The following is a 72,089-nucleotide window of genomic DNA, read 5'->3' as shown; positions in this document are numbered from 1 at the left end:
AGAGAGAAAGACGCATGGGAGTCGATTTAAGATATTTAGGAGTTGATTTATCACTCGCTCCCCCTTTCAATACTATTATAAAAGTACTTTGAATCTTTGATCACGGGATCCAACGGAGCTGCCCTTGTGGCTGGTTTTAGAAAGGGTACCCTTTAATTTAGTATTCCTCTTCTTTTTAGGAGGAATGATAGAGTGAAGGGCATCCTTGCAAGAACCATCTACAAGAGCCCATTGGTCCATCTCAATAAAGTGCATTTATAAGGGCACAGAAAAGTATATAAACAGCACAGATGAGTTTTTCCTAGGGCGCCCTTCATCATTCCTCTCTTTTTAACAAGAGCAATGATAAACTGATGTACATATGGCAAGGACCGATAGGAGCACTCTTGCAGATGGTTTTTGAAAAAGGCATATTTGAAAAGGCCTATTAAAATTGAGATGGGTTTTGATCAGAAAAAAGGATGATTAAAAAGAAAAGTGAAATCTTCATTTTCAAACGAATATCATCACCCTCGAGACTTGACAATGACAGCATAAGACAGAGGTCGACAGAGGCCTCTTTGCCCTGACAGGAAACGAAACCACACGAGTTTAGCCTACACCACATGGTGGTCCATCGATGAGGTTAACACGAGTCAGGCCATGTTTGTCCGTATGATATTTTTCATTGGGGGGCCCTCATGCTATATGTGCCTCCGCCCCTGCATCTGCACAAGAACTCCTTCAGAAAGGGAGGAGTTGAAGCTATGCATATCAAGTCCACCTTGCGATTCCGGTTAGTTGGTTGAGTCAGGTTCCCTTGATTAAACAATTTCTTCTTCTTTTTTATGGTAGGTAAGTTGGGGTCTGGCAAGGACCCCTACTAGTTTATTAGATAAAGAGAAATACGTGTACATTTATGGGTACAAAGACACTATTCCTAATTCGGAACACATAAGAAAGGGAGATCTAAAAACTCGGAATAAACAACGCAGACCGATTACTAAATTCAAGAGTTCAAACTGTTCAATACTCGAGCTACATGATGGACCAGCTTGATGGGTGGATGTTGAGATCTTTGGGGGTATAAGTGGTGAAACAAGCTCATCCTGAAATTTAACCTAAAATCCATGTTAAATTGTCGTATTAGTCTCTTGCTATCTCGCAAATCACTATTCACTGTCCAGATTCCTCTGTTGTCATCTTGGTTGTGCCAAACGACTGCGACCAACAGAATTGGGGTACTTGGTGGCGCCCAGCTGTTTGAAATTGATAGCTATTCTTTTGAATTTATTTTTAAAATAGGGGTACTTTGGTCATTTGATTTAAAGCATTTGTTTATGTCACTCGTGTAAAAAATTTGGATAATGGGATTCGTTTTCTCAGAAGCTCAGATGTCTATCAAGTCTAATAATTACATTAATTGGATCGCGTGATTGGTGTACGTGGACCATCTCCATCCACACAGGTAAACAACCCAGACCATTAAAATCAAGGGAAGTGATTTATTCGCGGGGCCTTTTCTTCCCCCGGCCACCCTACATTAGTGTATTATTTATGGCCCCTACTTTGAACCTACATGGGTGGCTTGGGAAGAAAAGGGGCCGAATATATCATTCCCCAAATTCAAAGTGATCATGGACCACATGGTGTCTAACAAGGCGATCTCATGAGTCGTTCCACACGTAACACGTTGCACATTTGCTTGGGATTAGGACCTTTGATATGATGGGCCATCACATGGAAACTAAGTGAGGCCAGACGTTCAATATGCCCAACAACATGCATGTGAGATGAAATATTCGCCTTACTTGGGACAGTCCCCCAGTGCAAAAGAGTAGTCATAACTCATAAATACACTAGAGTAAGAAAAAAGGGACAATATACCAGTTCTTCAACAATATTCATGTACCCCATTTGTGCGAGTGGGTCCATACTGTATATACTAGGGCCCAACTTGTTTGGTCATCTATATAAATCATTTGTTGATCCCCAACATAAGTTGGAATCTCCAAAGATTGGAGGGCTAAGATTATCCTGTAGGGAAGATTTTCGAAGCACAGCCTATCTATGATTGGGTGCAACAGATGAACGGTTTAGATCATCCAATAATATGGACCCCACTCTATCTTTTTAGCCCGTATTTTTGCTTGCCAGGCCGTTCATCATATAAAACTCAAAAATCCAAGCCATACTTGGAAACTGGAAAGATAATCCAATGGCGTGTTCGGGAAGGTGCCAGAAATCACTTTCCCGAGAGGGATGCCACGTCCGCATCTTTTGCTCCCGCACATGGGTGCCGGAATTTAGGGTGACAAGATAGAATTACACCGGCACTAATTGTGGGCCCCCCTCGATCTCGAACTTCCAAAACTATGATTGGAATTAAAAATTATAGGAATTATGGAACCAGAAGTGCGGTGATGGGCCCATCCCACATGATCCATGTCGTTCATCTGATGAAACTTGTGAATGAAATATTGAATTGCCCAATAATTGAAGACCAGCATAAATTTGCCAGGGGGATTTGTGGGCCATGTCATCTCTAAAGTGGGTCCCATGGGTGAGCGTTTCAACTTTCAAATCATCAGATCTAATTTATAGATGGTGTAGGCAAGGAAATTAAAAAAAAAAACTAGTGGGGTCTACGTTACTGGGTTATCTAAACCATTCAGATGTTGGGCCCCGACATGGATAAGCCATGCCCCAAAATTCTTCTCCGTAGGATTTTTCTAACCCTCGGATCTGAAGAGTTTCAATATCGTACGTCAATTTTAAATAAGACAGATCAAAGGGTTATGATCATCTATGGAGATTTTTTTGGAGCAAAGGCGTATATATGTCGGCCCCCAAATTTTCAATGGTTTTGATCAGTGTTTTTCCTCCCGATAAACTCAATCAGCGGTAAATTTCTATTGGGATTTACTAGGGACCATCGTAGAAAGACATTTTGCAGCTGGCTGTTCCATGTGAGAGCAGTCACAAAGGCTCACTTTTTCAGCATATTTTGTCTTATTGATTTAGTTAATCTGAGGTGGCTGCTCTCACATGCAACAGCCAGCCGCGACAAATCACATAGTGGAAAATCAGAAATCAAGATCCGGATGAAAGAACGGAAAGGATAAGAAATGGAATACGATTTCTTCTTGAAAGATAGAGGGAAAGGTAAAATGAACTTCCTTATTAAATGCAGATCCTTTTTGGATGCACTCACACCAGTGAGCAGGGCGAGGGAAATAGATAAGAGATATACTAGAGAGAATAGGGTTGGAGAGAGAGAGAGAGAGAGAGAGAATTAGTGGCGTAGTGGGTCAGTGATCTAAAACTACTTCGTATTTATTCCAATGAAAGGAAGACGAAGAGAAATTTCAAGCAAAGGAGAGTTTGTTTAGGAGAGTCATGGCTCTTCTCGATTTGAGCCGTTAGGTGGTCCCATTGCCTCGAATCAACCTATTTCTTCCTCTTCTCTTTTTTGTTTTTTGTTGGAAAGTTGCCTTATTTCCCAAGCCACCGACCTATGTGTCGTGTGACTTGCGGAAACTGTGATATGGCCTTGTTGAAGCCAAAAAGGAAAGTGGCTTTGTTTTTTATAAAACTAAGAATTTGAAAATCTCACACACACACGACTAAAGTGGGGGTGGAAATAGGAGGCATTGATTTCGAGCTTTTTGCAAGGGGAAAAGTGACGTTTTTTCTATTCTTGAGAAAGAGAAGAAAAACTAAGTTAGTTTTGTGCCTCTTTGAGAGGAGAGAAAACAAGGAGTACCTAAGGCTCTGTTCACTTGTTGTCCCGGGAAAGGGAAAGAAAGGAAAGTAAGCAAAATTTTCTCGGGAATCCTTATTTCTCGCCGTTCGCTTCCTTTCCCGGGAAAGTCGAATTAAGGATGTGGAAAAGCAAAACAATTACATGGAAAATCTACTTTCCCACAGATTCATGATTTTCCTTTCTCGCAAAATCGCGCAAAATCGGTGGGAAAACAAAAATCACTTGCCCACGGGAAAATATTACGGGCTACTCATCGCGTGTCTCTCTCCTCTCCAAACCCTCCCTCGGCGAAACCCTCGACGAACCCGCCGGCTACATCATCTTCTCCGGCGAGCTCCACCTCCGGCGAACACTAGAAAGGTTGGTGCTCGTTTCCCTCTCTCTCATTTGCTTTTTTTTTCGCCCAATCTCGCCATTCCCTCTCATTTTTTCATTTTTTGCAAGAAATGACTAACCTAGGGTTCGGATTTGGGTTTTTTTCGTTTGGGGTTGGGTTTCTTATGAACGAAATAAGGTTTTGAGTTTTTTTCTCTTCTGTGTGTTCAGATCTACATCAATACTCATTTTCATGGAGTTTTTTCATTTGATGTGTGTTCAGATCTACATTTCAGGGGTTGTGTTTTTACATATTTTTCAGCCATTTCTTGACGTTTTTTCATGGCTGATAGTTGTTTCATGTGGGTTTATTCAAAGAAGTAATTGTTTGGAAAAGAGTTGAAGTTTTCATTGTTTCATGTGGGTTTTTTCATTTTGGATTGTTTAGTTGTTTCATGTGCGTTTTTCCATGAATGCTAGTTTTTTCATGTCTGTGTGGGTTTTTCATGTAATTGTTTTGCTATGTGAAAAAACCCAATTGTTTTGCTATGTGAAAAACCAATTGTTATGTGAAAAACCCAATTGTTTTTTCATGTCTGAGTGGGTTTTTCATGTAATTGTGGGTTTTTCATGTCTGAGTGGGTTTTTTCACATGAATCCATGAATCCATGTGAAAAAACAATTACATGAAAAACACTTGGGTTTTTTTCCATCTTCACTCTTTTCCATTGCTTAAAATAGTGAAAAGGCTATGGCATTTAGCAATTTCATGGCCTGGCCATAAACATCATTGATGAAACTATTGGTTTCAGAGACATAGTTATTATCTGGTTGATTTTGGACATAAACATCATTGATGAAACTATTGGTTTCAGAGACATAGTTATTATCTGGTTGACAAAGAACCTTCAATGCATTGGTGGCAACAAGTTCCTTTTTTTCTTCTACTATTATGAATGATATTAGTCTCTTATCTAGTAATAATTGCTGTATTGGTTTTTTACTACAATGTAAATGGGAATGAGGCTAACTAAAGTTGTTGAAATTTCCCTTGCTTCTTATATGAAATATCATGGATAGTTTTGCAATTAGCTTATATGATTCTCCAAATTGGAATTTGTACAGACAAACATTCTACCTTTAGTTGTTGTCCTCAACTTTATAGAATACTAAATTGACCCATGTATTGGTTATTCCTGTGAAAACTTGGTGATAGGTTCATGTTTAAAAGCGATAGGTTCATGTTTAAAAGCTAAATTAGTGAAAAGGCAATGGCATTTAGCAATTTCATGGAATGGCAAGGGCAGTAGGGAAACTCTCTGTTTTGCTTTTCTGTGTGTTGGGATTTGTCAGTATTGTCTTTAGTATTCTATTTTTCTTATGGTTGTTGATGCTAGCTGATAGGGAGGTCCAGATTTATGAATCTATGTCGATTTCATTGCTGCTCTGAAGATCATTCCTTTATGTTGGAGACCCAATGCTCACATTATTATTCGATCCATTCTTTATTTTTGGTATCTCATTTCAGTGCATTAGTTTCCTCAAGATCTCAAGGTTCGTAGGTACCGCTTGAATTTTGATTCTGCATTTTGATTATCTTTGATATTTTCAAACGTAACTTGTCATTTTCTTCGGCCGTTATTTGTCCATAAATTAAGAGGAAAGTATATTAAAAACATGAAGAAAATGCTATTATGTTATGTGTTGTTTAGCATTTAATGCCCAAAAAAAAATCTTGTGCAAAATATGTTTAATATGGGTTTCTGCATATTTTCCCTTGCTTTCTGGGCAAGTGAACAACGAGAAAAAAACTTTCCTGCATATTTTCCCTCGCTTTCTGGGCAAGTGAACAGCGAGAAAGCAAGAGAAAATCACAGTTTCTTTTCCTTTCCTTTCCTTTTTGCCATGTCAGATTCCTTTCTTTTCTTTTCCTTTCCTTTCCCGGAAAAACAAGTGAACAGAGCCTAAGGGTTTGTGAAGATATTCTCTTGGCTTGTGGAGAAGAAAGAAGGCGACGGATTTTCTCTTATGTGCACTACGAGAGAGGAAGCCAAGAAAGGGTTTTGTAAAGGGTTACAAGGGAAGAGGAAGAAAGAGGTTGATTCGAAGCAACCGGACCTCCTAGCGGCTCAATTCCAGAGGATCCATGACTCTCCTAAACAAAGTCTCGTTTGATGGAAATTTCTCTTCTTCTTCCTTTCATTGAAATACCAAACTTAAATACAAGCATAAAAGTAGTTTTATATCACTACCCCCACTAACCCACTTACATAACACATAGACAACAACATCCACAACCTAATATAAATAACATATAACCATATAATTAACCCCACTAACATGCACATATCAATTATTGAGTCTGACAAGAGGTTATCAAGTCTAAATAGGGGTTGTCAAGTCTTTATGAACTTGATAGTCCCTATTTACGTACTTGATAACCCCTGATAACCACTAGGGGCATTTTGGTCAGGTTTTCACTGTTTACGTACTTGATAACTCCTTTTCAGACTTGATAACCCCCTTTTCGACTCGCTTTATAATTTTTCAAAAGAGTGTCCCCCATTGCCAATTCTTGTATTTTGGTGTCACCCATTAGCAATTTTTCCCATATATAATAACGAAGTAAGAAAAGATACAAAGTCTAACCAATGTTGATCATTAGATCAAATCAACCAATAGCCATGAGATGAGTAAACTAGAAGACGTGTAAAGGAGGACTAAACTAGAAGACGTGTGGAGTAGACGTCACAGCGTACTTTGCCAGAAGACGTATGGAATAAACGTCATAGCATACTTTGCCAGAAGACGTGTGGAATAGACATCCCAACATTCATTGGCAGAAGATGTGTGGAGTAGATGCTAACCATTTTCACTATATATATATATATATATATATATATATATATATATATATATATATATATATATGAGGAAACTGTTGGTGCGCTTAAGCTCACCAAACTTATGGTGAGGTTAAGTGCCCAATCACATGGGGGCCCACTTTGTTAGGATGATCCAAAGCATTCATTTGAAAGTCCCTTACATAGATGGGGGGTGTACCAAAAATCACCTCCATAGGATCATCCTAACCCCTCCATTTGTGGAGGACAAAAATGGACAGACACAAATCTGCCCCATTTTTGTCCTCCACAAATGGAGGGGTTAGGATGATCCTATGGAGCTGATTTTTGGTACACCCTCTATCTATGATAAGGCCTTGCAAATGAATGGTTTGGATCACTCCCCAAAATGTGGGACCCATGTGATTGGGGAACTTAAGCGCACCATAAGTTTGGTGCGCTTAAGCTCACCAACAGTTTCCTCATATATATATATGAGGAAAGATTTTCTAGTCGCCCCCCTAGAGAAGGAATTCTACTCCTCCCTATTAAGAATCGTTGGATCTCATCCAATCTAATCTGAGCCCTCGAAAGTAAAAACCCAAATTCAACGAAAGCCACGAACGAAAGCCGGGTTTTTGAAAAATGGACGAAACCCACCCTAGATTTTCTCTCTCTCTCTGAGAAGAAATCCACCCTCTCTGTGAGAAGAAATCCACACGATTCACAGAGGAGTAAAAATGGGTTTTTGAAAAACGAAACCCACCCTCTCTCTCTCTCTCTCTCTCTCTCTGAATCGTATACCCTACAAATATGGGTTTTTGAAAAACCAACAAAACCCACCCTCTCTCTCTCTCTGTGTGTGAGAAGAAACCCTACAAAAATAGGTTTTTGAAAAACGAACGAAACCCACTCTCTCTCTCTCTGTGAATCGTGTGAGAAGAACCCTACGAAAATGGGTCTTTGAAAAACCAACGAAACCCACACACACACCCTCTCTCTCTCTCTCTCTCTCTCTCTCTCTCTCTCTCTCTCTCTCTCTCTCTCTCTATGTGAGAAGAAACCATTGAAAAATACTGCGAACGACACCACCCTCTCTCGCTCTCTCTTCGTCCCTCTCTGCCGGATTTTTCTCATTTCTAAGGTATGATTTTTTTCATCTCTTCGCCTCTTTTTTTTTTTTTTTTGCGTTCAATGCATGAATGGGGTGATTTTAGGGGTTTGGAAGGCCATTTTTCTTTCTTTTTCAGCCATTTAAAGCTGTAAAAATTGGTTGAAAATTTTTGTTGTGGTTTTTGCAATGAGAATTTCAGCCATTTTCAGGGGTTTCTGCAATGGAGCTCTTTTTTTGCATTCGTAGGCTGAATGGAGTGATTTTATTGGTTAGCAAGTTTTAATTAGGTGATTTTACTTGTTTTCAAGGCCATTTATCTTCCTTTTTTCAGCTATTTAAAGCTGTAAAAATGGATGTTCTGGGTTTTGCTATGAAATTTTCATTCATATTTAGGGGTTTTTGTAATGGAGCTATTTTTTTGCATTCGTAGGCTGAATGGAGTGATTTTACTGGTTTGCAAGGTTTAATGGCGTGATTTTAGTGGTTTTGAAGGCTATTTTTCTTCTTTTTTAAGCCATTTAAAGCTCATAAAAGTGGCTGTTTATGTTTTTGCTATGAAGTTTTCAACCATTTTAAGGGGTTTTTGCAATGGAGCTAACTTTTTGCATTCGTAGCCTGAATGGGGTGATTTTGGTGGTTTGTAAGGCCATTTTCTGCCTTTTTCAACCATTTACAGCTCATAAAAATGGTTGAGAAAAACTCATTTAAAGGCTGTATTAGGAATTGTGAGGCCATTTTTTGGTGTGAAGGTTATTTCAACAACGCCTATTGTCGATCATTTTCCTATATCATTAATTTGCTTTATTATATGAGGGTTCATTTTCTAATATTTTCTTTATTTTTTGCAACGAGGTTAAAGAAATTAATGGCTTCATCTTCCAATAGTGATGGAAGGTCAACCCTGTTCAGAGTCCCCGTGCTTCAATGTAAATGTAAGAAGAAAGCTACTCTGAAAATAGCCGAGACTAATGTACATGGTAATCAAGAATGGGTCTTCTACTCATGTCATTTCAACGTAAGTAAAGATGGTTTAAGTGATATTTTATTTGTAGGCAATTTTAGAGGTTGAACTGACATCTGTATAACGCGTAGGATGGTATTACTTGGAGGTGTGATTATTTTTTATAGGTGGAAGATGTGTTAAACAACCCGGATTTTAGGTGTGAACGGCAATCCAATAACCATTTGAGAAGGTTGGGAGAAGAGATAGGCAGATTGAACATGTCAACGCAAGAGACAGCCCTTGCGGTAGCTGATTTGGGAGATGCGTTATCTAGCTTGGTTGGGTGGCAGAGGGAATCCAATAACCATCTAAGAAGCTTGGGAGATGAGGTATCGAGATTGAACGTGTCGGTTCAAGAGACAAATGAAGCGCTAGCTGAATTGAAGCTCTTGGTACGACGCTCGAAAGTCCCAAAGAATGAGAAGGGGTGGAATAAAGCAGTTGGAGTTCTTGCCCTTTTTTTCTTGATTTGTTGGTACCTCTTCTATTGTATCTCTTCAAAAGTTTCAGGCCGTTATCTTGGATTGCCATGACCCTAAAGCTGTTATGATTTGGATGAACTTAACCTTTAATATTTTTTTTGATGTTTATGTTGTTGTATGGACACTTCATTGTAAAATGGGTTGACTATTATGTGATGCTTTATTAGTGTTTTAGCAATGGCACAATGAAGCTTTGTTTCAATAGCTGTTCGTTACGGTGTGGCCTTTTAGTGGATTTCCTGTACCATTTTATTGCTGAATTTCAACCTGTTCGAGTATTTTAAAAGCACCCACTTTAAAGGATGGTATGTGACATGCTGCCTAGGTTAATACCGGCCGTTACGTTACTTTCCATAATGAGTTGCTGACTTTTTATCTGCCCTAATATGAAAAAAAAATTAAAAAAAAAGAGAAAGGTAAAAGAAAAGGGTATCACTATTAACGTTGAGAAACCTTGAATGGTAGTTCTCAAAGAAATCCAGAAGCTAACAAATCATCGGGTCCAACCACTGCACAGTGACCAACTTCCTAAATATAGTCTTGCATCTGGGTTACCTTTGTCAATTTTTTTGCTTGGCATAGATTTGTCAATTTAGCAGTAACACATTTTTACAGGGTAATATCAAGAAAGGAACACCTAAGTCTCCCTCCTTGCTCCTTTTAGCTTCTGCTTCATGCAAGCTCCCCTCCTTCCCAAAGCAATCTTAGGATCCTCTCTTGGATTCCTTGGGCCTCCAGGGTATTATGTTTTCATTTTGTTCTGGGGTTGGTCCCCCTTGCTGCTGTCTGTTGAAGGCAGGCCTTTGGTAGGGGTATGCCTAACCCCAGCTTACCCATCAAAAAAAAAAAGGCATCCCTGCCTCATGTCTACTAACCAGAAGCTACACCAATCTAAATTTACAACCAAGCGTGCAACTTGGCCCTGTTTGGTTTGCATGGAAAAACATTTTCAACAGAAACTTTTTTTCATGGGGGAAATTTTTTCCTACATTTTGGAGGCAAATGATATGATTATCGTTAATTTAGAAGGATTTCATCATAAATTTAAGTTACCTCTAAATAAAAATCGAGCGAGGTCGGTTTAGATTATATTCTTTCATGCGAAAAAAATCCAGAAGGAAATTTTCAAATTATTTTTTCCCTAAGACTGAGATTAACCTGAGTCTCAGTAAAAAATGGTGATGAACAACATTTTATACGGCACATGGTAGATGGTACATATCTTCAGTGATCAAGACCATTGATTTGGTCAGGTACCATGTGAATCGATTACAATATAAAAATCAAGTGTGTAAGGTTAAAGTTAAGGACCAAAGCTCCCATGAGCGACCCGACCACTTTGCCTTCTGCACAAGTGCTATAATACATAAAGGTTTATCTGAGCAGTTTAGACCTACCTACTTCCTTATAAAAATATAATTATAATTACATCCAATGCTGTAATCTCTTTACCAAGAAAATATCAGCATAGCTAATACATACAACCTTTTTATAAAAATTTTGTAGGAAGCAGAACATAGGCTCTGGGAATTGAGAGAAGGTGTTTAGCTGTCTTTAGGCTTCCTCAATAGTTGCTGCCCCCACCATGTAGTATCCCTTCAAAAGGTGTCATTGAGAATGGTGGAAAGCAAAAGCTCCTGTACAAAGTGGCACCTTTGAGCCTTCTCCTTCTGCTCCTTTTCAGATAGAGATGGTCCGGCACTGGAAACAGATAAAGTCTATGGGCCAGATCCAAACATAAATGCCAAGAATAAGTGATAAGCAACAGGAATTGAAAAATAAGCCATGATGTAACATTTGCAAAATATGACTCATAAATGCCAAGAATAAGTGATAAGCAAAGCCTCACAGCTATAAGCTTTCAACCTCTCTATTTCTCAAAACATTTTCTTGCACTCTTTAATCCCAATTAAATCTCTCTGCACTGACATCTCTACTAGCTTTCCTGTCTTGGGATTGCATATTCCCACAATCACATTCACTATGTCTTACAAATATTGATTTTCTTTATCTCTCTAAGTTGAGTCATTATTGTATTTGTTACTCATCTGTTGTTTCAATTCTGTTTTACTTTCTTAATCACCCAAACTGACACTTCATAGACCACCTATCTCAACTCATTTTCAACTCATTTCCAGGCACTCAAATTAATTGACATCCAAATTGAACATTTATTCTGACTTGATGCTATTAGATTACACATATTTACCATCAAAGTAAGCTTGTTTTAAACTCGGTATTTTGAAACCCCTTTTCATTATCCAGGTTCAAAAGATCTGCACTCACCATTTACATATCTTGGGATTGACACATTTGAGCTGCTTGCAACCTAAATTTCATTCACTATATAGATCAGTTAATCCATCTCGTCAAATCATTTGCATCTTGAACAAGTGTCCTCAGCCCTCAAACTTACTTTGTTATACTTGGCAAAAGAGTAGTCACCCGTGGGAGGAACGCCATTTACAACTTTGGCCTGAAGATTGAGAAATTCAAAACAGCATAAGAAACATAATTGAATGTGTGGCAGTTGGAAATTTCGAAAGCTTAGTCTAATCATATTAAGGTATGGAAACATACCCAATGATAAAGTTGCAAATTATCAGTTCGAGCAGAGGAAGTAAAGGGAAGCCATTGTCAGGAGATCTGCATCAACAATCTCAAATTTGTAACTAAACAACGACTAAAGTATTGATACGCAAATTTCCATCTTTTTCAGAAAGACAAACCACACTCCAAACCCTAATTTCAAAATTTTGAACTGACCTTACCTCAAATTTGTAACAGTATGACTTGCCAAGCAGAAATGTTGTCATTCATGCAGCCCAATCTTCATCGCTAACATTTATATCCTGAAAATAAACTCATAGGAGAGATTTTTTTGCATCTGTTAAACGCATATTGCAGCAAATACATAAGGATATAGAGAAAACAAAACATTGAATTGCATCTGTTATAATAGGTCAAAATATCCATAGCATGTGTGTGTTGTCGATGACCTGCTCATACAAGATCATCACATCTATCTATAATCTAAGGACAGTTCATTCCATTTTTTTTCTGAAATTCATTGTTACAACTGAAACATAGTAAAGCACATGGATTACAAGAACAGGGATGTCCACAGCATCTACAATCTAAACAAACAAACATGCACCATCTATGCTCTGCCATCCAAAGTTGGGATGTCCACAACACCATCTACGCTCTGCCATTTAATCTGTAACATAGTGAAGCACATGTAAGTTATATATAGCAGACACATTAAAAGGAACAACAAAATGAGAAAAAATAATGTTTGAGTTATGATCATAACTAAAAAACAAATTACACAAACCTGTTGTAGTTGTTCAATCTGCCATTAGGTCCTCTTCCGCTTCCTTTTCCTGTCCCTCCTCATTTGATTCCTCTTGATCATTTTTTGTCGACATCTATTGGCACACATAGAAAACACCCAAGTGATATATATGTTATCTCTCCGAAAAAAACTACAGAAGGAAGTAGAAATCCATACCTTTGAATTCTTATTACAGGTTCTCATATTATGGCCTAATTGTCCACATTTTTTACACCTCCGTCTCTTGGATCCCGCTTGGGATACCTCTATCGGAGATTTAAACCGTGTAGCATTTCTCGGACGGCCCTTGGTTTTCACAATCTGGGGGTCATGAATAGATATTTCTGGGGTTTCCATGACAATGTTAGAATGTACTTGGCTTTCACTAGTTGACAGGGCATTTTGCCTCTCTTTCTTATGCTGTTCACCATCCGCAATCCATTCATTAAGAGTTTCATCCATCTTCTTGAACAAGCTCTTCGGACATTGATAATCATCTAAATATCTTTGATACTTTGAAATTAGGAACCATTTATGAAGATGTGTCATCTCATCATTATCTTCTTCGGCCGTAGACACCCCACCATCGAAAATAAATCTTGCCTCAATTGTCCATCTACTCAATATATATCGCTCGGGAATGCTACTTAAACGCCTTAGGGACATTATGCGAAGAATGTGCTTGCATAAAATCCCCTCCATCTCGAACTTGGCACACTCACATGTAGCCATCACACCTTCTTCAGCATCTTCAAAGACAACCTTGCACCATCTCCAAGTCTCCTCATCACTCAATCCTACACTGTATTCTGTCACTTTGCCATTCTCACCTAATAAGTCAAACCAACAGTCATTGCTATCCTTCATCTCTATGTGGAATAGCATAAACATTGACCTTGTATAACATTTGCCAGCATGTACTTCCAATTTGTTCCTTGAAGACAATAATATTGCGTTTGAAGATTTTGTCCTGAAATCTTCTTCAGCTTCTTTTTTTCAACGATCTTCAAGTGCTTTATCATATTGTTCGACGAATTCTTGTAGAGTGGTGCTATGGTTAACAAATCCATCAAATAATGAGTTGATACTTTCGCTACGTGAACTGGATGACATGCCAGCAGTGAAAGTGTCCCTAAAATAAGCTGGCACCCAATGACTCCGTAGCTGCCACATGTTACATAGCCAACTGTTTTCTTCAATCCCATATTTCTGCTCAATTTTTTCCCATTCTTCCTCTCATTCGTGTATGTTTTTCTTGAAATACCACCTATTGTAATCCTTACTGAACTCACTATCAGAATCTCGCATCTGTGTAATATGCTCAACTGGGTGCCTCTGTATGTGCCACGAGCAAAACCTATGACGTGTGTTTGGAAAAACGGTTTTAATAGCATTTCTCATAGCAATGTCCATGTCTGTGATAATACAACCAGGAGCTTTACCAAACATGCATTTTAACCATTGCTCAAATAACCATGTAAATGTCTCCTCTCTCACATCTGCTAACAATGCACATCCGAATAAGGTAGATTGCCTATGATGGTTAACTCCAGTAAATGGTGCAAAAGTCGTCTGAAACCTATTCGTCCTATAGGTCACATCAAACACAATGACATCAGAGAAGGCCAAGTAAGCATTCCTAGCCCGTGAATCGGCCCAAAACATGGATCGCAAATTCCCCTTCTTATCTATCTCCATGGCAAAATAGAAATTTGGATCTTCTGCTCGTCTCTGATGGAACTGTTGGACTACTAGGAATGCTTCTCTCCCCATATTGTTCTGCCTGTGTACTCTCACATGGGACACAACTTGATGTGTTGTGACAGCACTAGCTTTAGATGTGGAAGTAAGAAACCTAGCAATTTTAGAAGATGGAACCCCGTGTCTACTAAGAGTGTCTATCAAATTTTTGGCGACCACATTCTTAACGAAGTTATTCTGTGAACGATGCATTTGTCTTTTGCCAGGAGAGGTGAGTTCATGACAATGTTTGGCTTCAAATTTAGACACAACCCATTTCTCATTTTTCTTTCTAATCTCCAACTTCGCTCCACAATCATCTCTTACACTTCGATGCAACTTCACTTCTTTTCCTACTTGCCTCTTATCTTTAGTATTTTTGAACCCCTCTCTAGCACAAACAAATCTCCTCATTATAACTTCATGATTTGCCTTCAACTTTTCGGTCTTGGATTTCCTTATACCAAAACCTGTGGCCAACCCATAAATATTATAAAACTCATACGCAGCTTCTACACTTTCAAACTCCTGGTTAAGAAAGGGTTCCTTATATACATGACTCTCACCATCATCACTAGTGTTACCACTACAATCCTCCTCGTTGACCATAAAAAGTAAGGCATCATCATTTGGATTTCCCCTTTCCTCATCCAAAAGTAACTCATTGCCGACAGATTCATTGTTTATTAAACCAAAAGCTTCCCCCTCCTCATCAAAAAGTAACCTATTAGCATCAATGTCATCAATTGATAGCCCAACAATTTGCTCAAAGTTACTATACATCAAGTAGTCCCTTCTAATAAGAAAAACCACAATGAAAGGACATTTCAGAATCTTCATAATCGGATAGAATAAACTACAAATTTAATAAAGCAAATTAATGATATAGGAAAATGATCGACAATAGGCGTTGTTGAAATAACCTTCACACCAAAAAATAGCCCCACAATTCCTAATACAGCCTTTAAATGAGTTTTTCTCAACCATTTTTATGAGCTTTAAATGGTTGAAAAAGGCAGAAAATGGCTTTACAAACCACCAAAATCACCCCATTCAGGCTACGAATGCAAAAAGTTAGCTCCATTGCAAAAACCCCTAAAAATGGTGAAAACTTCATAGCAAAAACCTGAACAGCCACTTTTATGAGCTTTAAATGGCTCAAAAAGGAAGAAAAATAGCCATCAAAACCACTAAAATCACGCCATTAAACCTTGCAAACCAGTAAAATCACTCCATTCAGCCTACAAATGCAAAAAAATTAGCTCCATTGCAAAATCCCTAAATATGACTGCAAATTTCATAGCAAAAACCAGAACATCCATTTTTTACAGCTTTAAATAGCTGAAAAAGGAAGATAAATGGCCTTGAAAACAAGTAAAATTACCCAATTAAAACTTGCTAACCAGTAAAATCACTCCATTCAGCCTACGAATGCAAAAAAAGAGCTCCGTTGCAGAAACCCCTAAAAATGGTTGAAATTTTCATTGCAAAAACCACAACAAAAAATTTCAACCAATTTTTACAGCTTTAAATGGCTGAAAAAGAAAGAAAAATGGCCTTCCAAACCCCTAAAATCACCCCATTCATGCATTGAATGCAAAAAAAGAAAGAAAGAGGCGAAGAGATGAAAAAAACCATACCTTAGAAATGAGAAAAATCCGGCAGAGAGGGACGAAGAGAGAGCGAGAGAGGGTGGTGTTGTTCGCTGGATTTTTCAATGGTTTCTTCTCACACACACACACACACAGATATATATATATATATATATATATATATATATATATATATATATATATAGAGAGAGAGAGAGAGAGAGAGAGAGAGAGGGTGGGTTTTGTTGGTTTTTCAAAAACCCATATTTGTAGGGTACACGATTCACAGAGAGAGAGAGAGAGGGTGGGTTTCGTTTTTCAAAAACCCATTTTTACTCCTCTGTGAATCGTGTGGATTTCTTCTCACAGAAAGGGTGGATTTCTTCTCAGAGAGAGAGAGAGAGAGAGGAGAGAGAGAGAGAGAGAGAGCGAGAGAAAATCTAGGGTGGGTTTCGTCCATTTTTCAAAAACCCGGCTTTCGTTCGTGGCTTTCGTTGAATTTGGGTTTTTACTTTTCGAGGGCTCAGATTAGATTGGATGAGATCCAACGATTCTTAATAGGGAGGAGTAGAATTCCTTCTCTAGGGGGCCCACTAGAAAATCTTTCCTCATATATATATATATATATATATATATATATATATATATATGTGTGTGTGTGTGTGTGTGTGTGTGTGTGTGTGTGTGTGTGTGTGTGTGTGTGTGTGAACTATGTATCCTCTCTCACCAACAAAAGATGTGTGGAATAGACGTCACAACATACTTTGCTAGAAGACTTGTGGAATAGACATCCCAACATTCTTTGTCAGAAGATGTGTGGAATAGATGCTTAACATTTTAACTATATATGAGAACTCTGTATGCTCTCTCACCATTCCTCCCCTTTATCCTATTTATCATTCCCTCTCTTTGTCTCTCAAATTCCCTTTTTTTTTTAAACAAAAAATCGAAGAAACAGTGTTTGGTCAGTTTCTATTTCGATCCAAAATCATACGAAGAAAACAATCATTTAAAAAGCTATCTGGTAACCCCTCTTGCCGAAAATCCTGAAATGCAGATTCCCTATAATCAAGGATGGATCTGGGGAGTCAGGGGGCAGTTGCCTAACAAATACATATAGATTTGATAGCAACAAGTAGCACACATGAAAATGGTTATTCATGTGTCTACAAAAATCCTTGATATTTAAAACTAAAAATTAACTAATATTTTTAAAATTAATTTATTTTTAAAAAACGTGAGCTCTATTTGATTCCCTGCTAGAATTCAGCATAGAGGAAAACAGACTCATGATGAGTCAAAGTTTCAATTCCAAGTTCATACCATTAGATGGTAAATATGCTGCACGATAAAAGATATAGATATATCCGATAACAAAATAACGGTTGAGGGTAAAAATCATCAACTAATGAGAAGCCAACACGTTGGCATTCTTGGGACCAATTGGCATGATAGACTCCAATGAAGCGGAGCTCAGATCGACCCTTCAAGAGCCATTTTGCTCCGCTTTAACTAGCAAAGAAGTCCTTTGCCTCTTAGTGTTTTTCCGCCAATATTTCCAATATTTTCCATTTCCGAGTCCGTTCTCCATTTTACCAAGCCTCCTTTTGCACTATTGGATGTTTCCATCACCTTGTCTCTCTGATTCTCAAGGTGTTTTTGAGGCTTTTGTTTACAAATTCCCATCATTTAGGCATTTCTTTATTTTTGGGAATTCCCTAGTTTTCTCATTTTGTTTTCTAGTGTTTTCTCTGAATTTTCTGGGAAATTCTCATGATTTTCCTCATTCTCCGTCTGTTTTCCATAGTACATTTTGCAAAGAGAATTCAATTTCCATGGAAAATTGAAAGGTCTAAATTCGGTCGTGGAGTGGATATATCATTTTTATACACGTATTTCAAAAAGGGGACAGAGGTGGGTCCAACTACGTTTTTAAAAGTCCAGATTTATCTCAAGGGTTCGTCCAAATAAATGGGCTCATCAAGTTTTTGAAGATCAAATTCTGTCTAACATGCACATATCGGTTATTGAGTCTCACAAGGGTTTATCAAGTCTAAACAGTGGTTATCAAATCTTTATGAACTTGATAATCCCTGTTTACGTACTTGATAACCCCTTTTTAGACTTGATAATCCCTAGGGGTATTTTGGTCAGATTTTCATTGTTTATGTACTTGATAACCCCTTTTTAGACTTGATAACCCTGTTTTTTACCCCCCTTATAATTTTTCAAAAGAGTGTCCCCCATTGGTAATTATTGTATTTTGGTGTCTCCCATTGGCAATTTTGCCTTCCAATAATGGCCCCTCTTTGTGTTAAAGGGTGTTGCAATCCCAAAAAGATAGGGAAATGTTATCAATGAAGAATTTCGGAATTTGATTATTCTGGAATACTTTCATTCACAATAGAAGGTGCTTAAGTAAGCTCATATAGATTGACAAAAGGAGATAAGGATAAGATTTGGAGTGGATATCATAATCCCTCATCTAACCAACTACCACCTAATCTAATGCTCCAAAGATTCAACAATCAGATTTATCTAATTCATATTCTCTAATATGCCCCCCTTAAATGTATGTGGATTGAAAAATCAACATACGATTTGATATTACAAATAAAATCTCCAATTAAATTCCCCAGTTTGATGTACAATATTGAACTTTGATAATCTGTTTGTTGAAGATGTAGTCGATGTCGACGACAATGATTTCTTTCTCTTACCGAATAACTGATGCTTGTTGCCGAAGATGATGTCGCTTGGAAGATGAGCCTTGATAGGCTTGAATGAGACTCTAGCCTCTTTCATACACCGATTTTAGATATCGATCTTCAAGGGTTGATCAGTTTTAGAATGCCGATTCGCATGGCTCTCTCAGGCACGAACCTAAAGGAATTGAGACCCCTCAACTGAGTAGAACGACTATTTCAAGCACGCACCTAAGTTAAGGTACCTCAATTGAAATAGAGTAAAAAGAAAATTGAAAGAAAAGGAAAGGAAAATAGAGAGGAAGAGCCACGAATAGTGGCTTAGATAATGGTGACAATCATCGGCACATGCGACAACTCGGATATTTGGTGCAAGAAAATGAGAGTGCTGATATCAAATGAGGATTTTCACATAAGACAAAGTGCAAGGGTGTTTTTAGAAACCCTAGGGGTCACTAAAGGTAGAGAGGGGTGCATGAAGGAAAATGAGTGGTGCCAGATTTGTATTGCTTCTTTAAACATACTTTTTTATATATTAGTAATCGGGGTTAGGCAGACCCCAAAACCAGATAACAGGAAGGCGACAAAATTACAGTCTAAAGTAGAGAGTTCCTTCATCATCCTCTTTAACATAGTCAATGAGAGGATGAGGAAGGGACAACCCCAGCAAACAGGAACCCTTTAAAGGGCAGTCAGCTTTTGAAAGGAAATCTGCTGGACGGTTTGCTTCTCTCCAAATGTGGGACACCCTCCATGATTCAAATCTAGAGAGGGTATTTTGAAGATGAGCTAGAGCTTGCCTCCTTCTCCACAGACAAGGGAATATGCCTTTGATAACATTTACCGCCAAGAGTGAGTCGGATTCAATCCAAAGATGCTTGATGTCGAAGGAGGAGGAGGCCAATGAGACACCATGAAAGATGGCCTCAAGCTCCAATTCCTGGATTGCCATTAAATCCATATCCTTTGAGAATAAGGCTAGAACAGAGCTTTCTGAGTTACGAAGAAGTCCACCAATGGAGGCTAAGGAATTCGCCAAAGAAGCATCACAGTTGAGTTTGATACACCATGGCGGTGGACGCTCCCACCTACAGCTCCTGGCGGGCTTTTTAGTGTTGAACAGGGGAAGATCAAAAGCCTTCGAGAAGGCCAAATCTCTGCAACTATTATGGCTATCAAGCCCAAGGAAAATGCACCTGCTTCTGATGATATGCTGGATATTATTGAGAATCACTTGCTTATGCATACTGGCACCTCCATATATCCTGTTATTTCTCTCTAGCCAAATATGATAAATTGAGGAAGTAAAAGCTACTCGGATAGCAGTTGAGAGTTGATTTGTACCAGGGCGAGTGGTTCTCATCCATTCCTCTTCAACCAGGAGCTTTCTTTTTGGGTTTCTTCTGTGATTGAATTGCCTCAGCACATTTCTCCATATCCAGGCCGAGAAAGAACAGTTGAAGAACAAATGATCAATACTTTCAGGTTCAGCAGAACACAATGGGCATCTGGTTGCTCTAGCTGGGCCAAGGAAGGATAGCCTATCACGAGTGCTGAGTTTTTGATGGAGGGCTAACCAAGATATAAAACTCATTTTGGGGATATGCCCCTTGAACCAGATGGAAGAGGTCCAAACTAATTTAGTTTGGTGCTCTCTAATGCCATTCCAGGCACTTTTCAAAGAGAAAGAACCATCAGAGGTATCTTTCCAAATGGGTTCATCTTCAATATTTGGAATAATCAGGGCTTTCTCGAGGATCCGGTTGATGGAGGGGAGCCTATGCAACATGATAGGATCCCAGGTTCCTTTGTGGAGAACTTGATGAACTGAAGTCCGAGGATGAATAGCGTTTAGCTCTATTCCTTCAGGGTACTGATCTAAGATAGGTCCATCTGGGTGACAGGGCTGAGTCCAGAAATCGATACCCTGTCCTTCGCCAATGATATAACAGATGGACTTCTTTGCTGCCTCTCTGCAATTAAAAACTATCCGAGCTCCCCAAGACATTTTGCTGGGATAGTTAATTGTCCAGAAATTCCTCTTCTTTACATACTTATGATGGAACCAAGAAACCCAGAGGGAATTCTTCTTCTTGATTAAGCTCCATATCTGCTTCATATTGGCAGCTTGATTTAGGTCCTTTAACTTGCGTAACCCAAATCCTCCTTCAGCCTTTGGGACACAATTCTTTAACTTGCTTGGGACACAATTCTTTAAACATACTTATCCATGTAAAATGGAAAATAAGAAATGGGGGGTGTTGTTATCAACAACTATGGATGGAAAACCTTTTCCCCAATTAAGTACGAAATGAGAGGGAGAAATAAAATAAAAATAATGGTCAATAGCTAGAGATGAAAACAAATGTGTGTTGCGGTAGGCAACGAAGAGCATTGAAAGCATAGAATAGAGTGTTTGAAGGTAAAAGATCAAATGTGAGACAAGGATTGTCTTCACCATTATTAGAAGACCAAGCCTTAAACACCACATTAGGCTGAGGGAAAGAGGACTTTCGTACTGCCACCTGGACTCTTTGATTGTCCGTGCTCAGCAACGAAGCTAGCCGAACACCCCCGTACATAAGACAAGATCCACCATCATCATCCCAAGATGGAAGTGCTTTTGATGTGTCTACGGCAGTGAAGAAGAAGATGGGACATGGAGTGACGACAACACGCAACCAACGGTTGAAAAGAACAGAGATCTTTTTGTCGGGGGCAAAGGTAAAGGCTATGAGAAGTAGGTGGTGTCGGCTGGCATAGGTTTGGGAGGAAAGATGGTAAGGGTTTGGATTTGCTGAGAGGTAGCGGGATTTTATGGTGGCCCGGCGGACGGCTTAGCTAGATCAGCCATCAGCCGGAGGACGGGTTTACTATGTTGTGGGCAGGGCTAGGTGGATGAATCGACCGGCTCTGATACCATGAAGAATTCTCGAATTTGATTATTCTAGGACACTTTCATTGACAATAAAAGGTGCTTAAATAAGCACATACAAATTAACACAAGTATATAAGGCTAAGATTTGGAGTGGTTATCCTAATTCCTCATCTAACCAACTACCACCAAATCTAATCCTCCAATGATTCAACGGTGAGATTTATCTAATCTCATATTCTCTAATAATCAGCAGAACCACATTTTAATATTTTCACAATTCATCTTGTCTTTTAGTTTTTAAAGAGCTGTTTTAAGATTATTACATTCCCCAAAAAGCATTCACAAGCTAATTAAAGAAGAAAAGACAACTGGGTTTGTGCAAATATCAAAACATGGTTGTGTCGATAACATTTCCCAAAAGATATTAACAAAAAGAGTAAGGCTCTAAAACATTGTGGGTCTCACTCATGAATTATGAGTGATTCAAATCATTAAGAGGTCCCACTTTCAATCACGTAAACAATTTCCTTTTATGCCGTTGTTGGTGGTTCATATTCAACAACAAAAAAAACAAATTTTAGACTTGGAAGTTTGGCATCTCTTTTTTAGGATAAATGTGCCACCTCATGTGAGTTAAATGAATAAGACAAATTCCGCTATTAGGTAGCTCTACTCCCTTGAAAGAGAAGGAACCCATATGGCATCTTGCAAAATTGCCTCGAAATTGACCTTTTACTTGAGAGGGTCCCATAGCTCAAATATCAGTGATCATATGTGTTTCCGCTTAAACCTGGACTGACTCCTCGAAGAAGACCGCACACACTAAGCGAGCCGGAAAGAGTGTCAAAGTTGACTCCTAAGGACCTTGTGCGTGTGAGTCACAACACGAAATCAAATTGTAGTTCATAGGCGTGCTCTGAGGGAGCTTTAGGTGCGGACTGAGAGTTTTCCAGAGGGGGATTCTCCGATGCTTAAGTCAGGAGCAACAAGAACAAGAATGACAAGAGCTGAGAATGAGAATAAGTCTAGACTTGAATGCATTCCTTGGAGTTTGCCACCCCTCACATTTATATACTAGAGTCCAATCTTTTCAAGGAATCTTGCCATTGCCTTTCAAGGAGCCTTTCCTGATTAGGCTTAAGCAGTTTCTTAGAATTTCAGATTTCCTAGAATACCCCGCTAAGGCGGTTTGTGGTTTTTGGAAGAGTTCGGGTAGTGAAATCACCATTTTGCCCTAATTACATTTGAGTCCCCTTTAAGTGCCTTCTCATTGGGAGACGATTTTTACCTCCATCAATATGGAAACTAAGGCCCAGTTTGGACGGTGCAGGAAAAGTGTTTTTGAGAAAAAAAGAAGTTTTCCTAGATATTTTTCATTTCCACAATTTTGTGGGAAGCGATAAATTATAAGATTGTCATTACCTATAAATTAAATTTGAAATGGGGTGGTTCTGTAATCAAACAATGGAAAAACATCAAATTTTGGAAAAGTTTTTCTTTCCAAAATTTTCTAGAAAATTCCAACAATCCAAACAGGGTCTAAATGAAGGGATAAGAATTTCCTCCCCCCGTTCCCGCTTTGGGTATTGCGGGGAATCCCCGCCCCGCCCCCGCGGGGGAAATTTAATCCCCATCCCCATCCCGTCCCCACCGGGGATAAAATCCCCATACAATTCCCGAAATAAGAAATGTGAGAACTACTTACATATAGAATATATGACAAACTTAAATCATAAGCATATTTTTTTATGGAAAATGATATTTGCACAACCTAAGTTGTCTTTTCTTCATTAATTTGCTCGTGAAAGCCTTTGGGAAATGAAATGATCATTTGATAGATCTTCAAATTTTAAATAAGCTATTTTTTATGATGCAAGGTACTAGTAATGAATCGGGGCGGGGCCAAGGTCCTCCCTGTCCCCGTCCCGGGAAATTCTTTTAAAATCTCCGTCCCCGCCCCATCCCCTGCGCCCGAACGGGGCGGGGCGGGGCGGATCCCCGGTTTTCCGGGTTAAATTGCCAGCCCTATCCTGTAGTGCACAGCACAGGATCGGAACACATCTGTGGGGGCAATCAAATATTTCTTTTGAGCCATCAGTGTATAGATAGGCATACAGGTGCCCATTTGAGCACGATCAGTAGCATATTTGAACTGAGAGAAATGTAGCCTGCCATGAAAATATGTCACTTCAAGACCATGAGAATAATGGAAAAGTTCCCAAAGTCGTCATTGTGAATTCTTTGTCTAGGCTAGCGATGAGGAACTTTTACTAAAGTACTACTGAAATAATAGTTAAAGTTTTAAAAAATTGGAGGGTATATTTGTAAAATGGGATTTGCTAGCGTCCATCACCGAAGGCATTTCACGAATGGTCTATTGCACATCAGAGCAGCCACACAGGCTCACTTTTCAACAGATTTTGTCTTCATTTCGAGTTTGCTGCTCTAACATGCAGCAGACCATCTGCGACATGCCTTCTACGATGGACGCTAGCAAATCCTTTGTAAAATAGTTTAATAAAGTAAAATTTAGGATGTCCTAGGGCTTTTGTTAGTTGTCGGGATCTGAATGGAAATAATTTCAAGAACACTTTGTTGGGATGATCGAGGCCCTTGATTAATGAAGCCTTGTTTAGGTTAATTTAAGACGCATAGGGGGTCAATTTAAGATAAGTAATGCTAGGGAAACCTAGAGTAGGACCTAAAATGGGACCGAACAAATTGTTTCACGCCACAACATCACTAGTGACTTATGCAATCCCTTAAGTTTAGGGAAATCATAAAAAGTAAAATTTTCTTTAACACATGGCATATTCTCATTGCAGGTCCCGTTTTAGGTCCTACTCTAGGTCTCCATATCATTTTCCCATACAGGGGTCGATTTGTCATTCGAAATGATATATTCACACCTCTTCTCTTTTCTGGGCCACACACTCGTAGTGTAAAAGTAGTCATAAATACACTAGAGGTAAGTGGCCTAGAGAAGAAAAGGGGGCATACTTTCACTTCTATACCATTTGTTTGTTGCTCGCTGTTGTAGATTAGTTGTGTGCTAAAAATCTTCTATGATCCAAAGATTCCAAACATTATGATATATTTGAGATTTAAAATAAATGGACGGCTGAGAAAATAAAAAAATCGACGGTTGACAAACCTCCACAGATGGAAGCATTAGGATCATCCTGTGAAAATGATTATCACAACCCGTCTATGAGGGACCAATAAATGAATGGTTTAGATCATCTGAATCAGCGGGCCCACTTTACGTGTTTTAAAAATAAAAAAAGGAGTGCCAAAAAGGAGAAGAAAAAAGAAGAAGAAGTGTGTGGAAACAAACGGTGGCAACCCGATGCGTGTCTCCACGAGAGAGTTTTCGGTGCGAAACAAGAAAATAAGGAAAAAAACGAGCGTAATTTAAACCGACATTGCGAAAGTCGGTCGTAAGTAGTTTTTATTTTTCCAATTTCTCAGAAAGGGAACGAGCTAGGGTTTCATTTCTCCCTTCTTTCGCATTTTTCCGCAATGACAACTTGGAATTTTCCCGACGGTAATATCACCGATTTGCTTGAGAACAGATACATCGGCAAGGTATCTTGAATTCCTCTTCTTATCTCATTTAATTTGATTTTTTGCTTTTTTTTTTTTTGGTTTTGATTATGTTATGCAATCTGCTATGTACACCGATCGTTCGATAAATCGAGTATAGGTTTTTGTTTGTTGAATTTTGTTAGCGGTTTTTCTCTGTGATTGTTTTGTGTGGAAATGTATGAAATTGGATTGGAAGGATATGATTGTTTGGTGCTTTGATCGTTTCTGTTTTATATTTTGTTACGCCTTTTGCTTTCTTTAGAATTTGGGGTTTTCGGATTGTCTATGATTGTGGAGGAGAGCTTTTAGTGATCTTCTTGGTTGATTAGGTTAAGCTATTAAGCCAGAATTGTTGTTGCATTGTCATGTATCAGTGCTATGGATACTTCATTAGTTTCTGATACTCAGAGTAAGACTTTGCTTTGTTGGGTGTTGGGTTGGCGTTTGCATTAGGTTTTTATCCTCCAGTTTTCGTAATTTGATGACATGAATGCAAAGATACAGATGGATGTTTGTGGCATTTAAAGATCTCAGGAATATAAGGAAAAAGAGGGGGATTGATACAAATGGATGCCACAACCATCCATCTCTATCCTTATCCGTTAGTCGGATACTCAGAGTTTCTGAAATATCCAAGCACTACCATAGTGTACTTATTATATATTATACATTTTTCTCTCATCTCTCGTACTACACCATCTTCATTGGTATTGCTTATATACTTATCAAGTATTGTGACAGTTTTTCTGAAATAGAAATCAGGGTAACTGTTTGTTTTCAACACGATGATGCTTTAAGATGATGCTGTGTTAATCTTTGCATTACTTTATACTTGGCCCAAACTGAGTTAAAGTTTCTTTCGTGTTTATTTAGGGTATTAATAACAAGTTGCAAATGCATTCTTCCTTGATACAAAGGATGTCCCTTGAAAAAGAATTGGAGGTATGTTTGACCATGTTTTTATCTTACACTTTTTATGGTGTTTTTCACTACTTCAAAATAATAATTCCTCCTTGCATTTGACTGCCTTCTCTACTGTCTTAATGTTTTTGTTACATTTTTCTAGAACCTTTTGATCATTGTTAGAAGTGATTTTTCAAGAAAAGCATCCTTAGTCTAGGTGGAGCTCACTGAAGCAAATACGTCCGTGCATAAATATGATTAAAATGGAAATGATAAATTTTGAAGTGTTAATAGAATTGGAACTTGTTAAGGAAATCATATTATATTTGTGTTTGATGTTGACATTTAGCTTTTGTTTTTTTTTGTTTTTATCTTCTAAATTTTAAAGGTTAATATGACAAACTTCCACTTGCCATAAAACCTTTTACAAATAAATTCTTTAGGTATTACTGTACTGCTATAGTAGTTTTCATAATTACTAAGGAGCCTTGACACATCGATGATAGTCCCAAAATTGCAAGTGAGCATGGTGGGGAAACAAAAGGTGAAAAGAATCTTAGCCAGCTAGTAATTTTTTTAGTTATAGAACCTAACTATAAAATGGTTGGGAAGACCATTCTTGGAAAGAGTTTGTTTTGAATGTAAAATAGTTCTCACAGTAGTTTTAAAGCCATTATTGAGTTCTACAATTTCTCTACCACAGTGTTCACAGTTTGCAATAACTCTGTCAGCATGCTAGACCATGATTTTTTTCGTAAAATAGACACATGTTAAGAAGCATCACAAGCTAAAAACAACTCATGTCTGAGATGTTCACAAGCAAGAGAAAATCAAGAAAAGTAAATAGAGTGCATATTCTCTCATATTCATAAAGAAGGCAATTCATCCGTCAATATGCTGGCATATTATGGAGTTTCTTGCTCTCAACAGAACTTTCTGCAGATCTATTCAGCCTTTGCTCGTGTGCTTGAAGAGAACCCATTAGGTCATTCAAAGGATAACTAGAAAGATCTTTAGATTCCCCAATTGCGGCAACTACATGGAACCATTTAGAAAGAATGCTTCATAAGGTTTTATAAAAAAATGGTTTTAGCAGTCATCCATTCACCATAAGGCCTAATTTATCGACAAAAGGAGAGAGCCCGAAAGCAGGGGCCCCTGTTGGCAAAGGAAAAACGAAGACCAAGATCATGATCTTGCTCCGTGGGAAAAAGAATGTAGTAAATTAGAATCCCTAGAAGGAGCGAGTAGGATTTGCACCGGTCACCCGGCTAATAAGTTAGGCTTTTCTCTCTCCTTAGGCAGTATGTCAAGGGCAGACATGCGTTGCGGCTCGGGCCCGAGGGCTTTTCCCCTCCTCGTTAATCCGACCTGCTCCAGTCGGTCAATCTGCAACCTCAATGCTGCTGTTTGTCTCCCCACATCCCAACGATTCTTCTTTTCTTTTTTGTATTCTTTCAACCTTCATTCAGTTGTGAGTGCCTCGTTGATGAATGAGATAAGAAGGTTCCTCCCCATGCATGCTATATAATTCTTCTAACTAATCATCGCATATGGGACTCCGAGCAAGCCGCTACTCATTCGCCCTAACAACAGTAAGTAGATAGACTCACTCCAGAGAAGACCAAGAAAAGTCATCTCAATGGGTTCAGAAACCACACGTTTCTCTGAATCATCATAGCGTATTTCTTCATGTCCACTCAAATGATGGTCTTTTCGTAATGGATGACCTTCAAAACCATGATCTGTTGATATACGACGTAGATCCAGTTGATTGATGGAAGAAACACTAGACACACGACAGTCAAGAGAAGGATTTTTTTTTTTTTTTGTACCACTGCATGCGTAGTCTCGTAAAATGAAAGATTATGTCCAATTTGAATTGATCTCAATTGACCCCTCTTACTGCCCATAGGAGAAGTAATAGGTAGTGATGATAGGATTTGAACATGGGATGCCAAGATTGGTATTGATATTATGGCATGAGATGCCAAAATTGATATTACGCCATTGCGGGGTCTGGGGAGGGCTAGATGTGTGCAGCCTTACCCCTGCTTTGCAGAGAGGCTGTTTCCGTGAATCGAACCCGTGACCACCAGGTCACAATGGAGCAAGCTTACCGTTGCGCCAAGGCTCGCCCTCTACACAACTTTTGATTTCTGCACAACTTTTGACTTATGAATTTTTGACCACTACTTCAAGGTTTATTCGAGCATCCTTTAGGCCTAAAAGGGAGTTGATTGAGCCCAATTTTCACCTTATGACAACCCCTACCTGGTTTCGCTGATGTCCTCCTCACACAATCATTGTATTGCCTCATTCTACGACCCCTTTGTCGATTCTTCCTATGAGGTGGTCAATCCTCTCATCTAGTCTTTGGTTGTTTTGGACACTTTGAGCATCCAATCCATGTTGCCTGACTTGCTTCTTCATTCACAGGGACTTCAAATTTCAATTAGTTGTAGCTTGTATGGCTGAGACTCTCCCAGCCTTAACTTCCTCCTTGTCCATGGTGATTATCACTCCAAAAGTCATGGAAATTATCTTTGCTACACAGAGGAATTTCGTGCCAAGATAAGTTAGTGGTAAACCTCAGACTTCGTTCCCATGGATGTTGACACATGTCAGCCGAAATCGACTCGTGCCCGCCGAGACCGACACGTCCTGGCTGAAGTTTAAAATCATGGCGATCGCATCCTCCATTCGCACCCCTATCACCGTCGATTTGAGTTAGTTTATCCTTCTAGCTGAAATTGCTTTTTACCCAAGGATAGTCTTGACATTCCTTGCATGCTTCATAGAAGAACTGCAGAAAATAAGAGTGCCATGTGCACTGTAGAAGAGAAATCTCAAAGTCTAAAGAGTTCACCTTAAAGCCTCAATTAGACCACCACGACCGAGGTTTTAAATTTCGGTTTTGGTTTTGTTTTCAGTCATTAGCGAAATCGTCGCATTTTGGTTTCGGTACGAGATTTCAGCTGAAATCTTGTAAAATTACGAAAACATTTTGGTACGAAATCACGGCCGAAATCCAAGAAAGATTCTTCACCACCGGTTTTTCTTTTTATTTTTTTGTTTTTTTAGAAGTATCTTAAATGAATATTCATGGATCTTTTTTCTGCTGGTGGAGTTGATTTTGTTGGGTTCTTGTTCAAATGTCTTTGTTTTTATCTGAAAACCTGAATGTTTCACATACTTCGACAGGAACATTAATGAAATCCCGAATTTTGGGGCGAATTCTTGTATTTTTCCGAATCCAAGTGGATTTCATTTCGGTAGCAGCAGAAATTGAAATATTTAGGCTGAAATGAAATGTTTCGGTCGAAATTTAAAACCACGATCACGACTAAGCACCTCAGCTACAATAGTGAAGAGAAACTGGAGAGAGCGGTACCCTTGCCTCAACCCTCTCAAGCTTCGGAAAAAACCTTCAGTGAGCCATTCACCAGTACAAAGAATCACGCTGACCAAACACAACACGACATCTAATAGCGACCAAATTAATCACAATTTCTATGAGTTCGCTTTAATAAATCTTCAGTTAGCACATGTCCAAACCTCCTCCGCATTTTACATAACTTTCTAGGCAACCAAACCATTATATCTGGTGCTTTCTTCCATGCTAGGGAAATATAAGCTTTAATTTTTAAATTTTTGCATGCAGAGACCTACATTTAAATAGACATTTATGAGAATAGCAAGTGAAGAAAGAAGGCTATCTTTTCTAGGCAGAAGGAAACCTTCATCTGCTTCCCACCCTGGATCTTAATCATGAGCTTTAGCTTTAAAGCAGGGACACCCATATATATTAGTTGGAATGGGATCCATGGAATTTCATAGTAGAAGACTGCCACAACCCTCAAAGGTGTAACTGGCTTAGCATTAGTGCCACTAACTATTTTTATCTGATAAGCTATTATGTTATATTGTAAGTTTGTAAGAGCTTTTGTTAGGCAGAAATGACATCAACTGTCTTCTTAAAGTGTTAATGCCTTCTCGACGTTGGGGAGAAGAAACTGTTAACTTTGAACTCGTGGTAAATTTCTCCTGACAGGTCAGGCATATGGTTTTCAAGCATATGCTTCAAGAATGAATTTGTGCTCGAAGAATATAACATTTCCACTTTGCCATTAAAAAAAAAAACATTTCCACAGACCAAAGTCCTGGATTTTGGATTTCATACCTAAATGGATTTTGAATTTGCTTTTGTGAGGTGTAATGGAGTTCTTTTTCACTCGCCCCAATAGCTATGTGTGACTCATTTCCCATTTGAAATGGATACATTCTGGTTGATTTTAGTTCATGTTATTGCTATAATTGTCTTCTCATGTTACATCGTAATTTCTAAACAGGGTCATCAAGGTTGCGTGAATGCTCTGTCATGGAACTCAAACGGCTCACTTTTAATATCCGGATCAGATGATACACGAGTATATTACTTTGAACTTGTCTTTTTTGGTATTTCACGGATCTGGTCCTGATGGTTGAAGCTTTCACATTTTTTATTGTTAAATCTTATGTGTTGATCAACATTGAACAAGTGGGGCATGTTGCTTGTATTATTTGATGTTTTTTTTTTATACTTTGCTTCAATTGTCTATGAAACATACTCTTTTGCACTAGTCATAACTACTTGATTTGATCTGTGGGCGAATGATATACGTTGAAAAAACAGAAAATGCAGAAAATCCAACTGGTCAACTGACTCTGTAACTAATACTAATTATATCCCAATAAGACTCTTGTGGAACTTTTGTTTAACTGTAAAGTTTTTACTTGGTTTCACTGATTGTGATTATAATATATACACTGGCTCTTTGTATCTGTTGTTCTTGACCATCTTGGTCCCCATTTTTAATGAATACTTAACCATTCAACACACACACACACACACACACACACACACGTAATTTGGGATTTCAAATTACGAACTAGTTTGTATGCTTGTGGAAGCTCGCAAAGCAAAATATAGTTTTAAATTGGCTATAAACTCATGCATTGAAGCCATTAAAAAAAAAAAAAAAACTCATACATTGAATTATTAGAGGCACATTTTAAGTTAATACACTGTACACCATATGCATTTGGTCGGTTGTCCACATGTGTATACATATGCAAAGTGTATGTTCCAGTCATTCCTCTTTGCTTATGTTCCAGTCATTCCTCTTTGCTTGCGGGCACTGAGTCTACATGCCCAGAGGGAGATTAGTTGACTAAAAGAAAATCATTTGATATGAGACATTTATTCTTTTGGGTTATTGCATCTATTACTTTTTTTATGAGCTGCATTCCTTAGAGAAGTAATCGTTAGATTGGTTCAAGGGTTATTTATCTCTTGCATTGAATGGGCAAAATGTGTACATCTTGTGATGCAAAATATAGGGGTGCAACTCAAGTCGGGTTCAACCTGAAAAAAGGTCGGGTTCGGGTTGACTGTTCCCTACTCGGGTTGAGGGTTGCGCCCGACCCGAGTGAAACCCGACATTTTATAATTTTTTTAAGCTTAAAAACTCGGTTTGGGTCGGGTTGGAAAAAAGGGTTCCTCGGGTCAGGTCGGGTCGAACCTCGTCGGGTTGGAAATTGGGTCGGGTTCGGGTTGGGAAAAAGGGTTCCTTGGGTAGGGGCGGGTTGGCCTCAACACGACCCAATCCGGCCCGAGTTGCACCCCCCTAGCAAAATATCTGTAATTTGTACGACTGTTGGTGAGTTTGAAAACAGGAGAACTTAGTGTACCAATTGGGAGTCCTTTGGTCATGCATAGCCTTCCCAATACAACTTTTACCTATTTGTATACATATATTTTTCTCTGTTTATATGTTTAGTAACATGCGTCCTTTGTGATAAGATGATGCCAAACTATGATGTGCAACTTCAATACCAAGGAAGTAATCTAATTGCCCCAAATCTTTGCCTTGCACATATTCTTGTAGGTACTTGTTGATCTCATCTATTTTCATTTCATTGTTCCTTATAACGATAATGTCATCCACGTATACCGCTAGGATCACTACATGACTTTTCAGAGTGATCCACATGACTTTGACGAATCCATACTTAGTAACAATTGGGCTAAATTTATTTAGCCATGCACAAGGAGACTGTTTCGGACTATATATTGCCTTTCTTAACTTAACCCTCCCTCGTGAGAAACATACCTAGGAGATTGCATCATATAAACATCTTCGTGTTGGCCATACTAAGGGCTAAATTTATTTAGCCATGCACGCGGAGACTGTTTCAGACTATATATTGCCTTTCTTAACTTAACCCTCCCTTGTGAGAAACATACCTAGGAGATTGCATCATATAAACATCTTCGTGTTGGCCACCATGAAGAAAACATTCTTAATGTCAAGTTGCCATAGTGACTAATGGATTTGAGCCCAAATGCCTCAGAATATTCAATACCAATGGTTTCTCTATAGCCTTTGCAAATGCAAACTAATCGTTTTTCAATCTCAATTCGCAACGAAATACTAAACAACATAAACCCAATAACAACCGACTACATACTTACCTACAGGTAATTTAGATATTTTTTAATGGCAATAAATCATTAATAAAAATGGAAGAAAATACAAGGCCGATTGAGAAAGTCAGTGAAAAGAAAAAACAGAGAGATTAGAAGATGCTACACCACAGACAAGACTCTCAAGGGGGAAGAAAGTCGAAAGGTTCTAGTTCCCGCCTAGTTACACCGTCCCTTGCTAGCCTGTCCGCTTCAGAATTTGCGGATCTTTTAACATGTTGAAATACTATTTTAGACCCCCCAATGCGATCCATAATCTCATTGATCCAGCGGGCGAACCACCGAGGATAAGACTTGCTACCCTTCAACAGTTCAACCAACCTATAACATTGAGCGAGTCGCCCTCCACTATCACCTTAGTCATGTCAAGAGACTCAATTAACCTTGTACCCTGAAGCGCCGCTCTAACTTCCGCCTCATTTGTCTGAAGATCCTAAAGGACTAGAGAAGACCGATAACGTGGCTCCGACCTCAAAATTTTGCCCTTTGGCCGAAAGCCAGCGGAGGCTGCTTTCTAATCCTAATGGTCTTTAGGCCTGGTTAATTTTTGCCAAATATCAGAGTAATAGCAATTGCCACTTTACTGGAATGGATCTCTTATGTGTTCCCTTATGGGATTCATGGAAGCTTGAATTGAGCTCTTTCCTTGATGGGATCAAATTCAATATTGGTGATTGCACTAGTATCTTTTTTTGGATTGATAGTTGGTGTAGGGACTCCAATCTCGATTCAATTTTTACAAATATATAATAAAGATTTAATTTGAGCTATGGTTTCAGAATATATTGATTTGAGTGGGCTCTGGCAAGAATCATACAGTGTTCGCTTTCACACTGCAAGGCTGAATGGTTCCTATATAATTGAACCCATACTTTATTGAACCTTATATGAAATGTTGTTACCAAATGTTGGGGTTGCTGCGCCTTTTTCTTCTTGAAAACATAGTACTTGTCAAAAGGTTGAATTAGTACTATACAGGCATGCAAATAAGGTCTGTCAATGTCCTTTTGTTGGGGATTGCTATTCCTCCGGTGAATTTTGGTTTTGCTGTTCCATATCTCTCTGACTGGGAAGAAATTTGAACTGATGGAATGACAGTGGTGAAAACTGTGAGATGATGAAGTCTGTGACTGTAATGATGTGATGAGTGCTTCCCCTTATTCTGGGGAACTTTGGAAGATGGATCATAAAGAGTAAACTCATGAAATCTGATGTGGTTTGAGATTAGAATCTATAGTATTTTCCACAGCACCCCCTGACCAAAAAAAAACCAGAAAGCCAAGATCTCTATAAAGCGAGGGAAAGAGTACAGAACTACAGGTGTGCAGCAGAGAAGGAAGAAAGACGAATGCTATGAGAGCGTAGACGGAATAAGGTCTCGGGGAGACCTCCCATTTATCACATGGGAGGGAAAGATTAGTAAAACATTCGAGCTGTAAACTCATAATTAGACATGAAAAAAAGAAGATATTGAGACAGAATATGAACGAAGGATTGAAGCATCTGACCGGGCTCTGGAGATGAATACCGAAAGAGCTTATCGGATGCACCATCGGCCTCAGACAGCTTGACCGGGCAGGGGAAGAACTCAAAAGAAAAAAAAACTTATTTTTAGTAAATCACAATGATAACCCTTATGGGTGTCGCTGTATCCCGCCACGATGAGCTTCTGGAGACAACTTCCATCTATTGGAAGGAATCTGGACGAAACATATATAGCCAAAGGAATGCTACTCATCATACTTAGCAATATGCCCTGTATGAGGAAGCAAAGCCAAGAAGTGGTGCCTAATGACGGTGAATCACATACAAAACTGTATGAAAGGCCTTTATTCATAAATGATGATGAGTGCCACTATGAAATAACATAGGGATTAGGGAGCCCAGCCTGTGTTATATTTTGGTGTTTATGTTTAGCAAAACCATTTTGGGAAGGTGTATGAGGACAAAAAAAAGCTCTTGCTTGATCTTTTGTTACAGAGATCCTCCTCCCCTCCATCAGTTTGAAGTGCCTTACTACAAGCATCATAATGCAATTTAACATATGTGGAGAAAGTGCGGAAAACCTGGAACAATTCTGAGTTATGGTTAAAAAAGTAAATTCATGTACAACAAGTAAAGGGATCAATAAAATGATGTATAAACAAGAACCAGGCAGAGAAGAAACGTGGGCCTAGTGGGGTCCTCAAACAATTGCTTTACTGTTTGATTATAACCATTTGCACCAAAAAAAATGTGAATTACTCATTTATTCTGTTGCAGATACCACATGTGCTATATTTTGTTTGCACTTTAGTCTGTTTTCTTTCACTTGGTGCAGGTTAACATTTGGAGTTACAAAAGCCGGGGGCTTGTACACAGTATTGATACAGGGCATTCAGCAAACATATTTTGTGCGAAATTTGTTCCCGAGACTTCTGATGAACTCGTGGTTTCTGGTGCTGGAGATACAGAAGTAATTTAGTGATGAGGATTAATATTGTTTGTTTATTAGTCTTAGGTCTATTTACATGTTGTTTGAGATTGTTGTAGAATTCAAATACTGTTCTCTTTTCAGGTTCGCTTATTTAATTTATCTCGCTCAAGTGGGAGAACTGAAGAAAATGCCCCTGAACCATTGGCACTGTTTCGGTGTCACTCAAGGAGAGTCAAGAAATTAGCTGTAAGATTTGATCTGAAAAGACCATATTTCTATGAGCATGTTCAATCAGCCTGTGAGACTACCTGAAAAATCAGTTTTTACTTGTTAAAGTTGTTTATAAGAAGAAAAATATGAGCATTGGGTGATTTTTTTATTCATACCTGTCCTAGCACCGATAGAAATAGGCAATTCATATTATCATCTCCTCTGAAATTGCTTTATATGCTGCAGGTTGAATTGGGAAATCCTAATGTAGTATGGAGTGCAAGTGAAGATGGAACTTTGAGACAGCATGATTTTCGTGAGGGTGCTTCTTGTCCTCCGGCTGGATCCTCCCATCAAGAATGCCATAACGTTTTAGTAAGTCCTCTGCTTTTTATCTGGATTTCTCAGAAAAATACTTGCTTTTTTTTAATGGTGAAAGTCATTAGCCAAAGCAAGGAGGACCGAGGTGGTCCATACTCCATTCCAGAAAATAAAACATATGAAGGAAAAGAGAGAAAAAGCAAAAATAAGGAGCCCTTAGGAATCATCAGGGGGAAAAGACTAAAAAACCTCTAGTACTAGTCTATCTACTCCAAACCGAGCAGGGTATTGGCATCTGAGTTTGCTGAGCGCCATACACCATCCCCCTTATCTCTCACTTCCTTGATCGCATCCCTACCATTTTCCATCTCTTAACCATCCTATCACATCTCTTAACCAACCTATCACATTCAGAGAATCCCCCTCAATGATGAGCGAATCTAGAATACCTTGATCGGCGAGACGGATTCCCTTAAGAACCGGTTGCATTTCCGCCGCATGAGTCACGAATGCAAACATAGGGTCCGCGGATTAATATTTTAGAACTTAAAGAGTATATGAATGGTTTACAGTTCAATTTAATAGCAACATGCATTCCCAAAAGTAAATAACAACACATAATAGTCAATCAGCTAAGTTTTTTTTTTTTTTTTACTGAAAATTCATCACTTTTAAAATTCCATCATCAAAAGGAGCAATCAGCCTAGTGAGTTCTATACAATTGATTATAAATCAGGGAATCAGCTCATTATTAAATAATATTCAGATATCTAGTCAGGTCTGTCAAACAAATCAGATCAATAAAAATAAACTCCGTCCTACGTTCCAAAGAAATCTAGAAGGGGTAATGGAATAATGGTAGGGATATGTGTAGGGCATGAGGTAAGGGGCAATAGAGGTAGGATCAAAGAGGGAAATACTGATAGGTTGTAATGAAAATATGAATATAGGAGAAATCCGTATCTGTGTAGTGTGGCAGGGCTTTGGCCTTGGTTGCCTTGATATAGGAGCCCTCCAAGAGAAGTGAGATAGCTAATGATACGAGGAGGAGCTGATCTCAACCAAGACAAAGAGTGTTGAAGGAAAGAAGGATCGAGACCAAGAAACTATCAAGATCAAGAAGAGAAAGGAAGATCAAGATTGAGAAAAAAGAAGAAGATCAGGATCAAGAAAAGGAGAAATGGAAATCAAAGGGGAGAAAAAATAATGGGCGAAAGGGGAATGGTTTATAAACCCAACCGGTAAGGGTAGAGTTGAAAGGGGAGAAAATGAATGTATTCATTCTTCAACATGTAACCATGATCCAAATATCCGTAAGTTGACGGACGAGCCAGCTAGACTGACATGGATAACATGATGCCATTTATTATTGGAATTTTTTTAGAATATAACTCTCTGGTTGATTTATTTGGTAGGATTGACCTGCTTTTTGTTTACACAAGGATGTTGTGACTCATTTTCCATGTGGTTTTTAGTATGATTCGGTTTTAAAAATTGATTCATTTAGTTGCAAGATGTGAAAGTTTGGAGCAGTAAATGAAGCACCAACAAAAAGGAACAAGAATAAGTGAAACAAAAGTAAGAAACATCGGTTTTGGGAAAGTAGGGGCAGAAAGAAATATGGGATTGTAAGATAAATCCTTTAGGAACATGGGATGTTAAGATAAATGCTCAAGGATCTGGTAAATCTATGGGGAGAACTAAATATTTGTTTACTGACTTTGGTTCTTGAGGAATATGCTTCCATGGTATCTCTCACCCTCCCCCTCTCATTTTTCTCCATGTTTACCCTGCATTTGTTTTGTAAAGCAATTAAATCGAATTCATTTCCCATTCGCAATTCTTGGGAAATATTATTCCTGCTTTGGAATGGTTTCCTGCAACTATATTTCTGGCGAAGAATCACAAAGGGAATATGATGATTAGCAAATTATAGAAAGTTGAAATATATCAAGCACATTGGACTTCTGGTTCGGAAAGTGAATCTTAGTGTAACATGTGTGATCATCCAACAAGTTGACATAAAATCATGAATTATAGAAGAGAAGCCAGTTTTAGAAATTTTCCTTCAAAGAACATATTGTAGTAGGATTAGCCAATCCCACTATTTTACCGCCATGCATTTGGCGAATTGTAAAAGAGACTATTTTTAGAAATTTTCTTCGAAGAACATTTTTTAGTAGGATTAGCCAATCCCACTATTTTACGAAAGCAATGCATTTTGTGTGACTCAGAACGTCCATGTTTTATTAAGGAGCCTAGATATTTATATACTATAAAAAAATTCAATTTCATCTCAATGAATCCAAGTGTTGAGACTGGGAATTTCCTTTAGGAGCCCGCTCATAGAAAGGACGGATATCATAACATTTGAGGTGAAATGGAATTATCAAAACTATACTATCATTAGCTCTTCAAATACAATACTGAAAAATGGATAGTTAAATTGGCTTAGTAGGAAACATGGTTGAAAAACTCAAACATTTCCCAGTACTTGTTTGCATTCTCTTTGATATAAATGAAATTCTCGAAAATGAAAAGGCGTAGTTACCCTTGAACATGATATACAAATGACGAGGTATGGAATAAGTATTAAGGTTTGTGTAATGAATTGGTAAAAGAAGAGTACAAGCTAAAAACTTGGTTCTAATAGTCGCCCTTCCCTTTGCCCAAGCATTGAAAATGTGTTGCATAGATGGGTTGGTTTCTCTCTTGATAGGTCTTTCGTTAGTGTAAAAAACTCAAGCATTTTGGTGTGAAAGTAATGGAAATTTATTTCCTTTGCAGCTACCTGCTTCATATTATTAATTTGGTTTCCCTGTCACTAGAATTTTATTATCTTTTTTATTCTCTACGGAATTACATGACATTCTCTTTACAGTTGGTCCCTTTCTTGGATATGTGAAGGGAAAATCGTTTCTTATTATTTTATGGTATATCTTAATTTCTCATCTTCTTAAACGATTAAAAATGTTTGCACTTGGTTAGCATATGATTTATGCAAACAATGCTTGTTCTGGATGGCGTACTAGTGTCCTGTTCTTTGTCAGCAATTTCACCGTTTTGGTTTGGGTGAATGGATTTTCTCGTAGGACATCTATTTATCTTTGCAACTCTTTTTTTCTCTCTATGATTTCCATTTAATGGCAGCTCGATTTACGATGTGGAGCAAAGAAGTCCCTAGCTGATTCTCCTAAACAATGTCTTGCTTTAAAGTCTTGTGACATCAGTTCCACTAGGCCTCATCAAATCCTTGTTGGTGGGAGGTATTTTTTTTTTCTGTTGATTCTTTTCTTAAAAATCTGCACTTATCCGGGCTATTTACATATTTCAACTAATGCATATTCCTTTTCTGAATTCTTGCAGTGATGCTTTTGCTCGCTTGTATGATAGAAGGATGCTTCCCCCATTGAGCTCTTGCCAGAAAAGGATGAAACCGCCTCCATGCGTTAACTATTTCTGTCCAATGCATCTCGCTGACCGTGTAAGTTCAGAAGTCCTTAAAATTAACTTGTTCAGAATTATTTAAGTAACTTTTTCTTGTTACAAGTGCAATAATTATATTTCTTATGCTTAGGGTTTGATCACTTACATTTTTCCCATTTTACTAGATATCATGGAATATCCTACTTTTTGGTTAAATCTGTTCCTTTTAGGGCGTGTTCGGCAACCATTTTATTACATGATTGGCCCGTTTTATTAGATCCGGAGTATGACAAAAGCAAAAAAATATCGAAAATCTCGTTGGGCTACCGACCCACTAAGAGTCCGTTTCCCTACATTTCAGCTTTATTTCATCTAAAAGCTGAGATTTTTCGGAGCGACTCAGAGTCGCTTCCAAGATTCACGTAAATCCGCTTTTCACCCGTTTAACTCGGCGAAAATGAGAAGCATTAACGAACACGCCCTTAATTGAACATGGATTTTGTGTCTTTAAGAATCTTCATACGAGCATTGTATTTCTCTTACAATTGTCTGAAATGTTGGTCTTAGACTATCTTTGCAGTCTCGGGCAGAAAAGACTCTTCTCCCATTTTAGTTCTTTTTCTCTTAGAAGCTGAGTTGGCAACTTTGGCAATTGTACTTAGCAGTATTTTCTGTAATTCCAGTGTGGTGTTCCTTGCTCATGCCCACAATGAATTACTTGCACATTGAGGTACTCATAGTTAAAATATCCTTGGCCAGGTGTTGTGTGGTACCTTGGTCTTTCGGAATTTAAGGATTGAATGAAGTGATGATCATATATAAGTGTATAGCTAGAAACCAACATTGAGTGCCTAGGCCGGAAAACATTATCATAACCTTGATTTTGTACAGTGTAAGAGGGCTTTCACTGGTGAAGGAAAACTGGAAAAGTCAAAATCCTTTTATTTAATTAGCAGGATACCTAAATAATACCTAAATTGCTATGCCTTTGTTAGGGAAAATTATTAAATGAATATTAAAACATAAAATATCCTCTAAAATCAGTGAGAAGCACTTGTGGCACTGAGGTAAAGATCTTTTGACAATTATTTATATATTTAGTTCCCCTATTACATTTTCATTCGCTATTGTATTGCAATATTAAAAAGTGCGCATTAAATGCTTGATCGAAGCCTGGAGAAATATTTGTACTTAAGAACTTGTTTTTAAGCACATTAAATGCTTGATTGAAGTCTTGAAGAACTTTTGTGCTTGAGAACTTGTTTTTCGTCTAAGAATTCTATTGGTTGTTTATATTGATTTTTGGATTTAATTTCTTTTAATCCAACGATCCATTTTCTTGGTGTCCTTCGTTTCTTTATTTCAGGGTCGGTCAAGCTTGCACCTCACTCATGTTACATTTAGTCCAAATGGAGATGAAGTGCTCCTTAGTTATAGTGGAGAGCATGTTTACTTAATGGATGTGGATCTTGGTATGTTTCTTACCTTTGAAATTGATGGCTAACTCATTCACCTGTAAATGTTTCCTTGATATAACTGTGTATATTTTGGTATTTTATTTACTTTCTCTTCGAAAGTGAAGGTACCATCCCCATTTTGAAGTTGACTCGTCCAAGTCAAATGATTGTATGTATTTGGGACAAAGATGATCTAAGTGATCTCCTTCTGAAATGTTGGTCCTGCAAAGAGTTAATATCTTTCTACATCTAGTCCTTTTGAGGTTTATAGGGTGTCATTGACTCAATTCTATATCTATAAGGTGTCCTAGTAAATGGACAAGGATAGTGCTTCAATTCTTGCATCGTTTTTTCCTAGTCATATGCTTGCTTATTCCCTGGTGACATCTATATTATCTTTATAACTTGCAGGTGGTGAGAATTCAATGAGATATAGTGTAGGTGACATTCCACAACAAATGATTCCAGCTCCTATGGTCAGTGGAGCGGAAATACCTCCATCACCACGCCCTCTCTTATCAAATGACGTTGCCAAAAACAGCAAAATGTCTAGCAAGGTAGGCATTTTCTCTATTGTCCTGATTTATATCAAATTACAGTTGATTCTGACATCCATGTCTATCTGCACAGTACGTTTGGTGATGCTGATATTTTGTTACAGCTCTGGAAGTGCTATGAATTAGTTCAGGATGCTGAAAAATCCTTGGAAGGGTCAAACTATCTATATGGAATTGAAGCATGTAATGTGGCACTTGATGGAAAAGGTCCGGAAATTGAACCTGCATTGAAGCACGACTTCCTATGTACTCGAGCAGCATTATTCCTCAAGGTTACTAAAAGTTCAAGCTGTTCATTATATCTTTACCCATGTCACAAACACCTCCGATATTTCAAAATATAGCAATTTTATCGCGATATTTTAGTAAAACTACAAAATCCCGACATAATCCCGAGCATTAAAAAAATATAGTGATGTTTTCATTTATTGCATAATATCATATTTTACGATATTTTTTAATTTTATTTTGTCTTAATTTATATATTTTTAAATTATTTTATTTTATCATTTTCCCGATAGAAACCCAAAAAAATGAACAAAAATCAATATATCTTGAGATTTTACCTTGCTGAGAAATTCCCGAGAACGATATTTGTGACATGACTCTTTACTATCATGCCATCACTCAATAGTAAGTTTAATCATTGTTTACAGAGGAAGTGGAAAAATGATGTTCACATGGCTATAAGAGATTGCAACAAAGCTAGAAGCATTGATTCTTCATCCTTCAGGGCACACTTCTACATGTCTGAGGCACTTTTACAGGTTCCGTTTTGTTTTATTAGCATCATGAGCCATGTTTTTCCTGATTTGTTTTACATCTTCTTGTTGAATTGTTATTTTTTTTCTTCAACCTTATCCTTAGCATCTTATCCAAGGGCAAGGGCAAACGATTTATTTATTATGTGGTCACTTCTGTCTCTCTTTCTTGAGTTAATTTCTTTCTTTCTTTTTTTCCTTACTTTCTGTTACTCTATTTTGCAGTTGGGAAAACATAAGGAAGCTTTGGACTATGCCATGGTTGCTCAGTATTTGGCTCCATCAAATTCTGAGGTGTTAGACAGAGTAGAGAGTATAAAAGAGCATCTTGCTGCAGGTTTGGATAATATAATGTTCTTGTTTTGCATTTTCTCTCTCTGCATTCACATTCAAAGGAATCTCATGAACAAACTGTCAAGGCTTTATAGGGGATGTTAGTTTCTATAACTTTGTACTGTTCATGCCGTCATGTGCTTACACGAAAGATGTCCACAATTTTAATTCTGACTATTTTTTCATCCTCATGTATGATCTTCAACTCATTTTTATTTGAACTGTTACATCTGAGTTTTACCATGAGTCTTTTTCTGTCTCAGTTTGTTGTTTCACCTGTTGCAATTTTTTTTTGAATGGTTAGTGTTAACTTACCAACTTCTCCAAAAGTCTAAGCTGTTGGAGAAAGGCGTTATTTATCTTTTATACTTTAACACTCCCCTGCACGTGTGGCCCACTTGGCAAACATGTGGCAAATGTGGTCCCACTTTGGGCTGACCATCGCATGTGGATTTTTGCTATCCAGGGTGTTTGAACTTGAGAACTTTGGCTTTGATACCATGTTAACTTACCAACTTCTCCAAAAGTTTAAGCTGTTGGAGAAAGGTGTTATTTATCTTTTATACTTTAACAGTTAGATATCATTAATAGAAGAAGAAGAATATACAAAGCTGGCCGAGATGGGCCGCAAAAATCAAATGAAAAAAATTACAAAATAACTAACAGAAACTAAAACTTTAAGGTGGGAGAAAATTAAATAACTCGAGCTCTAGCTTTCCTAATCCTACTCCTTCCCTAGAAAAGCTTATCAGCCTCCTCATTTGCGGATCTTTTGACATGCTTGAAAATGACATTCGCCCCTCCAAGCAATCCCTAATCTCATCCATCCAACTCCCAAATCTCCATGGGACCGACTTGTTTTCTTTTAGCTACCCGATGACGTTAAGAGAGTCTCCCTCCACTATAAGCTTATCCAGGTCAATCGACTCAGCTAGTCTAATACCCTGCAAAGCTGCCCTGATTTCCGTTTCATTCAAGTCCGCAAAGCCAATGGGGCGTGAGAAAGACCACAACGTGACACCTGACTTGTCTCTAAGTAGACCACCAACTCTAGAAAGTCCTGGGTTACCTAAACTGGTCCATCAAAATTAATCTTGAAAAAACCAGGGGATGGAGGGGCCCATTGAGGGCTGCCCTGCTTCACACAATCACTACTAAAGCACACCTCGTCCAGCCATACCATAGGTCGTGAGATGAAACAAGCTGACAACTAGGGAGGGATCTAGCCCAAGAAATAGTCAAAGCGATCGCCATCAAAGAGATCTTTCAAAGCACCTTGCCTTTCTTCCGCCAAGGGGAAAAAACCCAACTACTTACAACATTCGGTAAATGAGTGGGAAACACCCATTCACAAATCTTTGAAGGATCCTGCTCCAAACTAACCGAGCGTATTTCCAATGCAGGAGGAGATGATCCACTATCTCTCCTACCTCTGGGCATAGAGCGCAATGATCCACAATCAACATGTTCCGACTCCTAAGATGATTGACGGTGAGAATCTTGTCCAAAACCGCCGTCCAACCGAAGGCACAAATCCTAGGAGGAGCTGGAATGGTCCAAACTTTGGCCGCCTGCAGAGATCCCGTGCAAGGAGTGAGCTGCTGATAGAACGACTTGACACTGGAGACCCCTGATGTGCACCAAATCCAAACGCTCTTATCCACCCTAGAACAACGATGTACTGCGCATCAAGCAACTCCAAGATCCTAGCAATACTCTCAAGTTCCCGATCCAAAAAGAGTCTCTTGAAATTGAAATTCTAGACTGTCCCGTTCTCCCCGTGGACCATGTAATCCGAGACCCACGCTTCTTTATTAGTAGCATTAACGAAAAGATCCCGGAATCAAAATGAAAAAGAGGTCTCTCCACACCACAAGTCCCCTCATTAAATTTAAACCTTTGATTCAAAATATTTGTCCATACCTTAGTTGTAAATTCCGTTTCGGTGGCCATTCCAGTTTGGCCACCGAAACTGAATTCCGGTGGGATTTCGGTCATTCCGGTCAAAACTTTTCTGTCACACAAAAAAAATACTAAAAAATATGAGAAAAATCCCAAAAAATAAAAAATGAATAGAAAAGGATAAAAAATGAATAAATAATCGAAAATATGTGTCCCAAAAGGCATATTCATTAGTTAAACACTTAAAGTCTTGTACAAGTCCAACTGATAGTCTGATACATGGAAGAACATAAAAAAAGAGATACATGAAAGTGAAACATAGACAATAGCTAGTAGCAACAACTCTCAGTCATCGTAACTGGATGATCGTACTCAATGTCGTCTTCGTCGTCTTCGCCGCTGCCATCACCACCTGGACCACCAGTAGGGACATCTTCTTCAAGAGGCATGACAACGTCGTCGTCGTCGTCCCCGGCCCCTGCCCCAACCACAACAGAAGGTGCTTCAAGATTTTTTCACCCAATGTCTTCCGGCGTGAAAATGACATCTTCTTCTTCCGCAACCCAATCTATCATGACATGTAGATGGTCTATGCTCAAAGGGTCACTAGTGGTAGATGATTTCCTCAACAAGTCCCTGAAAAGGAAAACATTAAGTTTAATGTCAAAGGTTAAACTTAAAAGCTTAAAGCGATGATGTGAGAGTTGAAAATATTATATTACGTTGTATACCTTTCTCGAAACTTAAGGTTGTAATGGACAAACACCAAGTCATCCAATCTCTGGTGCTCCAAACTATTTCTCTTTGCGGAGTGAATGTGTTCGAAGGTGCTCCAGTTCCTTTCACACCCAGTCGCACTGCAGGTCTGACTGAGGATTCTGATCACAAAGTTCTGTAATTCTTCCATGTCACCTCCGAATTGATTCCACCATGCAATTGTAAAGTAACAAATAGTAAAGCATTATTTGCTGAGAAACTGAAAGTTAAAATGAATTATACTTAATTAAACAAACAACTCAAATATACCTGGTCCCAACTTCGTTCGGTTGCGGATTGCAAGCTTCATTCCAAACATACCCTTAGCCTCTCGATAATCCTCAATTTGATTGGTGATGAGGTCTTGTGTAGCTTCATCAGGTACCAATCGAGTGATGTATGCTAGCAAGCCTCTGGTTACTTCACTGTGCCTAGAGAAGGTAGGAGTGAAAAAGAGAGCAGGGTTAAGAAAATATCCTGCTGCATGGAGAGGACTGTAGAGTTGCCTATCCCATCTTTGGTCGATGATCCTCCAGATGAGCATGTAATCTGATTTTCTCTTCAACCTCTCCTTGATGTTCTCTTTGGCCCTATCCATGGCCTCATATAAGTAACCAATCACCGATTTGTTCTGCCGATCTACCAAACGTAGCACTCTCACTAAAGGCTCGCTGATGTTTAGAAAGTACTTGCATTGGTCCCAAAAAGATTTGTCCAACACAGTACTAACTACCCCTTCACTCAGTGGGTGTTGGACAAACCTACTAGTATACTCGTCAGACACGAACATCTGCTGAAGTGCTTTCTGATTCAACACCAGACTTTGTATGCTAATGAAATTTGTAGCAAATCTGGTAAAAGCAGGACGGCACAACTCCTTCCCACTTGTGAACTTCTTCCTCATCAAATTCAAGAGGCCTCCGTGGTTGTAGATGAACTTTGTAATCGTCCGAGCCCTCTCAATTGTGGTTGCTATGTGAGGAAATACACTCGGTTTGCATAGATGCTCCAAGATGAGATCTAAGCAATGGGTTGCGCACGGAGTCCAGAAGAATGTACCAAACGCGGCTTCTAGTCTTTTCCCAGCAGCTTTGTAACTTACTGTCAGTTACAAACTGCACCACATATTCCGGATTCACCTCTGCGACAATCTTTTCAAAGATTTTGAATAATTCATCGGCATTCTTCACTGTGCCAGATACATCAACGGATTTGAGGAATATGACTCCTTTAGGGCAGTATACCAAAAAGTTGATTAGGGAACGTTGTTTGGTGTCTGTCCATCCATCGGCCATAATGCTACAGCCAGTGTTTCTCCATGACATCTTCATCTCTTCAAAGTAGTTTTTTTACCTCATCCATTGTATTCTTCAAAATGGAACCCCTTAAAGCATGATAGGTAGGTGCCTTATAACCGGAACCCACAGCATTCACAGTATCAAACATAGGTTGCCAGAAAGGTGAATTGGCAACGTTGAAAGGGAGATTGGCATCGTAGCAAAGCATGCCAACTGCCATGTCTGCTCTATCCACTGTTTCTTTGGTAGCCAAAGCACTTTTAATGCTTGACTGGGCTCTCGGGGTTGTTCGTGGTGCAAAGAAATTCCTGACCCCTCCTGTGATTCCCTTCTTCTTCCTTTTTGTACCACTCGGTTCTACAAGAACTTCCTTACCCTTTCACCGAGGCAATGGTGTAATGGCAATGTCTTCTACATCATCATCCTCTTCTTCTTCGTCTGGTGTGCCATAAAAACCTCCAACCTCTGCTCTGGATACGCTCATCCTAGCCTTCTCTTTTCTCTTTGCATCTAAAAGTTGCTTCATTCGGTATTTTACATCTTCAATCACTTTTTTGCATGATGCTACCTCACCAGGAACAACTGTTAAATGTTCTTTGAAGCGGGTTATACTTCCACCAGCTATGACTTTGCCACAGAATATGTAAGTTATTTTATTTTTGACCCGGAACCAATGTACCGTAAGCCCATGCCGGGTCATCCGATCTAGCGGGTCCCGAATCAATAGAGGATGCTCCTGCAGAAGGTCCCGACCCGACCCACTCATTCTGAAATGAAGCAGAAGAAGGGGGGAAATGAATTAGAAGAAAGAACATGGAAACAAATTACAAAAAAAATGAAGTAGAAGGGGACAAATGAAGTAAGAAATAAAATTGAAACGAAAGAAAGGAAATGGAAAGAAATAAAGAGAACCTTGAGGTTGAACTTGAGTTGAAGAGAAGAAGAAAATATTAGCCTTCACTTACTTGAAATTTGTAGTGTAACTTGTAAGCCTTCACTTGAAATTTGTAGTGTAAGTTGTAACTTGTAATTTGTAAGCCTTTGGAAATAGTTCTTGACTTCTTGTAGTGGTAAGTTGAATGTAGGCTTTCCCTTTGCTCCAAAATGGACTTGGATTGAGTTGAAGAAGATGGTAGACTTGTAGGAAATTTAGAAGAATAGATAGTGTAAGTGAAAGTAGAGAAAGAAGGAGAATCACTTATGTGAAGGGGGGAGGAGAAGAAGGTAGGGAAAAGGCTATTTATAGAGTTTTTAATTGATTGTGCATTTAAAAATGACTAAAATACCCTTCCCAACAGCTATAAACGGTCACATTTTGAGGCTAAAATGATCAAAAACCCAAAAGAGCCGTTGCAGGGGCATTGTTGTAAATTCTGCAAAATCCAGTCAAACTAGCCGTTATATACGATTCCGGCCGGAATGGGGAATTTCGTCCATTCCCCATTCCGGATTCTGGAAAATTTCGTCCGGAATGGCTGGAATGGGACGAAATTCCCACCGGAACGAAATTTTTAGAATTCCGTTCCGGAATGAGAACGAAAGTTTCGTCCATTTCGGACGAAACGAAACGGAATTTACAACTAAGGTCCATACTTTAACCCCCTTTTTGCTGAACTTGTCGTCAGATAACCAATTGACCGGCAATATTCCATACTCTTCTCCCATTAACCTTACCTACAAGAGTTGACTTTCCTCCCCAAAACGCCAGCCATTTTCCTGACAGGGTCACATTCACTTCCTTCAATCTTCTTATGCCCAAGCCCCCAGTCTTTAATGGTTTGCAAACTTTCTGCCATTTTACAAGGTGCATTTTCCTCTTCTCATTTGAACCCCCCCCCGCGCCAAAAAAAAAGAAAAAGAAATCTTCTTTGGATAGATTCAATCCTTTTAATAATACTGATTGGACATTTGAAAACCGACAATTGATAAATAGGGATATTAGCTAGAAACGCCTTAATGAGGGTTATTCTACCTTCCAACGAGACCAAATTTCACTTCTAGGTGTTTACCCTTTTTCCACCCTCTCAACTATGGGATCCTATTGTTTCTTTTAGGTCTACCCCTTCCCAAAGGAAGACCCAAGTAAGGAGAAGGAAAAGTCTCGATATTGCAACCAAGAAGACTCGCCATCCTTTCCAAGTCCTCATGGTTCATATGAATCCCAAGGAGAAAATTTAATCTCTGCCCTGAAGTGATCTCATAACATCTTAAGATCGCTTTCAACTCAGTAAACTTTTCCACAATTGGAGCACTAACTATAAGGGTATCATTGGCAAACTGAAGATGAGAGATCTGAGCTCTATTTTCACCGAGCCTAAAACCTTCAATTAACCCCAGATCTTTACCTCTGTCCAATAGTTTGCTAAGCAGCTCGGCGGCAATCACGAAGAGAAAAAGGGGAAAGAAAGTCCCCTTGTCTCAACCCTTTGGAGGACTTAAAGAAGCCCATATCCATTCACAAGGATAGAAAACCACCTAGAAGAGATGTGACTGAAGATCCAGTTTTGCCATTTTCGACCGAATCCCATTCTAGCCGTTAAATCCATCGGGCAATCCCATTCTACTCTATCGTATGCTTTCTCCATATCCAGTTTGCAAACTATCCTGCTATTATCTTTTTTCATGTAGCAATCCACCACCTCATTGGCCATTAAGGCGCAGTCTCTTATTTGCCTACCCCCAACAAAAGCAGATTGGCTCAAAGAAATCAAATCTGGGAGAACCTTCTTTTATCTTTCGGTAAGAACCTTTGCTAATACCTTATAAAGACATCCCACTAGACTGATAGGGCGGAATTCTTTCAGGCTGGAGGCCTCTTCCACTTTAGGAGTAAGGGCAATAATCGTTGCACCCGTGCTTCTCTCCAACTGAATACCATCATAGAATTCGAAGAAAAAACACATTTTATCATCCTAGACATAATCCCAACATCCCTTAAAGAAAGCCAGACAGAGACAGAAACCATCAGGGCTTGGAGCCTTGCCCCTCCCGAGAATGCCATCTAGGGACCATCGTAGAAGGCTCTCGCCTGGGCTGTGGCATGTGAGAGCAGCTACTTCAGATGAATTAAATGAAGGGATAAATACATTTACACCCCCTCTAGTTTCTGACACATTCACTTCGACCCCTGTAGTTTAAAAAGTGACAAATACACCCCTGTAGTTTCAATTTGTTTAAGGTTTGCCCCTCAGCTGAAGGTTCGTCCATAGATTGAAGGGTTAGGATGATCCGATGGAGCTGATTTTTTGGGCACACCCTATCTATGTCAGGACCCATCAAATGAACGCTTTGGATCATCCAAATAATGTGGGCCCATACCCGAATCCAAAGCGTTTGGTAGTGTTTGGATTCGGGTATGGGCCCACATTATTTGGATGATCCAAAGCGTTCATTTGATGGGTCCTTACATAGATAGGGTGTGCCCAAAAAATCAGCTCCATCAGATCATCCTAACCCTTCAATCTATGGACGAACCTTCAGCTGAGGGGGCAAACCTTAAACAAATTGAAACTACAGGGGTGTATTTGTCACTTTTTAAACTACAGGGGTCGAAGTGGATGTGTCAGAAATTAGAGGGGGTGTAAATGTATTTATCCCTTAAATGAATGAGACAAAATCTGAGCATATGTGGCTGCTCTCACATGCAACACCCCAAGCACGAAATCCCTTCTACAATGGTCCCTAGGAAATCATTCCCCCCCCCCCCCCCCCCCACCACCACCACACACACACACACACACACACACACACACACACATATATATATATATATATATATATATATATATATATATATAGAGAGAGAGAGAGAGAGAGAGAGAGAGAGAGAAAACGGTTCCTACACATATGTGTAGATAAGTTATCTACACACTAGCTTAAAATACAGTGGGGGCCACATTATTTGGGTGATCCAAACCATTCATTTTTAAGGCCCTCACATAGATAGGGTGTCCACAAAAAATCAGATCCATAGGATCATCCTAACCATTCGAACTGTGGAGGCAAAAAATGGACTAATTTGTGAAGGTTTAAAGACATCCATTTTACCTCCACAAATCGTAGGGTTGGGATGATCCTATGGATCTGATTTTTTGTAGACACCCTATCTATGTGAGGGCCTTTAAAATGGATGGCTTGGATCACCCAAACAATGTGGGCCCCCACTGTATTTTAAGCTAGTGTGTAGAGAACTCTCTACACATATGTGTAGGAACCGTTTTCTCATATATATATATATATATATATATATATATAGAGAGAGAGAGAGAGAGAGAAGGGTTCCTACACACTTGTGTAGATAAGTTATCTACACTAGATTAAAATACAGTGGGGGCCCACATTGTTTGGGTGATCCAAACCATTCATTTGAATGGCCCTCACATAGATAGGGTGTCCACAAAAAATCAGATCCATAGGATCATCCCAACCCTACGATTTGTAGAGGTAAAATGGACGTGTATAAACCTTCACAAATTAGTCCATTTTTTGCCTCCACAGTTCGCATGGTTAGGATGATCTTATGGATCTGATTTTTTGTTGACACACTATATGTGAGGGCCTTTCAAATGAATGGTTTGGATCACCCAAACAATATGGGCCCCCACTGTATTCTAAGCTAGTGTGTAGATAACTTATCTACACTAGTGTGTAGAAAATGTTTTCTCATATATATATGAGAAAAAGTGTTCCTACACGATTGTGTAGATAAGTTATCTACTCCGTTGGCTTAAAATACAGTGGACCCACACCCCACATTGTTTGGGTGATCCAAACCGTTCATTTGATAGGTCTCACATAGATAGGGTGTGCCCAAAAAATCAGCCCCATAGGATCATCATAACCCTTCGGACTGTGGAGGTAAAAAATGGACAGATTTGTGAAGGTTTATACCCGTCCATTTTAACCTCCACAAATCGAAGGGTTGGGATGATCCTATGGAGCTAATTTTTTGGTCACACCCTATCTATGTGAGGGCCCATCAAATGAATGGTTTGCAACACCCAAAAAATGTGGGCCTCCACTGTATTTTAAGTCGACGGAGTAGATAACTTATCTACTCGATCGTGTTGGAACACTTCTCTCTCTCTCTCTCTCTACACACACACACACACTCTTATTCCTTTCGGTGATGTTTCTTCTCATCAGTTGCTTTGTTGCAGCTGAAGCTGAAAAAAGTAACAACGATGGAACATCAAAGGCAGAATCGCGTCCAGGAAGGGTAAGATCATTAACAGATGTACTCTACCGGTCAGATGTGAACAGTGATGCATCACAAGATGGTCCCCGATCTGAAAGAGGAGACTCAGACTATGAGGAAGAAATGGAATTGGACTTTGAAACATCAATTTCAGGTGATCAAGGGCATGATATAGAGGCAGGAGTTTTTCGCGGAAGTTTAAATTTGAGATTTCATCGAAAGGTTGGTTCAGTTAGGGAAAGGTGTGGTGCAAATGACTCATGTGGGTCGCCCTCATCATCATCTCAGAGCGAAAATGCCTATGAGGTAAGGTTTATGTCTTTGTAATTTTCATATGGATATCACCTTTGATTAGTGCTTCTATGCAATTTTATTGTCCTTTTGCTTGTTCATATTGCAAAGTATCTTCATACAAAATCCCTTAAATAAGTTAATTTCTGTATTTCATCAAATATTTATGCAATTTTTCTATATTGAGAAATTATTGAGGATTGATCAGCATGGGTATATGAGAAATGTGTATTATGAATTGCATGTGAAATATGGTCTATGTATTATGTATAAATATTTATATGAATTACATGTGACGTGTAATTAAACCATTATGGATGATTGCCTTGCTTATGTGTTGGTTTCTAAGCATGTATTTGTGGTTTTTCTACCATTTCCTAAATTCCATCTTTGAATTCTATCATTTGTGCATGTTTCCTTAAATTTTCTTGATTTTATATGATCTCCACTGAAATTTAAAGCCATGGGTACGATCAAAACTGATTTGACTTGGGAAATCAATGATTGATGCAGTGAGTTTTAAAATATTGTATTGCAATATTTGTAGGTCCATTGGCTTTGTTGTGTGTATCTCATTGAAGGTTGCTTCTCTAGTCCTTGCAAATAACAAAAATATTTTTTAATTTTTTGTGATGTGGTGTGTTATCATACACACGGTTGTCCTTTTGATTTTTCCATTTCTTTACTTTATAAATATCCATTACTTTTCTTTGCTATAATCTCGTTCCATTAAATTGTGCTTTTCATTGCAGCCAGAAGTTGTGATTGATCTGAAACAAAGATTTGTTGGGCATTGCAACATTGGAACAGACATAAAGCAGGCCAGTTTTCTTGGACAAAAAGGTGAGTTTGACAAGCTCTGCCTGCTCTGGAGTTTAACGAGTCAGAACTTTGCAAATAGCTAAATATTTGGATGATGCAATTGAACCATGTATGATATCAACTTTGCAATATAAATTGTATTGTTTTGGGCCTACATGTTGAAATTTTGTTTTATTTGCAGGCATATGTTTAATCTGTAGTCTGAACTAAATGCCTACTTAGATGGGTGCGCATCTTAGTTATCAATTCCAAATCATTCCAAACGGGATTACCAGTACTTTCCATTCCAAAATGGAAGTGGTATGAAATTCTGAACTTAAATTTCCCCTCGAAATTCTTGAAATACCGTTCCATTCCTATTGGATTCCAGCATTTTGAAAATGCACTGAAACATGCACTTTCGCCTGAAACGCACCAAAATTCTTGAAATTATCCAGATTTTGTATTTGCAACGATTTGTTTGCCCTTTTTACTTACTGCCTTGTAGCTGTTTGAGATGCATTTGATGTGTTTTACCTTTCCCAAATGAATGGGATGTTTAAAACACATTGGAAACGCCACACATGAGAATCCCCATCTTTCTTAAAACCCCATCCAGTGCTTGCAGACAAAGATTTCTCTCCATTTTTTTCGTGCAACTACACCATGACCGACCTCTTTGCCTCCATCAAAGTGGTGATTTGGAAGAGTTTTACTTTTTTTTTTAGTTCATCTACCATTTCTCCTTAAATCTCTGCCAAAATGAGTTCACAATCGCGGGGGGGGGGGGGGGGGGGTGTGTGTTCTGGTTGTTAATCCCATCAGTTCTGCTCTAGCTAGATCGGATGACCCGGCATTGGTCCCGAGTCGATGGAATGAAATTATTTGCATATGTTGAGATGGGGTTTATATTGGGGCGGTGAAGGATTATACGATTGAAAGACATGTAGTGGGCACTAGGAGTGATATAGTGAATAGTAGAAAGGCTAATCTGAATGTCTGATGGGAAATGGGGATGCTTTTGGGAGTGTACAAAAGATAAAAGTCTAGAAAGAATATGATAATGCAAGAGATATGAAGTCCATATGGTAGAAGATGAGGATAAAGAAGATGTTGCTATTACTAGTTGCGCAATCTCTAAATCGAGGTAGAGTAAGGCAAAAAAAGTACCTGAAAGGAGTGTGACTGGAAAGAGGAAAACCAGTAAGATTGTATCACATTGTTCCCATTATCAGATACGTTTGAATCATCAGTCTCAAACTGGGCTTTATCAAGTTTTTCAACATATCGTGATTCTTCTACCGGTCCATTAGTTTTCAACATACCAATCCAATAGAAGATCATATTGTGGCTAATTATTTCATTTTTTTCCACTAGGGTCCCATAGCGTGTATCCTTTCACCCCTTTCTCTAACTTGGGTAATACACACTACTTTGATTTGGCATCTAGCTTGCTCATCTATGCACTTTGGATATGCAGATAAACCAGAGTTACTGGACATCTAAAGATACAAAATATAGATAAATCAATTGACTTTCTAGTCCATACCTCTTCCAGAAGGTTGAAGTCAATATTTTTAGATGGAGATCTATTTATCACGCAGCATGTCATATCTTCCGCATCTTCCCAAAATTTCTTTGATAAATTTGCATTGAGCCTCATAGCTCTGACCCTCTTAAGAAGGGTCATATTCATTCATTCAGCTACACATTTCTGTTGTAAGGTACCTGGGTTAGAGAAGTGGAACTTGATTCCTCAGTTTTTGTAGAATGCTAAGAACTCACTAACCCTGTATGCCATGCCATTATCAGTTTGTAGACATTTTAACCCTTTTTTTGTTGGACTCTCAACTTATGCCAACCATTGCTTGAATTTGGAGAAGACATTAGTTTTTTCTCATGAAATACACGTAGACCTTCCTTGAGTGGTCATAAATGAAGATTTACCCCGTGATCTCACTAGAGATGTTCCCCACATCTGAGTGAATAAAATCAAGTATACCTTCAGTGTTGTGCATCGTTGTCCTGACTCTGCACTACTTTCCGTATACTCAATATTTGCAAAAATCTAATTTACAATTATGAACACCCTTAAGCAATTTCCGCTTTTGAAGTTTCATCACCCTTCGCTCACTCATATTTTCCAGATTCATGTGATGACTACGAATCATTCTTGCTGGACTCAATTGTTCCAGCTCCACCTATCACTGTGTTTCCTAGCAACTTGTACGTGTTCCCAAAAAATTTCCCTACATTACGATTAGTGCTCCCTTGATTATTTTCATAACTGCTCCGGCAGCATTGTACCGTCAGCCACTAACCCCAAGAGTGATTATGTTTTTTTTTTTTATAATTTATTTGGAACGTGGCCTACCTTGGATAAAATCTGCTCAATCTCGTCATGCATATTGATTTTCATTCTACCTATCCCCATAACTTGGCAAGATGTATCCTGTTCTATAAGAACAATTCCCCCTTTTATAGCTTGTAAGTATCAAACAGATCCTTGTTTAGGCACATATGATAGGAACATCCTGAATCAGGAACCCGTGCATTTCGAAAACAACCCTTATCTATAGACTGACAAAACATCTAAGTCATCCAGGTCATAATTTTTTGCTGCAACACTGGCTTAATTTGAGGTGTTTCTCTTCTTGTAGTTTCTTTTGGTGTGTCCCTTTTTATGGCACCAATAACATTCAACTATGCTTTCCACTCTCAATTTGGATCGAGATTTTCCCTCGCCTAGCCTCTAATCTCAAGATCGACCATACCCTGACCTGATGTTGGCATTCACCACAAGCCCTTCTGCTTTTGCTTCTTCTCCCATAATCTTCTTTATCTTTTCACTTACAAGGACTTTTGTTACTTCTGTTGTGTCCAAAGTGTCCTTCCCAAAGAGGTTAGTAGTAACTAAGTAATTGTAGGTGCTTCGGAGAGATGCCAAGAGTAGTGCTTTATCTTCCTCTTATAACTTGCCCCTTAACATTTCATCAATTCTGAGACCATCATGTCGAAGGTGTTGAGATGTCCCAACAAGCTTTAGTTTTCTTACATCCGAAGAGGATATAGTTGTTTCTTGAGAAACACAGGCAGATTACACTAACCGCCTTAATATGTAGCTCTTCTCAATCCTCTTCGATGATCTTTCGGTTTCTTGGCTTTGCCCAACAAATCCTTAACCAAACCTTGCTAAACCTACAGATCTCTCTCATCTCTCATGTTTGCCACAAGCTAAAATTGTCTGCCCCATTGAATTTATCCACCTTGAACTTGGTGTTTTCATTGCTGAAATCCTCCAAAATGTGACCGCTCTTTTACCACTTTGTTGTAAACTAAGATATCTCTAAACTCCTAAAAAATAGGACCAAACTCAATGTGCTGTCAATGACAAGATTAGATGCAAGAAACACAAACACAGAAAGCAAGAAAGACAATAGTTAGTGAGTTCGGCCGTGTGCCTACGTCCACAGGAGAAGAGTTTTACTTTTTCGATTCTAGGGTTACAAACTCTTCTTTTTACGTCCTCTTAGCCAAAAAATGCCAAAACTGTTCCACCCGCAATCCTAGTATGCGGTGTGTATATGTATGTTTGTGTGTGTGTGTGTGTGTGTGTGTTGTGTATATATTGATTCCGGTACGTCAAGAATTACTAAACTACCTCTGATGCAATTCGAAAATTAAATTCTTTTGGGGCACTACCCCGGAAACCCCAACATTGGTGGACTACCCCATGCACCCTAGGTTTATGAATCACTACCAACAAACTGGACATCCTTTTTGGCTTGGTCATGCTTTTTTTTCTGTCATAGATAGTCTTGGGAGACAGAAAGAACTCCCAAGTTATGTTAATTCTTCTCATAAAGATTTTGTGAATAGCTGTAAATATGGGAAAACATATACAGCTCCCCCTTTCCAGCAGTAAGCAAATTTCCTCGGTTCCTTTAGAACTTGTGCATTCTGAAGTGTGTGGACCTGCTCCCGTGCCCTCCTTATCTGGATATCGCTATTATGTTACGTTTATTGATGATGACAGTCGGTTCCCAGGCATCTCAATATTCAATTCCAATGATCTCAGCGCAACAAATTCTTAAGAAACCTTTCTAGATAAGGACTAGATAACAAGAGGTTTCCTATTGCTACTCGTGAATGATAGTTTTTTTCACTATTACCCCACTATGCACATGGCATATGTGTGTAGTGACCATGCCTGTTGATTTGATTGGACACCACCATTTTGTAAGAAACTCTCTGATCCCACAACGAATGGGGATCGCATCCATTTAATTCACGGCCAGCAAATGCCAATAATCAAAGTTTTAAGAGGAGACCCTATAAAACCATTGATGAAAGGTGCTAGGAATAAATGGGTTCAGCAGCACCATGAAGTCTGGGCGGTTCACCAGATCAACAGCATCGATTATACATGTTTGCCACAATTATGGTAGGGAATGAGCTATAAACAATGGCCAGAAGAGGAGCAACAGTAGCAAATATCAAAATAATTATCAACTGCTAGAAAAAGTGACAAATAGTGTTTTCAAATAGTTGTAGTCTATGTTGCATGGATTCTTTGCCCCCCTATGCTGAATCCGTGTCGACATGTCTCCGCATCCGAATCGGACATGGATTCACGTGGGACACACCTGGATTCTTGTTGTAGCCGTGTCCCGCATGAATCCTGTTTTCTTCGGGCGAATCCAATTCATTATTGTCTCTTTTGAAATGCGAATCTTGTATATTTTCCCTTTAAATGTATTTTCTTAAACTTGTTTTACATGAAAGCACAACCCGTACACTTTTAATATAACCCCTAGCGCCTCAACCCTCAAATATCAACCCCCTTCCTCCTAAACTCTCTTGATACAAAACTCGCCTCAACCCCCTAGCCTCAAATTTTTGATGAATATATCTGCACACACACACACACACACACACACACACACACACACACACACACACACATATATATATATATATATATATATATATATATATATATATATATATATATATTTTTTTTTTTTTTTTTAATTTTAAAAGTTTTATTTTATTTAAAAATTACCGAATCCGAATCCTACTTTTGGGGGTTTGCCGAATCCGACACCTCGAATCCGTGTCGGATCCTGACACGTGAATCCGAATCCATGCAACACTGGTTGCAGTAAAATCTTTTCAACAGAAAATAGTGCCATTTTTGGGGTAGTTATAAATAATGTCCTTGTTATGACGCTACTGTCTGGGTCACTAGTGTCTTATTCAAGAACTGTTGTTGTTTATACAGCCACTTGATTTCATTGTGTGATTCTTATGCGTTCTTGCTACTTTCGCCAGGAGAGTTTGTTGCTAGTGGAAGTGATGATGGGAGATGGTTTATTTGGGAAAAGAGAACTGGAAGATTGATAAAAATGCTTGCTGGAGATGAAGCTGGTATTATATATTTTTATCATATTTGACTGGGACCATAAACTTCTCTTCATGCACTCATTATTGCCTATTGTGATTTGTTTTTTAGTTGTGAACTGTGTACAGTGCCATCCATTTGATTGCACTATTGCAACCAGTGGAATTGATACCACAATCAAGGTAAGAGTATGAAAATGTTTTTTTCCAGTGGTATTGTACTGCCCGATCCCACCAAGGGTTGGCGGTGTTAATCATGGTAAGTTCATTTTCGACCATAGGTCATCAGATCAACGGTTTTGATCGCAAAGATCTTCATCGGAGATTTATGGTCGAAAATCAACTTACCACGATTAACTTATGTTCGAAAATCAACTTACCACGATTAACACTACTGACCCTTGGTGGGGTCGGGCATTAGGTATAAACTTCAATGCTAGAAATTCTAACAGCATAGTTTGTAGATATGGTCACCGCGTGCACGAATCCCATCTATCGTGGCTGGAGGACCGGCTGGGCCAGAGACTGCAGACGTACTAAGCACTATTGAAAGCAATCAACAAAAGTTGTGTCGCAACCGTGAAACTGTCCTGTAAGACTTCTCAAACTGTTCCTTCATAGTATGGTATTTTCTTTCATCATTAATGTTAGGAAAACACTTCTAAAACGGGATCCCTTCTAGAAAGTAAAAACGGGGTGAGTATGGCGGATCGATTTGGCCATCTTTAGCGTTAGTTGGGATTTGCGCCCCACTTTTTTCTGTTTTATGCGCATGTGTCACGATCGAAGATCCCCTGCTTTTTTTCAGCACGGGATCCCGTTTTGCTAGCAACCCTCTTAATGTTAAGTCGTCTCAGAAATAGATACTTACACGGACTAAGTAATAATTGTGGTATTTCGTAGTGTAAATTGTTGCTTGAATACAATTTCATAATGTTGTTTTCTTTCATCATTATCATTAAGACGTTTGCAAATATTCATACTCGATTTATTTAAGGAACATGGCATTTCATATAACTACCCAAATATCAAAAGCCTCATTGGATAATGAACACGCGTTAAGAACTTAAAATTATGAAGCAACTGAAACTATTAGTTTTTTGGCAACTGAGTCATGGTAATAATAACATTTCTATATAAATTTAGGTTGCTTTTTAGGAGGTCCGCTAATAGTGAGGCAGATAAATTGGCATGGGAATGCGTGGGGAGGCAGGGGCTGGAGATGTTTGACTTCCCCCTTGGTCATTATTTCTCTTTTGACTGTTGCTCTATGTTTCCTTATTTTCTTCTGTTTTGTTTCTCTTATCTTCGCAGTTGACCACCTCGGTCTTCTGCCTTTTCCTTTGAATGAAATTGCAACCATTCAATAAAAATTGAGGTAGGTTTTTAAGTCGGAATGTATCTACGCAATATCATTAGTCTTTCATGGATGATGATGTTGATGGGAACGCTTATTGGTTCAAGGCAATGGCAACTATTAGTTGGTTGGGATCGTGATACTATTAATCTATATAAACTTAGGCAAGAAACTGATTTCTTGGCTGTGCAACCAATTGCTTAAAGGTGGAATGTGGGGATCACCTTTGAGTCAAGAAGTGCTCCTCAAGGATGTGAACCATGCACATCTTAATTTCCCCTTTTTTAAAGGCCTGGAAAAAACTAGTACACATATGGAGAATCTAGCAGGAACAATGCTAGGACTTGAATATATCTTGCAGGAGTGCAATATTGATATTCTTTATATCATCTTCAAAGTATCACATAAAGCTCGACTTCAGCCATTTTATTCTGGCATCATCCATCTCAGCTACTGCATGCAAATTGGGTGCATTTCTATAGGGCGTATTTGCTCCTGTCAGACCAAGATATTTTTGGGATGCTCTTCCTGGAAAGTGGTTTAAGGCAAGGTTTCAAATTTCGGTTTCAGTTCGGTCAGCATGGAAACGGAAAAAATTCTGTGTAAATCTCGTAAAATCACGCAAACATATGGAAGAGCTATTTATCTTTTGGCAGGAAATTTATGCTTATCAATGACTGCCCTCTCCGATTTGCGGCATATTTTATGTCCTTTAGGATGCCAAAGTGGGCGGCGCAAAAGGTGGAGAGGCTCCTAAGGGATTTTGGGAGGAAATGAGAAAATATTAAGTATTTAGGTAATCAAAAGAAGATTTTCGAAAGGAAAGAAAGGAAGTGGGGAGGCTTGGGCAACATGACCGCTACAAATACTTGTTAGGGAAGTGGTGTTGGAGGTTTTGAGAGGAAAAGGAAGTTCTTTGGTGGAAAATTATTTTGGAGAAACATAGAAGGGATGGGGAGCGTGGGATTGTGGAGAGTTAGGCCACAACAAAGGATCAAGAGAATAATGGTCTGTGTCAAGTCAAAAAGGAGTTCTTCTCAGGTGTTAGGTTTAGGTTTGGTAAGCGGGGGAAGGAGTGAGGTTTTTGGGTAGATCTCGTGTTAGGTGATGCCCCATTATTCTATTTTTTTTCTGATCTTTTTAATCTTGTTAGAGTTTAGGATAGGGAGTTACCATGTCTAGGTGGTATGATGAGTTGGGGGAAGGCTAGTGTGGAGTTGGCTTTTCTGTAGTAATATTGAGGAGTTCAAGGCCATGAGTGTCCTTCAGATATGTGGATTGTTGGAGGACTTGGTTCCTTCAACCTCTAGTAATGATAGTATGGTTTTTGCAGCCGAAGCCAAGTGACTTAGGGAAGGAAGCTTCTCATTAACTCATACTGTTTGAGAGGACAAACTAGTGTGCCGACTCGTGGACCAAAGTTGGGAGTTAGTTAGCGGAAGCTCATTGAGGGGGATCTCTGCCCTCTCTGCAAATTCCTGGGCAGATTTCTGCCTCTGTACATTTCTTTTCTTTTTATTCATGAAATCTAGTTACCATTCTGAAAAAAAAAGAACTAGTTGCTTTCTCATTCTTCTTTGACTTCGCCTTAATTATGCACTGTTTTAACGCCTTGTGTTCACCGTGTTGATTATTCATGTTATTGAACATAGTACTAGTCCTCTGGTAGAACCTTAACTGCTCTATAAGGGGTCCATGTTTGTGACTAATGTTTCATTTCTTACTCATTAAATCCACTCTTCTTTTCTAAGGCTCCATTTCTTTTGACGTAAAATTGGCATAAAACATATTTTACACCCATATTTAAGTAGAAAAATGGGTGTAAAACAAAATTTACACCATTTTACGTCAAAAGAAGACTGAAGTGATTTTAGATAAGACTGAAGTTATTTGTGAATGTGCAGGCCCTTTGAACTTCTGGAGCGGTTTAGGATGCATGAATTTGCCGAAGGGACGTTGCATCCTTTTGAGTGTGCCCAGAGCTAAATCTCTTCTTATATCTACTTAAAACTGTCCAGATAACCCATTCCTCTATCCCATGCAGTATTGTGTCTTAATAAAATTTGTTGTTTAAATTTCCCATGAAATTGATCTAATAATGTGCAGAGATTTTATGCTGTTAAAGTGGCAGAGTAATATTAAAGCCTATGACATTCAAAACTGCTAATTCAAATGGAATGGCAAATCTCAATGCAAACCTGTTTGTGGGTTAATGCCTTTGCACCATTGATTCTATTTTAAATGCTTTGTGCAGCCCACACACACACACACACACACACACAATTTAAGGAATACAAGAAGAGGAAAAAGAAAATACAGGGCCAGAAATAAGACTGGAATCAAAGTTCACCTCCCACCATCCCCCTTCTCCTTCCCATGTAAGTAGCATACCCCATCACGGACTGATTTCTTGGACCCTTGTTTGGTGGCTTACGATCCGAATGGACCCTTACTTGGACAAGGCTCGATCTGTTCCGAATTGGGTCTGTTAAAAAGGCCCGGTCCCATCCTGAACAGACATTATTTGTATGAGATAAAGGAGAAAAAAAATCAACGGATTAAATATTACTTGGTGGCAGTCTAAAGAAGGATTTGATAGATCAAGAGTTTAGAATCATCCAATTAAGGTGTTCTTAACGGCATTTTAAACTGCTTCTGCAGTTCTTGCGTCGGAATTGATACTGCCACCCCCTCTGCCATACACCACCGGCTTCAAGTGGAACCAGGGTTCTCTCCTTGTTGGATACCACATGGGACCCGTGCCCTGTTGACCTTATCTGGTCCGCTGATCTTACCTACGATCACAGGTCCCGCCCATTTACCCGTCATTCCTTGATTATGCTTGATATTTAAGCTCAGTTGCAAAGAAAAGTATAATTATTGATTTGAAAATGTTGAAAGATCAGCGGTCTCGATTACACAAATGTCCCCACAATGGATGCAGAGAAATCAACCAACGGTCTTGATTACTCAGAGAAATCAGTCAACGGTGTCAGTTGCACAAAAGCCATGTTAGTTTAGGGGTTTTGCTTTGCATTTGGGTGTCACTTCAGCAAATTATCTTGTTTGGTTGCCTGTGCAGCACAGAAATCCCTGGAGACTACGATAGGTAATGTGGATCCTTCTCCCCTTCTTATACCCTCCAAGCCAAATTTCTTAAAAAAAGGTAGAACTTGTCTCGGAGAATACTTGTCTCTCTCTCTCTCCTCTTTCTATATCGGTAATGACACCCTCAACCACTACTCTACGAGGTAAATTCTAGGTAATTTAAATGCTTGTCTCATCCCTAATGACTACTTATACAACTAATCTACAAGGTAACAACCCCTTATGATTACTTGGGACACCCAGCAGCAGTGTATCAGTGACTGCAGAGGGGCTAATGCACTTCACGTCAGAAGGATTCAATGGAGTTAGATTGCCACTGCCATGGGTGTCCCAAGTAATTAAAAGGAGTGGATATATCACACTTCCCAAAAAAAATTGTTATTATCCTCAACGAAATGCTAGTCACACTGGCCAATGTTTCTTTCGAGAGCGTGGATCTTACATATTGGATGATCTAAAGGGACCCACAAGATGAATCATACCCAATCATCACCTCCACTGCCACGTGTATAGTAGGCTGGATAAGGTGAGGAATGATAGTGTGGCAAAAGGATATTAGCAGTCGAAATCGGTACTGCCACCCACTTTTTTTCTTAGGAAAGAAAAGGCACCCTTCCAAATAAAAAAAATAAGAGAGGTTATTGAGATGCGTGCCTTGTGCTGGCAGTGAGGAGGGGCCTGGTTCAGCTCCCCTTCTTTTATTAAGTCTTCGATTCACTGACTTCACCTTGGAGATATCTATTGGACAATCTTACCCATCCGATCAGGAAACAGAATAGTTATAACTGGGATCGTCAGATGGCATGTGTCTTTTGCTTTTGTTTTTTTGATAGGTAAGTTGGGCTTTGGCGGGGACCCCTACGTACTGGCGGAGGCACATATAGCTTGAGGGGGGCCATGGCCCCCCATGACTTGCAAAATTCCTTTTATGGGTTCATGGTTATACATGCATGCCTAACTAGTTTAGTGGCCATGCCCCCCAATGACCAATGCAGAACAGTGTAAATTAATCCGGCCCCCCCAACTGTTAATTCCTGGCTCCGCCCCTTGGCTACCGGTTTATTATTAGAATGTGAATGATATTACAATCAGCATACAAAATACTAACCATGAGAACAAAGATAAGAACTATGTTTAGAAGCAATATCTAAGAAAAAGTTGAAGCAAAAAGCTGATAATCATGGGTGTTTATCATCCTCTTGACTCTCTCTCTGGCTTTTTCACAAATTCTTACTCACCTCCTTTCATACTTTGATTTAGTCTTTTTGAGAGCCGGATCTCATCACTCATGAGACATAAGCGCTCTTGGGTAGAGATTTAGCATTTTTTGCATGTGTCTTTCTTTACTGCTCATCCATGGTCAACACTATACCATATCAACGGTCTGGATCATCCAAATGTACAAACTTTAGAGCCTGTTTGTATTGGATTTTTAGAAGTGATTATTGAACTCCAATTTTTTGCATGAGAGAATAGGCAAAGGGGCTCACTTTTTAACCGGTTTTGTCTTCTTCATATAATTCATCTCAGATGGCTGTTTTCTCATGCAGAAGTCAGCCGCCGGAATGGCTTTCTGTGATTTCCATTGCGAGTCCCGTTCTGTATACATTGAAAGTGGAGGAATGACAAACTCAAGTGCGCCCTTAGATGCACATGTAACCAATGGGGGCGCCCTTTCATCTGATTTTTCCAAGGGTACCATCATTTAGCATTCCTCAACTGAAAATTTATAGCGAAATCACGTTACTTCGTGACTAATTAAAGTATATTTTATAAGAATAAGGATTTAATATTAGGGATTTGCTAGTCAATTTCGCCGAAATCCATTTTGCAGCTGGCTTTTGGGAGTGACAGCAGCCACACAGGTTGACTTTTTGTCAGATTTTGTATTATTCATTTAATTCAGGTGAGGTGGCTGTTCTCACGTGCAAAAGCCAGCTGAGAAATGGCTTTCCAAGAAATTGCCTAACAAATCTCCTGATATTAATATTAAAATACTTAGGTTGAACATATGGGTTAGGGATTTGCTACGAACCACTGCAGAAGGCATTTTGCGTGCCGGCTGTTGCATGAGAGAGCAGCCATGCAGGCTCACTTTTTAACAGATTTTGTCTTATTCATTTAATTCACCTGAGGTGGCTGCTCTCTCATGCAACAGCCAACCAGTGAAATGCCCTCTGCAATGCTCCCTAGCAAATCACTGGATATATTTAGAAAGTTCAACTTTATAGCTAAATATTACGAGGGATTTGCTAGCGTCCATCAGAAGTCATTTCGCGGATGGTCTGTTACATCTGACGGCAGCCACAGAGGCTCACTTGTCAGCAGATTTTGTCTTCATTCACAATGTGGCTGCTGTCAGATGCAACAGACCATCCGCACTAAATCTGCTGAAAAGTGAGTCTCTGTGGCTGCTGTCAGATGCAACAGACCATTCGCACTAAATTTGCTGAAAAGTGAGCCTCTGTGGCTGCTGTCAGATGCAACAGACCATCCGCGAAATGCCTTTTGCGATGGATGCTGGCAAATCCCAAATTATAATTCTTTATATCTAATTAAAAAACATATTTTAGAGGGTTGATCTGAACCCTCCGATCTATAGATGGTTATAGGTTGATCTAAACCGTCCATGTGATGGAACACAACATCAATCGGTTGTGCCCGTAAAACCATTTCCATAAGTTGATCCTAGCCCTCCAATCGATAGGGGTTTCCATAATTGTTGTTCCTCTTCAGGTGCCCGGAATCCATTAATATTTTGCAAGTGTCCTGCATAAGTAATATAAAGTAGTTCTTTGGTCATTGCCATAGACAGGTACCCTATGTTGGTACTTTTTGTATGTAGATTACGATTTTACCCTCAAATAATTTCTCATAGAGACAGATGTTAGATATCAGCAAAGATGTTAATTAGATAGGAAATAACGGCAAATGACACAAATGCCCTTACATGTGGGATACAATTGGAATTATGGCAATGTGACACAAGCGGAAATAACGGCAAAGGGTGGAAAAACTTAACCTATCATTTTGACTTTATATATAGTAGTTAGATTAGATTAGATTAGATTAGATTATTGGACTCCAATTTTTTGAATGAGAGAATAGGCAAAAGGGCTCACTTTTTAACCGGTTTTGTCTTATTCATTTAATTCATCTCATATGGCTGTTTTCTCATGCAAAAGTCAGCCGTCGGAATGGCTTTCTGTGATTTCCATTGCAATCCTGTTTTGTATATATTGAAAGTGGAGAAATGACAAGCTCAAGTGCGCCCTTGCAAAAATAAGATGAAAGGGCACTCTTATTGGTTACACGCGACCAAAGTCAAAGAACATTAGATGCACATGTAACCAATGGAGGCGCCCTTGGTGGGGAAACACGGATTGACCGCGGCGGATAATTTCCCCCTTCTATCTGCGAATCAAGAAATTAGCCACGAACAAGAAACCATAAAGTGCAAAAATAACAATACACCACACAAATCAAGAACACACGATTTTAACTTGGAAACCCTCCGTTGTGAAGGGAAAAACCACGGGACAAACTCCAAAAGAAATTCACTATGAAAAGAGAAATACAAAGTCTTTCTTCTCAAGTTTTTTCAAAAACTTGAGGAATACACAAGAATAGAAGATTAACAATCAAATCTTAGAAGAAATACGGGTTACCTCACGAAACCCTTTCAAGAGAACGCTTTCCCACCTTAAAGAACCAAGGGTGAGAGATCTTCTTCTTCTTCTCCAAAAACCACTCCAAAACCCTAAGTTTTGGCTCCTTCTTCTCTCTTACCCCAGCAAAGACTTTTATCTTTAATGGAAATTTGGGCTTCAAAACCCTTTTTCTTCTTTTACCCCAAAGCAAACCCTAGAAGATACCAAGAGAAACCCTTTTTTTTTCTTCTCTCTCCTACCATTTTTTTTTTGTTTTGTTTTGTTTTTCACTTGCTTGGAAACCCCACCCACCGACTCTCTGTTTTGATTAAGAGAGTGACGTGAGTGGGGTGGGGCATACATCATGGGCTGGACCCACAACAACCCTTTCATCTGATTTTTCCAAGGGCACCATGATTTAGCATTGCTCAAGTGAAACTTTATAGCGAAATCACGTTACTTCGTGACTAATTAAAGTATATTTTATAAGAATAAGGATTTATTAATCAAAAACCAACTATCACTCTAATATTAGGGATTTGCCAGTCAATTTCGCCAAAATCCATTTTGCAGCTGGCTTTTGCGAGTTAGAGCAGCCGCAAAATTGACTTTTTGTCAGATTTTGTATTACTCATTTAATTCAGGTGAGGTGGCTGTTCTCACATGCAAAAGCCAGCTGAGAAATGGCTTTCCATGAAATTGCCTAACAAATTTCCTGATATTAATATTAAAATACTTATGTTGAACATATGGGTTAGGGATTTCCTACGGACCACTGCAGAAGGCATTTTGCATGCCGGCTGTTGCATGAGAGAGCAGCCACGCAGGCTCACTTTTTAACAGATTTTGTCTTAATCATTTAATTCAGATTTTGTCTTAAATCATTTAATTCAGCCGAGGTTGCTGCTCTCTCATGCAACAGCCAACCAGTGAAATGCCCTCTGCGATGCTCCCTAGCAAATCACTAGATATATTTAGAAAGTTCAACTTTATAGCTAAATATTATGAGGGATTTGCTAGCGTCCATCAGAAGTCATTTCGCGGATGGTCTGTTACATCTGACAGCAGCCAGAGGCTCACTTCTCAGCAGATTTTGTCTTCATTCACAAGGTGGCTGCTGTCAGATGCAACAGACCATCCGTGCAAAATCTGCTCAAGAGTGAGCCTTTGTCGCTGTTGTCAGATGCAACAGACCATCTGCGAAATGCCATTTGCGATGGACACTAACAAATCCCAAATTATAATTCTTTATATCTAATTAAAAAACATATTTTATTAATTAACTATATATTAATAAAAGGGCAGTGATAAATTGACCCCCCGAAATGATAAATCGACTCCCCATGTGTCTATCTCTCCTCTTTCTCTCTCTAACTCAGAGGAGAGAGAAAGACACATGGGGAGTCGATTTATCATATTTGGGAGTCGATTTATCACTCCCCTAATAAAAACCCATTATTATATTACTTTTGCACATGCGGACCTCTGAAAATGACACCCTCGTAAAGAGAGGTCTCTCTCTCTCTCTAACATACACACTTTTGAAGCTCTCTCTCTCTCACACACACACACAATCTTCCTTTCCTCTCTTCCCCTCCATATATTTCGTCTCTCTCTCTCTCTCTCTCTCTCTCTCTCTGGATGAGATGGTGAGCAAAGAGGTTGCACCACTAGAATCATCAAAGACTCTAGAGTGCTGCATGTGTGGAGACTATGGTCTACCACATCAGCTCTTCCGATGTAAGATCTGCCTATTCAGATCTCAACACAGGCAAGATTTCACAAAACTCCTCTCTTTTCTTCTTTCCCTTTCTGGGTTTTCACTTTCAATGATTTTAATTTCCACCCCCTTCTTCTATTCTCGGTTTTAATTTCTAAAAAACATAGAATTGCATGATTTTTCTTATCCTTGGTTTTGCAGATACTGCAGTGATCTCTACCCTAAAGCAGAATCTTACCGAATTTGCAACTGGTGTTTGAGAGAAAAAGGAGGAAAGGCCATGAAAGAAGAGATGGAAAATCAAACTCTTTCTTCTAAGACTAGTAACGATATTAACGGTAGTATGGTTGGGCTTAAGTTGCAGAGAGGTGATTTTCCTCTGCATCTCAACAACCCCATCAAGAAACAGAAATCTCCCGATCAAAACAAGATCACCATCCAACGGTCCAGAACAGACGAGATATCTAAACCGAGACCCGTGTTTAGAGGTAAGGTTCGCCGGTATAAGCTCTTGGAAGAAGTCTCTAGTTAGGATTAATTGAGATATACACTGTGTTTGGATATACACACGCAAGGTTATCTCATGTTATTATGCTTTATAATCTCTCCCAAGACAAGAGAGCACATACAACATATAAAATCTCATGAAAGGAGATCGTTTTTCCTTGACTTGTTGCTTTTCAATTAGATTTTCGCTTATTTTCTTTAGATATTCAGTCAGAGATAATTTGTGGGATGATCGGACCGTTGATCTGGTCAGTTGCCACCTAGATGGCTTGTAATTCAAAAATCATGGTGATTAGATAATCCTAGCCGTCTAATTTGTGTATGTTCAATCCCGTGCGTACACTTTTGGGGCTATATCTATCTTCAGTTGCCACATGCACGGTGTGAGAGGGACGTATAATATATAAAAATCAGGCTAAAAATATATAAAAATCAGAAGGGAAAAATCAAGAAGAAGTTACGTTATGAGGTTATTTTGATACTGGCAACCCTTTTTAGATTGTTCTTATTGGTTATACAGCGTCTCAAACGTATATATGCAGTTTGAATGGAGCAAGTCTTAGGGTACAAATTATGTGGAAAATGCTCGTAGTTGCCTATACGTTTGTTATGTGATTGAAGCTACATTATTCAATATTTTATATGGGTTTTTTTTTTTTAATTCCCATAGCTTTCGAGCTAGGTTTTCATGGAGTGGGACCCAAAAAGTGGCTTAACTACTGGTATTTTGCATTTCTCATTATATTTGGCTAGGCGATTTCACAAAAGGCCATTTCGCTGCTCCTCTTTTTCAACTGAGAGGAGCCACCTTATTATTGAATTTTTCTTATTCATTTATGTGGTTCATATGAGGTGGCACTTCTCTCTTGCAAGAGGTGCTGCAAAATCTCTCTCTCTCTCTCTCTGGATTTGCTAGGCAATTTCTCAAAAAGCCATTTCGCCACTCAATTTTTCGAATAGCCACCTCAGATGAATTAAATGAATAAGACAAAATCTACTACTAGGTGAAAATTTTAGTAAAGGAGGTGGAAATATATCATTTTCCATTGAGGAATTTTGCAAAATAAATTTTGCAGCCCTCTTTTTGAGGAGAGAAATGCCACCTTAGCTATGAAGTGGCTCCTCTCTTGAAAAAGATATATATAATATATGAGGAAGTCTAGACAATAGATGTGCAGCCAATGGGGAGGCCCTTTCACCTCTTTTTTGCAAGGGCTCCCTTCAGTCTAGATTTCCTCATATATTATATATGAAAGTTGCTATAAAACGAATTAAAAATTTGTAAGAAACCTCCTTTAGGAAACATGTATGAATGTGGCTGAGAAGACGTGGGGCCTCTTCAGATGTCACCGAGACACAACGGTGGTTGGAAGGACATGGTCTCAACTCTCAACTTTGAAAAACTCTAAATGATACGGTTATGAGGAACACCATGGAATAACATGTGGTTGGACCTAATTTAATGTCTGGCTCTGCTTTCACACCTTTTAGAGGCTTGGTTTAGTAGCCCTTTGATTATTAAAACAGGTAGTCCATCTCAATATCTGTCTTATGTTGATGTGATCGGGACTGTTCATCTCGTGGGACTAACATGGATGGATGCTATAGTCACGAAATGTGAAAAGTACAGATGGGGCCTGCATGTGTGATGATCGAAACATTCGATTTCGATTGCCCGATCCCACCATGGATATGCCATGCTGATCGCCTCATGATCATCCCCGAGATCAACGGTCTCAATTACACACAATTTCCTGAACGGGACCCTAATGACATATTGACCATTAGGATGGATCCTAAAAGTGATTGTATAAAAAATGGGACCCAGCAGATGATAAATTTGTCCAAAATACTAAGATCTCCAGCTTCGATCATCAAATCCCAAATGGGGTTCGATAAAATTATTGTGATATTGACTAAATCTAAATGTAGGGTGGAGATTCTATTTGGATGGTTTTATTCTCTTCTAAGCTAATCACAACATCTTATCCACCCCCACCTCCAATTTAAATAAGAGAGAACATTTCCTACACACTTGTGTAGGTAAGTTACCTACACACTACCTTAAAATACAGTGGGGGCCCACATTGTTTGGGTGATCCAAACCATTCATTTGAATGATCCTCACATAGATAAGGTGTCCACAAAAAATCAGATCCATAGGATCATCCTAACCATTCAAACTATGGAGGCAAAAAATGGACTAATTTGTGAAGGTTTATACACGTCCATTTTACCTCCACAAATCGTAGGGTTGGGATGATCCTATGGATCTGATTTTTTGTGGACACCCTATCTATGTGAGGACCATTCAAATGAATTGTTTGGATCACCCAAACAATGTGGGCCCCCACTGTATTTTAACGTAGTGTGTAGGTAACTTACCTACACAAGTGTGTAGGAAATGTTCTCTCTTTTAAATAAATACATAGTGCTCTTGAGAGAATCAAAGCCAAAATCATGGGTGCAAAATAAGTCAAAAAATACTCATGTGGCTTATACTTTTCCAAGATACAGGGTATATGCAGTCAAAAACCAATGGTGGAAATGTCTTAGGTGGTCAGGGGGGTTGTGGGTATTTCCATGTGGGACCCACTTAAGATGGGCAATCTACTTTGGTTTTATCAGGGGGTTGATATGGACTTCCAACTTTGTCTCATATGAGAAAGAAGAATCCTATAAAGATTTTTTTTCCCTAAACGTTTAGCCCCAAAATTCCCTCTAATCTTCTCTTGACCAGTCTACACATATCCCACCCTTGTCACCTCCTTGTCGACTACTACTTGTGCGAGTATATCATTTCTCTTGTGTGTCTTTTCTACATGAGATAAGGAATATTATGAAGTGGAGTGAGCATAGAATCTACACATCGGTGAATAAAAATAAAAAGAAGTGTAATTTGAGAATATGGAAAGGTTCTTCTCCAGTACATCATTATGCTTTCCACGGATAGATTTTGTAATTTAGCGAATCTTCAAAACTAGGTTATTATCAGCCAAATTTAACGGACGGATTTCAGCACATACACGGGTGTAGTTGAGTCTAGTTTTTGCAGTGGGAGAATCCATATACAAGCGTCTTCCTATTGTGCTAGCAATCTTGCTTAGTTCTTGAGGGAGAAACAATGAGCCCAACCAAGAACCTCAAAAGAAGAAAGTATCATGGCTAGATGGGAGTCATCTAGTCAATTTGACTACAGTTGAACAAGCGGACAGTGAAGAAGAGGGCCAGAGGAATCAAATGAGTCATGGCACAAGGTTCAAAAGAAAGATTGCCTAAGCTGCTCCCAAATATCCCAAACTAGCCAATTATATAACTCACGTGTATTCAGCAGTTCAAATTCTTAGGTTTAGTGTTCATCGCACAAGGTTCGAAAGATCCCAACATAAATAAATGGACGGAATGCTTGTCAGGCTGTAACCTTATAGCGATGGAAACAACCTGTTGAGAATCTATATAAACACTTTATAGCAACTGATTTTTGTTCTATCACCATTTGGGACTGCATAAACGGTGGAAGTATCAACGATTGAAAACACCAACTCTGACCTCTTTAGCTGTTGGATTAATTGGTTGTTTCACATGGTATCAGAGCTACATCAGAGCTAAAGGTTCTGGGTTCAAAACTCACAACTCCATAATAATCAGAAGTCTACATGTAAAGCCAACCCATAAGAGGGGTTTCAGCATCTCCAAGGGGCGAGTCCTGCATAGTGGGTCGGGCACGGTTAGTGCTGCTGGAAAACAAAACTGGGGATGGTAGATGACCCAGAACCGGACAATATCTACACAGTGGGGTCGTGACGTGACAGGCTACATGTGCCACGTGTATGGCCAACCTAGA

At 38.9% G+C, this 72,089-nt stretch overlaps 2 protein-coding genes and 1 long non-coding RNA gene across 4 annotated transcripts; 2 read left to right on the top strand and 1 right to left on the bottom strand.

The window, feature by feature from the left end:
- Window positions 1–14,075: 14,075 nt before the first annotated feature.
- On the bottom strand, window positions 14,076–15,419 carry LOC143847887 (protein FAR1-RELATED SEQUENCE 5-like). The gene has a single exon (XM_077356677.1). The coding sequence runs from the start codon at window positions 15,417–15,419 to the stop codon at window positions 14,076–14,078; it is 1,344 nt and encodes a 447-aa protein (XP_077212792.1).
- A 9,634-nt stretch (window positions 15,420–25,053) lies between these two features.
- Window positions 25,054–61,473, top strand: ASG2 (transducin family protein / WD-40 repeat family protein). 2 transcript variants are annotated; one of them, XM_077356887.1, is made up of 19 exons: window positions 25,055–25,342; window positions 26,216–26,284; window positions 30,598–30,675; window positions 35,095–35,229; window positions 35,332–35,436; window positions 35,647–35,775; window positions 38,872–38,987; window positions 39,088–39,205; window positions 40,514–40,619; window positions 41,016–41,161; window positions 41,266–41,433; window positions 41,818–41,928; window positions 42,148–42,259; window positions 51,371–51,714; window positions 52,452–52,542; window positions 57,835–57,930; window positions 58,016–58,086; window positions 58,368–58,495; window positions 61,165–61,473. In XM_077356887.1, the coding sequence occupies exons 1-19, from the start codon at window positions 25,277–25,279 to the stop codon at window positions 61,244–61,246; spliced, it is 2,271 nt and encodes a 756-aa protein (XP_077213002.1). In that variant the 5' UTR covers window positions 25,055–25,276; the 3' UTR covers window positions 61,247–61,473. The 2 variants fall into 2 exon arrangements, 1 of the variants encoding a protein (XP_077213002.1); XR_013235307.1 differs by lacking the exons at window positions 58,368–58,495; window positions 61,165–61,473 and adding an exon at window positions 52,703–52,821 and having other exon boundaries at window positions 25,054–25,342; window positions 58,016–58,056.
- Window positions 61,474–67,537: 6,064 nt separating this feature from the next.
- On the top strand, window positions 67,538–68,407 carry LOC143848457 (uncharacterized). The gene is made up of 2 exons (XR_013235392.1): window positions 67,538–67,789; window positions 67,940–68,407. It is a non-coding gene; the product is annotated as an uncharacterized LOC143848457 (long non-coding RNA).
- The last annotated feature ends 3,682 nt before the right edge of the window (window positions 68,408–72,089 follow it).

Source organism: Tasmannia lanceolata, unplaced genomic scaffold (assembly GCF_043159265.1).
Source record: "Tasmannia lanceolata isolate RefF3 unplaced genomic scaffold, GAP_Taslan_0.1 ptg000016l, whole genome shotgun sequence".
NCBI classification, from domain to species: domain Eukaryota; kingdom Viridiplantae; phylum Streptophyta; class Magnoliopsida; order Canellales; family Winteraceae; genus Tasmannia; species Tasmannia lanceolata.
The sequence above is the reverse complement of the archived record's forward strand: the minus strand, read 5'-3'. Positions and strand labels throughout refer to the sequence as shown.

Excerpts from the sequence above, each read along its gene's own strand:
- ASG2 (XM_077356887.1), top strand. The coding sequence starts at position 25,277 with ATGACAACTTGGAATTTTCCCGACGGTAATATCACCGATTTGCTTGAG. Across the intron at positions 51,715-52,451 it reads AGAGCGAAAATGCCTATGAG|CCAGAAGTTGTGATTGATCT; the intron begins GTAAGGTTTATG and ends TTTTCATTGCAG. Across the intron at positions 52,543-57,834 it reads CAGTTTTCTTGGACAAAAAG|GAGAGTTTGTTGCTAGTGGA; the intron begins GTGAGTTTGACA and ends TACTTTCGCCAG.
- LOC143847887 (XM_077356677.1), bottom strand. The coding sequence starts at position 15,419 with ATGAAGATTCTGAAATGTCCTTTCATTGTGGTTTTTCTTATTAGAAGG.